This window comes from Salvelinus namaycush, chromosome 23 (genome assembly GCF_016432855.1).
Source record: "Salvelinus namaycush isolate Seneca chromosome 23, SaNama_1.0, whole genome shotgun sequence".
In the NCBI taxonomy this organism is placed as follows: Eukaryota; Metazoa; Chordata; class Actinopteri; order Salmoniformes; family Salmonidae; genus Salvelinus; species Salvelinus namaycush.
In genome coordinates this window covers 28,294,340-28,366,428 of record NC_052329.1, presented here as the reverse complement: position 1 = coordinate 28,366,428, position 72,089 = coordinate 28,294,340, and the positions used below count along the sequence as shown (strand labels likewise).

Here is a 72,089-nt window from a genome sequence, read left to right as displayed (position 1 = left end):
TATGGAACCCTGACCTGTCCACCGGACGTGCTACCTGTCCCAGACCTGCTCTTTTCAACTCTCTAGAGACCGCAGGAGCGGTAGAGATACTCTTAATGATCGGCTATGAAAAGCCAACTGACATTTACTCCTGATTATTTTTGAACATTTGAACATCTTGGCCATGTTCTGTTATAATCTCCACCCGGCACAGCCAGAAGAGGACTGGCCACCCCTCATAGCCTGGTTCCTCTCTAGGTTTTTTCCTAGGTTTTGTCCTTTCTAGGGAGTTTTTCCTAGCCACCGTGCTTCTACACCTGCATTGCTTGTTGTTTGGGGTTTTAGGCTGGGTTTCTGTACAGCACTTCGAGCTATTAGCTGATGTACGAAGGGCTATATAAAATACACTTGATTTGATTTAAATTCACAATCTGCAATGAAAATGCCATTGAGCAACAGAGAGAGACGATGATGTCCCACGAGCTACCGATGCGCCCCTGGCAGATAGTAAGTCTAGATCTCTTCCAGCACAGTGGCAAAGACTTTCTGCTGGTAGTCGATCATTACTCAGACTTTTGGGAGATTGACCTCCTCCCCGACCTCTCAGCAGAGACAACGATCAAACGCTGCAAGGCTCAGTTTGCCAGATAGGGTAATTTCAGACAAGGGCCCCAATTATCCGGAGTTGGGTTCCGAAAATTTGCTGCAGGATGGGAATTCGAGCACGTCACTTCATCACCACGACACTCAAAAGCTAATGGGAAGGCGGAGTCCGCAGTAAAAATCGCAAAGAACCTCTTGAGAAAGGCTCTGCGAGAGGGCAAAGATGCCTGGAAAGCAATCCTGCAGTGGCGCAATACCCCGACAGAAGGCATGGATAGCAGTCCGGCCCAGCGCCTCATGGCATGGCGCTTAAAAGCAGCTCTGCCAGTAGCCAGCACTCTCCTGGAGCCATGTGTGGTGACAGACGTGCTGGTGAAGCTACGTCACAGAAGACAGGTCTCCAAGTTCATCTACGACAAATCAGCAAAAGACTTACCTGAGCTCAGGGTGGGTGAAACGGTGCGGATGAAGCCACTACCATGGGACCGGACGGGCCTCTGGAAACTCGGATGCTGTGTACAGAAAGTGGCACGACGCTCCTACTTGGTCGAAGTGAATGGATCACTGTACCGTCGCAACAGGGTTGACCTTCGGATTGATGAGCCAGCACCTACACAGAACCCTGATGGTCAAAGGGGTCGCATGACAAAAGACGGAACCCCAGCAAGTCACATGGGGCCTGAGGCACTGGGCGAAGAGCCAGGTGATCACAGGTCAAGTCACATGGGGCCTGAGGCACTGGGCGAAGAGCCAGGTGATCACAGGTCGGCTGCTTCCTCGCCCATCAATACTCCCCTTAGACAGTCAGGTGACACGCCTGTGCGGGAACCCGCAGTCCTCGCAGACAAGCCCCCTGTCTTTTCACGCTACGGGCGTCTGTCCCACCCACCAAAAATACTTAATCTGTAGGTTTCCCATCAGGAATTGTTGACAGACAGAGATAAAAAAGTAAAGAGACTATCAAAATGTGTTAAGTTGTTGAAAAATGTAAAAAAATAAAATAAATACTAAACTGTTCATGTTGGAAATTATTACTAGGTTTGTTTTGTTAGTGAATTGACACCTCCTGTCCTATTTTATTCAAGGGAAGATGTTATGGGTGTAAGATGGCACAGTGATGCCATCTGTTGGTAAATGTTCATTACTGCAACTCATGTGTTTATACCGGGGTGCTTGAGATACCCGGATGTATGTGATGTACGGAACAAGGCTGGTTACTCGCATCAATGTCTCTGTCTCGTCATTTAACATTCAAACAGTATGGGGATGAGGTAGGTAGATAGATGGGCTGTTTACAGATGGGTTATGTACAGGTGCAGTGATCTGCTCTGACAGCTGGTGCTTCAAGCTAGTGAAGGAGATATGAGTCTCCAGCTTCAGAGATTTTTGTAGTTCGTTCCAGTCAGGAATTGGCTTTGGGGGTGACCAGTGAGATATACCTGCTGGAGCGCGTGCTACGAGTGCGTGCTGCTATGGTGACCAATGAGCTGAGATAAGGCGGGGCTTTACCTAGCAGAGACTTGTAGATAACCTGTAGCCAGTGGGTTTGGCGACGAGTATGAAGCGAGGGCCAACCAACGAGAGCGTACAGGTCGCAATGGTGGGTAGTGTATGGGGCTTTGGTGACAAAACGGATGGCACTGTGATAGACTGCATCCAGTTTGTTGAGTAGAGTGTTGGAGGCTAATTTATAGATGACATCACCGAAGTCGAGGATCGGTAGGATGGTCAGTTTTATGAGGGTATGTTTGGCAGCATGAGTGAAGTATGCTTTGTTGCGATATAGGAAGCCAATTCTAGATTTAATTTTGGATTGGAGATGCTTAATGTGAGTCTGGAAGGAGAGTTTACAGTCTAACCAGACACCCAGGTATTTGTAGTTGTCCACGTATTCTAAGTCAGAGCCGTCCAGAGTAGTGATGCTGGACGGGCGAGCAGGTGCGGGCAGTGATCGATTGAATAGCATGCATTTAGTTTTACTTGCGTTTAAGAGCAGTTGGAGGCCACGGAAGGAGAGTTGTATGGCATTGAAGCTCGTCTGGAGGTTAGTTAACACAGTGTCCTAAGAGGGGCCAGAAGTATACAGAATGGTGTCGTCTGCGTAGAGGTGGATCAGAGAATTACCAGCAGCAAGAGCAACATTATTGATGTATACAGAGAAGAGAGTCGGCCCGAGAATTGAACCCTGTGGCACACCCATAGAGACTGTCAGAGGCCCGGACAACAGGCCCTCCGATTTGCCACACTGAACTCTATCAGAGAAGTAGTTGGTGAACCAGGCGAGGCAATCATTTGAGAAACCAAGGCTGTCAAGTCTGCCAATAAGAATGTGGTGATTGACAGAGTCGAAAGCCTTGGCCAGGTCGATGAATACGGCTGCACAGTAATGTCTCTTGTCGATGGCGGTTATGATGTTGTTTAGGACCTTGAGCGTGGCTGAGGTGCACCCATGACCAGCTCTGAAACCAGATTGCATAGCGGAGAAGGTACGTTGGGATTCGAAATGGTCGGTAATCTGTTTGTTAACTTGGCTTTCGAAGACCTTAGAAAGACAGGGTAGGATAGATATAGGTCTGTAGCAGAGGGGGATGACCGCGGCAGCTTTCCAATCTTTGGGAATCTCAGACAATACGAAAGAGAGGTTGAACAGGCTAGGGGTTGCAACAATTTCGGCAGATTATTTTAGAAAGAGAGGGTTCAGATTGTCTAGCCCGGCTGATTTGTATGGGTCCAGATTTTGCAGCTCTTTCAGAACATCAGCTATCTGTATTTGGGTGAAGGAGAAATGGTGGGGGCTTTGGTGGGTTGCTGTGGAGGGTGCCGGGCAGTTGACCGGGGTAGGGGTGGCCAGGTGGAAAGCATGGCTAGCTGTAGAGAAATGCTTATTGAAATTCTCAATTATAGTGGATTTATCGGTGGTAACAGTGTTTCCTAGCCTCAGAGCAGTGGGTAGCTGGGAGGAGGTGCTCTTATTCTCCATGGACTTTACAGTGTCCCAGAACTTTTTTGAGTTAGTACTACAGGATGCAAAAATTTCTGTTTGAAAAAGCTAGCCTTACCTTTTCTAACTGCCTATGTATATTTGTTCCTAACTTCCCTGAAAAGTTGCATATCACGGGGGCTATTCAATGCTAATGCAGAACGCCACAGGATGTTTTTGTGCTGGTCAAGGGCAGACAGGTCTGGAGTCAACCAAGGACTATATCTATTCCTAGTTCAACATTTTTTGAGTGGGGCATGCTTATTTAAGATGGTGAGGAAGGCACTTTTAAAGAATAGCCAGGCATCATCTACTGACGGGATGAGGTCAATGTCATTCCAGGATACCCCGGCCAGGTCGATTAGAAAGGCCTGCTCGCAGAAGTGTTTTAGGGAGCGTTTGACAGTGATGAGGGGTGGTCGTTTGGTCACAGACCCATTACGGATGCAGGCAATGAGAAAGTGATCGCTGAGATCTTGATTGAAAACAGCAGAGGTGTATTTGGAGGGCGAGCTAGTTAGGATGATGTCTATAAGGGTGCCCGTGTTTACGGATTTGGGGTTGTACCTGGTAGGTTCATTGATAATTTGTGTGAGATTGAGGGCATCAAGCTTAGATTGTAGGATGGCCGGGGTGTTAAGCATGTCCCAGTTTAGGTCACCTAGTAGCTCGAGCTCAGAAGATAGATGGGGGGAAATCAATTCACATATGGTATCGAGGGCACAGCTGGGGCTGAGGGAGGTCTATAGCAAGCGGCAACAGTGAGAGATTTGTTTCTGGAAAGGTGAATTTTTAGAATTAGAAGCTCGAATTCTTTGGTTACAGACTTGCATAGTAATACAGAACTCTGCAGGCTATCTTTGCAGTAGATTGCAACACCGCCCCCTTTGGCAGTTCTATCTTGGCGGAAAATTATATAGTTAGCGATGGAGATTTCAGGGTTTTTGGTGGTTTTCCTAAGCCAGGATTCAGACACGGCTAAGACATCCGGGTTGGCAGAGTGTGCTAAAGCAGTGAGTAAAACAAACTTAGGGAGTAGGCTTCTAATGTTAACATGCATGAAACCAAGGCTTTTACAATTACAGAAGTCAACAAATGAGAGCACCTGGGGAGTGGGAGTGGAGCTAGGCACTGCAGGACCTGGATTAACCTTCACATCACCAGAGGAACAGAGGAGAAGTAGGATAAGGGTACGGCTAAAGGCTATACAAACTGGCCGTCTAGCACGTTCGGAACAGAGAGTAAAAGGATCAGGTTTCTGTGCACGATAGCATAGATTCAAGGCATAGTGTACAGACAAAGGTAAGGTAGGATGTGAGTACATTGGAGGTAAACCTAAGCATTGAGTAATGATGAGAGAGATATAGTCTCTAGAGACGTTTAAACCAGGTGATGTCATCGCATATGTAGGAGGTGGAACAACATGGTTGGTTAAGGGATATTGAGCAGGGCTAGAGGCTCTACAGTGAAATAAGACAATAATCACTAACCAGGACAGTAATGGACGAGGCATATTGATATTAGAGAGAGGCATGCGTAGCCAAGTGAACATATGGGTCCAGTGAGTGGTTGGGCTGACTGGGGACACGGCGATTCAGACAGTTAGCAGGCCGATGCTAACAAGCTAGCAGTTAGCAGACCGGGGCAGGCAAGCTAGCAGTTAGCAGAGCGGGGCAGGCAAGCTAGCAGTTAACATACCGGGGCTAGCAAGTTAGCCTTTGGGGGACGTCGTGATGGGGGTAAGTCTGTTTTTGCCTCTTCGTGCAGTGACGTCGATAGACCAGTCGTGGAAATAGTAGGGTTCCAAGTAGCTCTAGGTAGCTAGTAGGCAGCGGTTAGCAGAATGGGCCTTTAGCGGACATCGCGCCTGAGGGGCGTGTTGGAATCCTCGGGCAGATTATGTTGGTTTTCCAGTCGTAGAGGATTGGCGTGGTTCCGTGCCTCGTACTGGCAGTAGAAGGGGTCCGGATATTGTAGCCCAGGAGTGGGCTTCGGTGGTAGCACAGGAGCCCTGGCCCCACTAGCTTCAGGATAATTGGTGCTTGCTCCGGGATGGAAACGCTAGCCAGGAGTAGTCATCCGGGATTGCGGTTAGCTAGTTGCGAAGATCCAGATGAAAATTTGCGGTTTGCGGTAGGAATCCGTTATGCTATGGTTGTCTAAAGTTGTCAGGATGTTATGTCTTGGTCTCCTCGAGGATTTTTCCTAGGCAGCATCTACTCTTCCTGGGGTCCAGCAAAATTAAGGTTGTTATACAATTTTTAAAACTTTACAATACATTCACAAAAGATTTAACAATACATTAAGTGTATGCCCTCAGGCCCCTACTCTACTATCACATATCTACAACACAGAATAGATGTGTACGTGTGTGTATAGTGCGTGCGCTTTACCGCATAACACGGTGTCTGCCCGTACTCCCGCTCTCCACGGTAAGCACAGGAAGTGGGCGCAGGTTTCCTACCTGACTTCGCCACACTCCTCTTTAGCCCCCCCAAGAAATTTTTGGGGTTTCTTCTCGGGCTTCCAGCCACGCTTCCGTGCTGCCTCCTCATACCACCGCTCCTGGGCTTCAGCTGCCTCCATCTCTTCACGAGAGCGGCGATATTCTCCAATGTGAGCCCAGTGTCCTTTTCCCTCCAGAATTTCCTCCCATGTCCAGGAGTCCTGTGTAATGGGCCGCTGCTGCTGCTGCCCGTTGCTACGCTGCTTGGTCCAAGATTGGTGGGTGGTTCTGTAACGGCAGCTTTCCTCCTCTTCGTCTGAAGAGTAGGTGTAGCAGGGATCGGACCAAGACGCAGCGTAGCTTGTGCTCAACATGTTTAATAAAACGAATAAACAGTGAACACTTACAAATTACAAAAATAACAAAATGTTGAATGTCCTTCCCTATAAGCGTGTTGAAAGTCTGTTGTCTATTTGTTTACTGTAAAATAGCATTGTATCTGGTCAAACACATTATTTTCCAAAACTCTACCAAGGGTTGGTAACAGGCTGATTGGTCGGCTATTTGAGCCAGTAAAGGGGGCTTTACTACTATTCTTAGGTAGCGGATTTACTTTTGCTTCACTCCAGGCCTGAGGGCACACACTTTCTAGTAGGCTTAAATTGAAGATACCTAGACTCAGTCTGTCCCAAAAACCCAACCTACCATGCACTCAGTGAATGGTAACATGCTTAATCCAGTTAGTCCAATAGGAGTGGCAATATTGTCCGCTATTATCCTCAGTAATTTTTCATCAAAGTTGTCAGACCCCGGTTGCTTGTCATTGTTCATAGACAACAATCATTTTTTCACCTCTTCCACACTCACTTTACAAAATTTTAAATGACAATGTTTGTCTTTCATAATTTGGTCAGATATACTTGGATGAGTAGTGTCAGTGTTTGTTGCTGGCATGTTATGCCTAAATTTGCTAATCTTGACAATGAAAAAATTATTAAAGTATTTGGCAATATTAGTGGATTTTGTGATTAATGAGCCATCTGATTCAATAAATGATGGAGCTGAGTTTGCCTTTTTGCCCAAAATTTAATTTAAGGTGCTCCAAAACGTTTTACTATCATTCTTTATGTCATTTATCTTTGTTTCAGAGTGTAGTTGCTTCTGTTCTTTCAGTTTAGTCACGATTTCTCGATTTGCATTACGTTTGCCAATGAGTTGTGCAGCCAGACTTATTTGCCATTCTTTTTGCCTCATCCCTCTCAACCATACAATTACTCAATTACTCATCAACCCATAGAGATTTAACAGTTTTCCCAGTCATTTTCTTAATGGGTGCAATCTTATTAGTAACTGGGATAAGTAATTTCATTAATGTGTCAAGTGCAGCGTCTGGTCGCTCTTCATTAAACACCACGGACCAACGCATATTCTTTATATCAACAACATAGGAATCACTACACAACTTATTGTATGACCTCTTATACACTATATTAGGCCCAGCCTATGGAACTCTGGTTTTCCATGATATAGCTACTATATTGTAATCACGACATCCGATGGATATGTATACTGCTTTAAAGAAAATTTCTCCAGTATTAGTAAATATGTGCTGTTTGTAACTACTCTGGTAGGTTGACTGATTACCTGAACCAGGTTGCAGGCGCTAGTTACAGTTTGAAGCTTTCGCTTGAGTGGGAAGCCTGATGAAATCCAATCAATATTTAAATCACCCAGAAAATATCTCTCTCTGTTGATATCACATACATTATCAAGCATTTCACACATGTCATCCAGATACTGACTGTTAGCACTTGGTGGTCTATAGCAGCTTCCCACCAGAATGGGCTTTAGGTGAGGCAGATGAAACTGTAGCCACATTACTTCAACACTATTTAACATGAGATCCTCTCTAAGCTTTACATGAATATGGTTCTGAATATAAACGGACAAACCTCCACCTTCGACATTCCTGTATTTTCTGTAGATCTTAAAACCATGTATTGCCACCAATGTATCAGACCTCAGGATGAGACCCAGATGAAGACAGTTCGAAATAACAAATGTTTATTTACAAAACAGGGGGCAGGCAAATGACAGGTCAAGGGCAGGTAGAGGTCAGTAATCCAGGGCAGTAAGGTACAGAACGGCAGGCAGGCTCAGGGTCAGGGCAGGCAGGGGTCAGTAATCCAGGGCAGTGCGAAAAGGTACAGAACGGCAGGCAGGCTCAGGGCCAGGGCAGGCAGAATGATCAAAAACTGGGAGAACTAAAAAACAAGAACTAACCAGAAACAGGAGTACGGGAAACAACGCTGTTATGCTTGACGAGACAAAACAAACTGGCAACAGAGAAACAAACAAACACAAAACACAAGCATAAATGCACAGGGGATAATGGGGAAGATGGGCGACACCTGGAGGGGGGTGGAGACAAGCACAAAACAGGTGAAACAGATCAGGGTGTGACACCACTGTATCATCAAAGATATTATCTAAGTGAGTTTCAGAGATTGTCAGAATATGAATGCCTGTTACTAGCAAATGATTGATTTCATGAACCTTGTTTTTTAAACTACATATATTAATGTGGGCTTTTTCTAGCACTTTTCTGGGATGCTTGATTGGTTTTATTTCTTTACTGGGAAGCTTGGCAGAGGTAGACATGCTAATGTTATTTATGTTAGTGCAGGGTGAGCTGCACACAGTGGACTTCCTACTTGGGCTCACCACCTACTAGGACATTTGAATATTACTGTATAACTGAACATGCACAATGTAATCATGTATGTCAAAGCATGTCAAATATGTACTGTATGTTGAATTTTTTTTATGGTAAAAGCAATGTGTGTGGGTGTCCCTAACATTGCCAAAAAACAAAGAGCTGTGAATGGACCAGTGGTTCACTAATCAGGGACTTGATGAGCTTGGCAACAGTAACAAGGGTTGATGTGTAATGCTACTAGGGTACGCGTGCCCTGGGTAGAAAACGTTTCTTTGCGACTATCAGGTGACATCCCCATGACAAACCAGGAACTACACAAAAACCTCCAAGGGACCATGAAACAACGTCCGAGGATTGTCCTAAAACTGTCCTCTGGAAAATCCTGGGACAAAAATGGAACTAGACAAAACATCCAGGGGACCATGACCCAACGTCCGAAGAATGTGCTAAAACGCAGTGGCAAGCCGTGACTATCAAACGTAGGCCTTAAAACCTCTACGGACCCCCCATCCCGGATCCGGGATCATCCTCATCAAAAAAGCTGACTAGCAGAGCCTAGCCTAGCGCCACAGGGATATAATATAATATAATTTCATGAAATCACAAGTCCAATACAGCAAATGAAAGATAAACATCTTGTGAATCCAGCCAACATTTCCGATTTTTTAAATGTTTTACAGCGAAAACACAATATGTATTTATGTTAGCTCACCACAATAGCCAAACACACAATGCCATGTTTTCACCGCAAACATAGCTTTCACAAAACCCACAAATAGAGATAAAATGAATCACTAACCTTTGAACAACTTCCTCAGATGACAGTCTTATAACATCATGTTATACAATACATTTATGTTTTGTTCGAAAATGTGCATATTTATAGGTATAAATCGTAGTTTTACATTGCAGCCACCGTCACAAATAGCACCAAAACAGCCAGAATAATTACAGAGAGCAACGTGAAATACATAAATACTCATCATAAAACATTTATGAAAAATACATGTTGTACAGCAAATGAAAGATAAACATCTTGTGAATCCAGCCAATATTTCCGATTTTTTAAGTGCTTTACAGCGAAAACACAACATATATTTATGTTAGCTCACCACAATATCCAAAAACACAACGCCATTTTTCCACCGCAATGGTAGCTTTCACAAAACCCACATATAGAGATAAAATTAATCACTAACCTTTGAACAACTTCATCATGTTATACAATACATTTATGTTTTGTTCGAAAATGTGCATATTTATAGCTACAAATCCTGGTTTTACATTGTGAATACGGCGCCATAATGCACCAAATTGTCCGGAGAAATTTTGGTCAGTCACGTAATCTAACCAAAAAACTCATCATAAATTTACTAAAAAATACATGTTGTACAGCAAATGAAAGATAGACTGGTTCTTAATGCAACCGCTGTGTTAGATTTAAAAAAATAACTTTAGTACAAAGTACAGCATGCAATATTCTGAGACAGCGCCCAGCAATTCTCCGCCATGTTGGAGCCAACATATTCCACAAAAATACGAAATAACATCATAAATATTCTCTTACCTTTGATGATCTTCCATCAGAATGTAGTGCAAGGAGTCCTATTTCCACAATATATCATTGTTTTGTTTTAGAATGTCAATTTCTTCTGTCGAATTAGCAACTTTGGCTAGCATTGTGGCGCGCACATGTCCATCAACTCTTGGCGCATGGAACGAAAAATTCCAAAAGTCACAATAAACGTCGAATAAACTGGTCAAACTCGGTTGAAAATCCATCTTTATGATGTTTTTCTCATATGTATCCAATAAATTCCAAGACGGAGCATTTCGTCGTGTATACCTAACGCATTTCAGAAGACAGACAATGTGGGGTTCCCTGGTGCGCGGCTAAATACTGCCAATAGGGCGGACCTGTCACTCCAAAAGCTCTCATTCGGTCTCACATCAAGCTAGACATCCCATTCAACATTCTACTGCCTGTTGACATCTAGTGGAAGGCGTATGAAGTGCATACAGATCCATAAATATAAGGAAATTGAATAGGCAAGCCCTGACACAGTCCCATTTTCAGAATTTTCACTTCCTGTTTGGAAGTTTGCTGCCAAATGAGTTCTGTTTTACTCACAAATATAATTCAAACAGTTTTAGAAACTTCAGAGAGTTTTCTATCCAATAGTAATAATAATATGCATATCGTATGATCTAGAACAGAGTACGAGGCCGTTTAATTTGGGCACGATTTTTTCCCAAAGTGAAAACAGCGCCCCCTATTTTAAGAGAGACCAAAAACCTTCAATAGCCTAAATTGTATCAAACTAAAAAAGTCCCAAAAAGAACAGAACCGGCACAGACACAACATGTGACACAAAGCATTTAATAATAAGACCAGCAAAACAAAAACACTATTTACACAATAACCAGATGAGGCAGTCTGGGTATTGTGATCACGGCGCGCTGCCTAATGACTATCCCTTTTACCAGCCGTAAGCACTCAGTGTGCTATACTGGGAGCAGTGACATCCAAGTAATAAACCATCACAAAAGTGTGTGGTGATGCCCAACTCGCCGCAGCACAAATATCTCCTATAGTCAACCCTTTAAACAAGACACCGCCAGACCCGTGGTGGAGCGGACGCTAGGTAACCCCTGCCCCTTGCTGCTAAATGCCAGGGAGATAACCTCTACAATCCAGTTGGAGAGACGCTGCTTAGAGAGCGCCCTGCCATGAGCTGGATTAGCAAAACAGACAAAAAGCTGTTCACATAACCGGATATCAAGGGTCCATTCAATGTATGTGCGTAAAGCTTGCACCGGACACAAGGTATTTAACCTCTGTTGCTCTCCAGAAGCAAATGGATGAGGTGAAAAAGGAAAAAGCTAAGGACCTGTAGGACATAGCCATGACTTTCGGGGTGAAGGCCGCATTTGGACGCAATGTCACCTCAGAGTTGCCCGGGGAAAACTGAATACAGGAAGGGTGTACAGATAACACTTGAAGGTCCACAACATGTTTAGCCGAGGCCAAAGCTGCACACAGAGCCTCCAAAACCAGTGCCAAGTCCCATGTGGGCACAATAGGTTTAGATACGGGTCTGAGACAATGTAAACCTTTCAGGAACCGCACCACCAGAGGGTGAGCCCCCAGTGAGGCTCCATTAATCCCCACATGACATGCTGAGCTAGCAGCCATGTGTACTTTTAACGTGGAGAATGCTTTTTCCTGCTATAAAATCTCCTGTAAAAACATAAGGATGTCATTCACAGAGCACTGAAAAGGAACAAGTCCTTTATCTTGGCACCAAAGCTCAAACGGTTTCCACTTATACGCATACAGCCCTCTCAAGGAGGGCACCCTTCCAGACTGAATGGTTGAAATAACATTCAGAAGTAAACCCCTAGCCAGCAGATTGGCCCTCACAGGGGCCAGGCCAATAGGAACCAAATCTCTGGCCTCTCGTGCCAAACCTGTCCGTGCACCTTGGTCAACAGATCGCTGTGCAATGGGAGTTGCCAGGGGCCTACCTAAAAGGCGAATGATCTCCACTAACCAAGGCTACTTGAGCCAACGGAGCCACAATAATTAATGATAATGAGTCAGAGCGACTGGCGCAAACGCGCAAAAGAGGGTCAGAGGACACTGTTGCACCAAAGATTCCCTTCCCAACGGGGCAATCGGGACACTCATTGAGAAAAATAGACGACAGTGTGTGTTTTCGTGCAATGGGTAAAGATCTATGTCGGCCATTCTGAACTGGGAAGCCACCCAGGGGTGTAGTCTCCAATCCTGTGGAAGATAGCATCTCTGCACCAGAGTTGAGCCAACCGTGAACATGCACCACCCAAATTGAGAGTGAATGTGTATGGCTCCACAGTAGGAGGTGGAGTGACCGAGTCCCATCCTTTCTGTTGATGTATGTCACCGTCGTCATGTTGTCGGATCTGACAAGCACCTGCCGGCCCGACAAATGCAAGAGGAGGCGCCTGAGCGCTAAGTACACGGTCATGAGTTCCAGGCAATTGATATTCTGGGGACCCTGTGACATCGTCCATACTCCCCAAATTCAGATAGAGGACCTACCTGGTCACAAAGTATGCCACTCTGTCCTGATAATTAACACAGAAAACACACCACACCGTTGCGGACACCAACTTCACTTTGTTGGTGATATGACGAGAAAAAACGATTCAAACAGGCCATACCACGAAACAGTCTTAGAGGACTGCTTAACCTGTGATGCGCTGATCGATTCAGGCTCAACAATTTCCCTCATATCTCAAACTTTCTCAAAAGGGCAGTGGACCCAGCAAAACGTTGGTTAAAAATGGAACAATGCGACACTAAACTCTGAGGTTTCACTCAGGCTACCTTGCCTCTCACCAGGCATCTCCTCCTAACTTCCAGAGTATGTCATTTATCCACCCTGTGTACGTGAATAGCATTGACACCCAGCAGATGCTGATTGGTATATATTTAATAGACCTTTTGGTACCACTAATGGATTGGAAAAACAACCAAGTATCAGAACTCAGGATAAGACCCAGATGCAGACAGCTAGTCACAGATGTTTATCAACCCAAACAGGGGGCATGCAAAAGACAGGTCAAAGGCAGGCAGAGGTCCGTAATCCGGGGCAGAGTCAATAAGTTATAGAACGGCAGGCAGGCTCGGGGTCAGGGCAGGCCCCGGGGAACCTAGGAAACAGAACTAGAGAAACCAGGGAGACGGGAAACACGCTGGTAAGATGTGACAAGACAAGATGTGACAAGATAAGACGAACTGGTAACAGACAAACAGAACACAGGTATAAATACACTGGGGATAATGAGGAAGATGGGCAAGCATAAAGACAGGTGAGACAAGCACAAAGACAGGTGAAACAGATCAGGGTGTGACAACAATAATGGTCACAAATAACCATACCTCCCCCACTGACACCACCGCCTTCATCGAAGGCTACCTGCAAAACATTACGCAATGACGAAGGAACGGCGACATCAACAGAGAAACCCCTGGTGAACTTGGTGGCAGATGACAGTGTGACAAGTTCAATTCTAAAGTTGACCGAACATGAGGTTTTCCCGTGTGGCATGGGTGAATCTCCAGCCGACACATACCGCCCTCCACTGATATGCGGCATGTGCCTAAATGGCACAGTAGTTAAGGATACCATACTGGCAACCTGGTCAGAAAAATCTGCAAACAGTTTGGAAATGTTCAACAACATTTCAAAAGCGGCTAACTGCCACCCCTTTTCCCGAAAACGTTCAGATTCCCACTGGGAACGACTCCCCAGACAACACTCACTGCTTTAGGGGTGTGTGCGCTATCACTCGGCAAAAATTGGAGACCTCTTACACTTCAGTGTCCTAATGCAAAAATCCTAGCAAAATGCTGATATTATTCATCCTAATCAGACAGGTTTTTTTACATGGTCGATACATTGGAGATAATATAAGACAAGTACTGGAAACAATAGAATACTATGAAACATCGGGGACACCAGGCCTGGTTTTCATAGCTGATTTTGAAAAGGATTTTGATAAAGTACGACTGGAGTTTATATATAAATGCCTAGAATATTTCAATTTTGGGGAATCTCTTATAAAATGGGTTAAAGTTATGTATAGTAACACTAGGTGTAAAATAGTAAATAACGGCCACATCTTAGAAAGTTTTAAACTATCTAGAGGAGTAAAACAAGGTTGTCCACTATCAGCATATCTATTTATTATTGCCATCGAAATGTTAGCTGTTAAAATTAGACCAAACAATAATATTAAGGGATTAGAAATCCGTGGCTTAAAAACGAAGGTGTCATTGTACGCTGATGATTCATGTTTTCTTTTAAAACCACAATTAGAATCTCTCCTTGGCCTCATAGAGGATCTAGATACTTTTGCTATCATCTCTGGATTAAAACCAAGTGTACTATATTACGTATTGGGTCACTAAAAAATGCACATTTTACATTACCATGTAGTTTACCAATTAAATGGTCTGACAGAGATGTGGACATACTCGGTATACAAATCCCAAAAGAAAGAAATGATCTCACTCCAATAGATTTTTATAGAAAGTTAGCAAAAATAGATACGATCTTGCTACCATGGAAAGGAAAATACCTGTCTATTTGTGGAAAAATCATCCTTATTAACTCTTTAGTCATATCACAGTTTACCTATTTGCTTATGGTTTTGCCTATGCCTAGTGACCTGCTTTTAAATTATATGAAGAAAAATATTCAATTTTATTTGGAACGGCAAGCCAGACAAAATTGAAAGGGCCTATTTATATAACGAATATGAATTCGGAGGGCAGAAATTATTAAATATTAAAGCATTAGACCTATCACTAAAGATTATTATTCAGATTACACCTGCTCTCTTTCGGTTGTTTGAAAAGGAAATAATCTCCAAAATATCGTTATTTTTTAAACAAGCCTTAGAAAGTTGGTTGCAATTTCAGTTTAATCCACCTGAAAAGACAGAACAAATAATACAACAAATATTGTGGTTAAACTCAAATATACTAATTGATAAAAAAACATATTTTTCGAAGAAATTTTTAAAAAAGGTATAATTTTAGTGAATGATATCATAAATAGGACTGGTGCTGAGATCAGTGAGATCATATCACACATGCAGCTGGAAATGTCTGCTCTACACAAAATTGCAACCAATTAATTGCAGCATTACCACAAAAATGGAAGAGGCAAGTAGAAAGAGAAAAAAGTAAGGAACTTGTATGCCCTGTATTAAAGAACATAAATGGTTAAAGAAAAGTGTGATAAATAAAAACATACCAATTTCATTTAAGGACCAAAAAACTGACAGCTGTGCCAAATAAATTGCAAAATAATTGGGAAGAGATTTTCGATGTACCCATTCCATGGCACATGGTTTATGAATTGATATATGCAAAACAACGCCGGATTCAAAACTTTTTCAATTTAAATTATTATACAAAATTCTTGCAACCAATAGAATGTTAAATATATGGGGGAAACAATCTTCCCAGCTCATTGTGGAGAGGTTGGAGTCTGTTTGATTGAGTGTGTGGACAGGTGTCTTTTATACAGGTAATGAGTTCAAACAGGTGCAGTTAATACAGGTAATGAGTGGAGAACAGGAGGGTTTATTAAAGAAAAAGTAACAAGTCTGTCAGAGCCGGAATTCTTACTGGTTGGTAGGTGATCAAATACTTATGTCATGCAATAAAATGCAAATTAATTACTTAAAAATCATACAATGTGATTTTCTGGATTTTTGTTTTAGATTCCGTCTCTCACAGTTGAAGTGTACCTATGATAAAAATTACAGACCTCTACATGCTTTGTAAGTAGGAAAACCTGCAAAATCGGCAGTGTATCAAATACTTGTTCTCCCCACTGTATATACTGTATGTGTATATGTATGCATGCGTGTATGTATATGGATATACGTATATATTTACCCCAAAAATATATGGGGGATTGGAAATGATGCAGACAATTACATTGATGGAAGCAACATTCTTTCCGCAATATTAATCTTGTCAATAGGGGGAGCTGTTAGCACAATTTCTTTCTTGATGTTCCCAAATTAAACTGCCTCGTACTCAATTCTTGCTCGTACAATATGCATATTATTATTACTATTGGATAGAAAACACTCTCTAGTTTCTAAAACCGTTTGAATTATGTCTGTGCGTGAAACAGAACTGGACTTAGAGCAATTTCCCTATGTGGAGTTGAGAATGCAGATTTTTCCAACCTGTTCTCAGACCTGTGTATAACTCTGCCTGTCTTCTATTGGTTGAGATGCACTGCATACGCCTTCCCCTGGGTGTCAGCGAATAGAGGGCCTTGAAATGGAGTCTCTAGGCAGATCCGAAAGTCTATAAATTGATTGGAATCAAAGGGTCCCCTCTTTTGATTCTTCGCGCTGACGCAGTGAGGACCTTGGCATGTCGTTTTAGAAGCTCCCGTTTTAGCTCCTAGATATATCCGGCTCTGTTTTTATTCGATATAGGCTTTAAAGACATCATAATCTTGTTATTTTAAACCGATTTATATCAGTTTATGTCAGTATATTGCGATTTTAGGGTATTTCAATTTCTGGCGTTGTAGGAAGTTGGGTATCTCTCTCTCGCATGCCATTGTTTACTGCTAATTGCAACGTGGAAGATGACTTTCTCCAACCCAGCAACGATTCTTTTGGACAAAGGACACCTATCCCAAGATTCTGATGGGAGGTCATCAAAAAGTAAGAACTATTTATGCTGATAATTCATTGTTCTGTTGAAAAAAGTCAAATGCATAAGACGCCATTACTTGCAGTGTAGCCTTGCTTTATCGCACCCTGTATTGCGCAGTAACGTTAATTTTAAAAATGTAATTCAGCGATTGCATTAAGAACTAATTTGTCTTTCAATTGCTGTCCAACCTGTATTTTTTTAGTCAAGTTTATGAATAGTTTTCGATAAGAATAGGTGCCTTTCCAAGATGGCGCCGGACAGATTGCTTGAGTATTTGGACACTATTCTCATTGTATAAGCACGATTTGTGCCGCTAAATATGCACATTTTCGAACAAACTCTATATGCATTGTGTAATATGATGTTACAGGACTGTCATCTGAAGAATTCTGAGAAGGTTAGTGAAAAAATTAATATATTTTGGTGGTTTATACGTTATCGCTCTTTTTGCCTTGAATCAATGCTGGGGTGATGTTTGCACATGTGGTAAGCTAATATAACGCTATATTGTGTTTTCGCTGTAAAACACTTAGAAAATCTGAAATATTGTCTGGATTCACAAGATCTGTGTCTTTCAATTGCTGTACGCTGTGTATTTTTAAGAAATGTTTTATGATGAGTAATTAGGTAATACACGTTGCTCTCTGTAGTTATTCTAGTCGCTTTGGTGAGATTTGTGATGGTGGCTGCAATGGTAAACTATGATTTATACCTGAAATATGCACATTTTTCTAACAAAACATATGCTATACAATAAATATGTTATCAGACTGTCATCTGATGAAGTTGTTTCTTGGTTAGTGGCTATTTATATCTTTATTTGGTCGAATTTGTGATAGCTATTGATGGAGTAAAAAACTGGTGGAGTAAAAAAAGTGGTGTCTTTTGCTAACGTGGTTAGCTAATAGATTTACATATTGTGTCTTCCCTGTAAAACATTTAAAAAATCAGAAATTATGTCTGGATTCACAAGATGTGTATCTTTCATCTGGTGTCTTGGACTTGTGATTTAATGATATTTAGATGCTAGTATTTACTTGTGACGCTATGCTAGGCTATGCTAGTAGCTTTTCTACTGATGGGGGTGCTCCCGGATCCGGGTTTGGGAGGTGTTAGAGGTTAAGCTGACCCACCCCTTAAAATAAATATGTAGTATGTACAGCACAGTATGTACAGCACGCCCGTGTGGCCTGTTTTGAAACCAACGGGAAAATGGTGTCTTACCATTATTGACTATAGGCAACTCAACAAGCTGTGTCGTTGTCACGTTGGCCAATGACACAGCTCGACCAAGAATTGCCAAAGGTGGCAAATGCAAAATACTTCTCCACCATAGATGTGAAAGTCGACCCTCGTGACCAATACAAGTTCGCTTTCTCTTTCTTGAAGCCTGTTCAAAAATGTGTAATCGCTTTTGTATGCAGATGACTCTGCTCTACTGGTGCCCCATAAGAACAAAGCCTTAGTGTTAGAGATCCTTAGTGCAGAGTTATCCAATAGCAGTACATTTCTTTCAGATAACAAACTTTCTCTGCACTGTGGAAAAACAGAATCCATCTTATTTGGTTCCAAAGTAAAGCTTGCAAGGTTCCCTTGTTTTAGTATCATAGTGGTCTTGTCACGTCTGCTCCCGCTCTTCCCCTCCCCTGGCGCTTGAGGGCGCCAGAATGCCTTGCATCACTCACTCCTGCCATCCATCACGTACACCTGCCTTTCCTTGTCACGCGCATCAGCGTTATTGGACTCACCTGGACTCTCTTATTACCTGTTCATTTTCTCCCCTATATGTGTCAGTTCCCCAGCTCTGTTCCCCGCTTCTGCATTGATTGTTTTCTGTTTGCTAATGCTGTTTATGTCTCGTTCCTTGTCCGTTATTTATTAAATGTTACTCCCCGTACCTGCTTCGTCTCTCCAGCGTCATCATTGTGACAGAATGCAGAAGCCATCACACGAAGCATCGGGGAGTACTGGCGTTCTGGTTGGTATAGTGGCATCGGCTCTGGGTCACCACCGATGGAACCGGGGGTGCATAGCCTGCTCGTCGGGCTTCCACGCCCTAGCAGGTTCGAGAGGTTTCCTTGCCCCGGTTGGCTCGGATGGCGCCCATCCCACGTCGGGCCTCAGCTGGATCGTCAGTTCTTGTCTGCCCAGCCGGTCCAGGAGTTTTTTGTTTGTTTGTTTTTTGTTTTGTCGGTGACGTCGGGGGTGGATTCTGCCGCCGTTGGAACCGGGGGTGCCTAAGCCAGCCCGTCGAGCTTTCATGCCCTGGCTGGCTCGAGAGGTTTCATTGCCTCGGTTGGCTCGGTGGCTTCCCATCCCACGTCACACTCCACCGGATCATCGGGTTTCATCAGCGGGATCGACAGGCGTCTTGACTCAGCCGGTTCGTCAGGCTCCCATGCCTCAGCCGGCTCGCCAGGCTCTCACGCTCCTGCCGGTTCGTCGGGCTTCCACGCCTCAACCGGCTTGCCCAGCGCCCATGTCTCGGCCGGTTCGCCCAGGTGGGACGCCGGGTGGCGCCCCTAGAGGGGGGGTACTGTCACGTCTGCTCCCGCTCTTCCCCTCCCCTGGCGCTTGAGGGCGCCAGAATGCCTTGCATCACTCACTCCTGCCATCCATCACGTACACCTGCCTTTCCTTGTCACGCGCATCAGCGTTATTGGACTCACCTGGACTCTCTTATTACCTGTTCATTTTCTCCCCTATATGTGTCAGTTCCCCAGCTCTGTTCCCCGCTTCTGCATTGATTGTTTTCTGTTTGCTAACGCTGTTTATGTCTCGTTCCTTGTCCGTTATTTATTAAATGTTACTCCCCGTACCTGCTTCGTCTCTCCAGCGTCATCATTGTGACAGGTCTACTCAGAGGTTACACCAGAAATATCAATCAGCTACCCTGGGTGTGAATTTTACATTTACCTGACCGGTGAGGCTATGGCCCAGATGTTTTTTTAACAATGTTTAACCAAAAACATTTATTCCTAGCTCGGACCTCAAAATATCTTGATGGTGACACTCTAAAGACTGGCAGGTAGTCTAGTTCAGTGTCCCTTTGATTATGCATGCGCAGCACGGTTAACCAGCATACCCAAATATCTAAAGAATATGCTACAGACCAGCCAAAACAAGCGTGTGAGAATTGTACATAATGTAAACTCCCCCCTCGTACTCATATGTTGAGAAAAGGGAAATAGTAAGTCAAAAGAATAATTACCATGTACCTTTCCAGTTATTTCACTTTTGTTAGATACTGTATGTCCACCAATATAACACCATAGATAGAGACTCTGATATTGCCTGTTTTAAAGGTCAAAGCCATACTGACCATAATATCAAAAGCTAGCTAATGATCGAACAATAGAAAAAAAGTTAATGTCTATCTATGTAATGTGTCTGTATCTATGTAATGTAATGTTTTTGTTCCATGGACTATAGGGACCACAATGGAAATAAGTCAGACTTTTTCTTGCTCCCGAACTTACAAGGGGCTTGAAGACCTTTGCAATCAAGACTTTATTTTTTCTGTCTTTTATTCATGTCAGAAAATGTCACATTTTTCTTTCACTTTGAAAATGTAGAGTAGTTGTGTAGATGAGTGGGTGAAAATCCCAATGTAATCCCTTTTCGATTGAAATTTTAGGCAAAATGTGAAAACTGTGCAAGGGTGTGTAAACATTCACTATAGGCATTGTATTTTGAGTTTATGACAAGCAAGTTGCAACTTATTAACCAATCAAACTGTAATTAACTTGATGTAATTTCTTAAAAGATGTTGGGCTACAGAGAAATTATGCCAAAATGCCATGTATTTTTACAGTCAATTCCAGCAAATATAAGTAACAAAACACATAATTCAATATTACCAAAAAATTACAATCCAGTTATGTTTAAGGGTAAAGGCCTAGTACCTTTTTTACAAGCGTGCCTGATTTTAACCATCCTAACACTATACATAATAATATTAAAAAGCGCGAGACATATTCGAAAATAAACTAATAAGAAAGTGTGAAGTATAGGTGGAAGATGTGTAGTATCATATATGCCTTGTAGAATCGCAAATAAACATCCAAATGAGAAGTTCAGCAAAGAGGCGGTGGTGTACAAGTGTTAAATGCTTTCTGTTTTGTCTCTTTTGAAGACTTTAAACATATTTGTAGAAGTTGTACATATGAGTATATGGTAGGAAATATAATACAAGACAAAGAAACCAAAGTGGCAACAAGACCCGATATGTTATTCAGCATAGTATTTGAACAGGCAGGCTTGACTACCGAGTAGTTATCACAATACATTGTCTAGAACGTTACAAACAAAATTGTAGTCGCAAACTCAGGGAGATAATGATGGCGTTGATGAAAAAAGAATACAACCAGGACAGCAGAATTAAGCCACAAATGATTTTAGGTGTCATAATATTGTTATACCATAGAGGATAACAAATAGAAATGTACCGGTCACAGGACATAACTGCTAAATTACTAAATTATGTTATAGCGTATGTGTACAACACATACATCTGGATATAACAATAAAGAAGGGTAATATCATGTGTGTCAGAGAGTAAGTAAAACATAAGAGCAGGAAACAAACCAGTGCTCCTGTCACAACTTCAACCGAGGCAGGCTCTCCTTCCCGTTCGGGTGGCGCTCGGCGGTCGTCGTCACCGGCCTACTAGCTGCCACTGACTCTTTTTCCTCCCCCTCCTTATGTGTTTATTTGTATCACCTGTGTTTAGGTAATTAGTAATTAGTGTGGCTTTATTAGTCAGCCAGCCCGTACGCTTCTTTGTGCGGGATTGTTCGTCTGTAGCTTTGGATTTCGGGAGTGGTTATTTGTATTGTGTACTGGGTTTGTCTCCCGTGTTTGTAGACAGGTGTTTATGACACCCAGTAAGTCCGTGTTGGACATTTTGGTTTGCCGGTTTGGCATTAAAAATCACCATATTGAAGCTCTGCTGTTCCTGCGTCTGATTTCACACCCCCCGACACCCAGGTCGTTACAGAATCCCGCACCAAACAAATGGAGTCAGCAGGAGCAGCAGCTAACCCTCTCCCATCGATGGAGGAACGGGTTCTCCACCACACCACTGTCCTCCATCGGATCGGATCAGCCATGGACCAAATGGTGGAGAGAATGGAGCGATGGGAGAGGAGTGGGCTCCTCTCTCCACCTTCGGCTCCCCCCCCCAGGACTCTCCATCCCCCGGCTCCAGCGCGCTCCGTCTTACGCTCCCGAGGGATTATGATGGAACAGCGGCAGGTTGTCAGGGTTTCTTACTCCAACTGGAGCTATACCTGGCCACTGTTCGCCCCACTCCCTCGGGAGCGGAGAGGGTGAGTGTCCTCGTCTCCTGCCTAACGGGTCGTGCTCTGGAGTGGGCCAACGCAGTCTGGAATGGCCCGGACTCCGCGAAGGAGCACTACCCGGAGTTTACCCGTCGTTTTCGTGCCGTGTTTGACCACCCCACAGACGGCCGAGCGGCGGGTGAGAGACTATTTCATCTCAGGCAGGAGAAGAGGAGCGCACAGGATTTCGCGCTGGAGTTCCGGACCTTGGCCGCGGGATCAGGGTGGAACGACAGGGCCCTTATTGACCACTACCGGTGTAGTCTCCGGGAGGACGTCCGCAGGGAGCTAGCGTGTCGGGACATCGCTCTTTCTCTAGATGAGCTTATTGACATGTCCATCCGACTGGATAATCTGCTGGCTGCCCGCGGGCGTTCGGAGAGGGTCCTGTGCGTTCCACCACCCAGCGCCCCGGCTCCCATCCCGATGGAGTTGGGAGGGGCCGCGCCTAAGGGTACCGGAGGAGGAGGCCCCCCCTGCACCAGCTGTGGTCGGAGAGGACACACGGTTGATCTGTGCTGGGGGGGTCTGTCTGGGAGTCGAGATGTCAGGCGGAACGCTTCTCGATCACCCCAGGTGAGTCAGCACCAAACTCACTCAGAACCCCCTGTTGGTCACATGTTTGTCTCAATTTTTTCCTTTATTTTTTCCCCTCTTCCCAGCATAGGGCACTAGTCGATTCAGGTGCAGCTGGGAACTTTATGGATCGCGGACTCGCCCTTAAGTTGGGCGTTCCGCTTGTGCCGATAGATTCTCCCTTTCCCGTTCACTCCCTAGATAGCCGGCCATTAGGGTCAGGGGTGGTCAGGGAGGCCACAGTTCCCCTGGACATGGTGACGCAGGGGAATCATAAGGAACGTATCAGTCTATACATTATTGATTCGCCTGCGTTTCCAGTGGTGCTGGGTATTCCCTGGTTGGCCCGGCACAATCCCAATATTTCGTGGAAACAGGGGGTTCTCCAGGGGTGGTCAGAGGAGTGTTCTGGAAGGTGTCTGGGAGTTTCCATTGGTGCCACGTCGGTGGAGAGTCCAGACCAGGGTTCCACGGTGCGCATTCCTCCCGAGTATGCCGATTTGGCAATCGCTTTCTGTAAAAAGAAAGCGACGAAATTACCACCACATCGACCGGGTAGGGATTGTGCGATAGATCTCCAGGTTAACGCTGCGCTTCCTAAGAGTCACGTGTACCCTTTGTCCCAAGAGGAGACGTTGGCTATGGAGACATATGTCACGGAATCTCTGGGACAGGGGTACATTCGGCCCTCCATCTCACCCGTCTCCTCGAGTTTCTTTTTTGTGAAGAAAAAGGAGGGAGGTTTGCGTCCGTGTATTGATTATAGAGGTCTAAATGCCATCACAGTGGGGTTTAGTTACCCACTACCTCTCATCGCTTCGGCGGTGGAATCATTTCACGGAGCGCAGTTCTTTACAAAACTGGACCTCAGGAGCGCGTACAGTCTGGTGCGTATTCGGAAAGGAGACGAGTGGAAAACCGCATTTAGTACCACATCGGGCCACTATGAGTACTGCGTCATGCCGTATGGGTTAAAGAATGCTCCAGCCGTTTTCCAATCCTTTGTAGACGACATTCTCAGGGACCTGCACGTGCAGGGGGTAGTTGTGTATATCGATGACATTCTGATCTACTCAACTACTCACGCCGCGCATGTATCTCTGGTACGCAAAGTGCTTGGCAGACTGCTGGAGCATGACTTATACGTCAAGGCTGAGAAGTGTGTGTTTTCCAAACAAGCCGTCTCCTTCCTGGGTTATCGCATTTCCACCTCGGGGGTGGTGGTGGAGAGTGACCGCATAAAGGCCGTGCGTAATTGGCCGACTCCGACCACGGTAAAAGAGGTGCTGGGTACCGGTGGAGGACATTTTGGATCCATCTATGTTAAGGGATTTCCATCGCCTCCATCCGGATCGCCCTGCACCTCGTCCTCCGGGTCGACCTCGAGGCCGGTGTCGGCGCGCTGCGGGAGTCGCGCGTCAGAGGGGGGGTACTGTCACGACTTCAACCGAGGCAGGCTCTCCTTCCCGTTCGGGTGGCGCTCGGCGGTCGTCGTCACCGGCCTACTAGCTGCCACTGACTCTTTTTCCTCCCCCTCCTTATGTGTTTATTTGTATCACCTGTGTTTAGGTAATTAGTAATTAGTGTGGCTTTATTAGTCAGCCAGCCCGTACGCTTCTTTGTGCGGGATTGTTTGTCTGTAGCTTTGGATTTCGGGAGTGGTTATTTGTATTGTGTACTGGGTTTGTCTCCCGTGTTTGTAGACAGGTGTTTATGACACCCAGTAAGTCCGTGTTGGACATTTTGGTTTGCCCGTTGGGCATTAAAAATCACCATATTGAAGCTCTGCTGTTCCTGCGTCTGATTTCACACCCCCCGACACCCAGGTCGTTACAGCTCCCATACAACTGATTAACAAACAAAGCACACAGAAACAGATACATGTGTTCATGAAGGTATTTTTCAATGCAGAAAACTCCTATAAGCAAAGCAATGGCAATAATTATGACAAAATATAATACAGTTACTGCAGCAAAGTAGAAATACTTCTATTGTCTGATATCACCGTACGCAACAAGCCTAAAGACCTTGAAGTGAGTATAGTTCTACTTGGACATGGGAAACGGTAAAGATGAGCTTTCAATGTATGAAGAAGAGTAAACAATCCTCTATAGAAATGTAGCTTACATATACGTTAAAACAATGAATTCACAAACAGACAAACTAAATGGATAATTCCTTGACCTGTTCTTATTACAGTGATAGATTTGTCCACCTCTATACTAACCAATATAGATGTATTTTCATTCTCCTGATAACATCAAACAATGCTATACTTTGTATCCTGCACTCATATTAGTTATTACATTAAAACGCTAAATCAATTGATTACATGTAAAGTATGCTAAATCCAAAATTTAGACCATACATTTCTAATCCATGATGAACTGCTTAAACTAAGCTCCTCACTTGATTCTTATACTTTATTTAACCTCTAATTCCTCCCAAACCCGGATCCGGGAGCACCCCCATCAGTAAAAAAGCTGACTAGCATAGCCTAGCATAGCGTCACAAGTAAATACTAGCATCTAAATATCATTAAATCACAAGTCCAAGACACCAGATGAAAGATACACATCTTGTGAATCCAGCCATCATTTCTGATTTTTAAAATGTTTTACAGGGAAGACAAAATATGTAAATCTATTAGCTAACCACGTTAGCAAAAGACACCACTTTTTTTTACTCCACCATTTCTTTACTGCATAGGTAGCTATCACAAATTCGACCAAATAAAGATATAAATAGCCACTAACCAAGAAACAACTTCATCAGATGACAGTCTGATAACATATTTATTGTATAGCATATGTTTTGTTAGAAAAATGTGCATATTTCAGGTATAAATCATAGTTTACCATTGCAGCCACCATCACAACTCTCACCAAAGCGACTAGAATAACTACAGAGAGCAACGTGAATTACCTAAATACTCATCATAAAACATTTCTGAAAAATACACAGTGTACAGCAAATGAAAGACACAGATCTTGTGAATCCAGCCAATATTTCAGATTTTTTAAGTGTTTTACAGTGAAAACACAATATAGCATTATATTAGCTTACCACAATAGCCAGAAACACAAGCCATATACCAGCAGCAAAGGTTAGCGATCGTAACAAACAAGCAAAAGATATATAATTTTTGACTAACCTTCATAAACTTCTTCAGATGACAGTCCTGTAACATCATATTACACAATGCATATAGGGTTTGTTCGAAAATGTGCATATGTAGCGACACAAATCGTGGTTATACAATGTGATTAGTAGGCAAACTTCAAGCAATCTGTCCGGCGCCATCTTGGAGAGGCACCTAATCTAATCGATAACTAATCATAGACTTGACAAAAAAATACAGGTTGGACAGCAAATGAAAGATACATTAGTTCTTAATGCAATCGCTGTGTTAGATTTTTAAAATTAACGTTACTGCTACATACAGCGTGCGCTAAAGCGAGACCGCACCGAAATTCATGGCGGAATTATTGTTTAACATTTTTCAACATAAATACAATTAACCCTTTCACACGTACCATCACACGGGTGTGATCGTTCTACAGTGGTCCCTGAAGCGTACGATCACACCCGTGTGATTAGAACACTCATTTAGAACGCTCGTTTAGAACGGCCAGTTTCGAATGACGCAACAATCAGCGTTTGAGCTGGCCACACTTTTTTCAGAAACTATTTACACAAACACAGTCCTTACAAAGTTATGTCCAGAATGTGAGCAGTTTATTTTGGGATGCAATGTTCAGATATTCACAGAAGTATATATAGCATAACACAATCATCCTAACCGGAAAAATGTAGGCTACATTTGTCCAAGCGCTAACTGAGGAAAGATTGACCCAACACAAGCAGTAATATTTTCTAACTCTCGGCTGACATAAACTACAATATGAATTAGCTAATAGCAATTATTATGTATAATTAATCACATCACGGGTGAGCTCACCATTGATCGAAATAATTAGGTAAAACACTTTTGAAATCGAAAGTAATCGGACGATTAGTTTCAGCGCGCAGCCATGTATTTGTTCCTCACAGAAACCGAAGATAAGAGAAGACAAGATGAGTTTGGTCTGTTTATAGTATGCATGTTGAAGGGGTGTGTCAATCACTGTCGTTCACATCCCACCCTTCATTTCCGGAAGTCCTCAAAAAATGAGTGAACTCTTACTCACCTCCTTTTGTTATAACATCTTTGGTCAAACAGACGATTACGTGAAACCCAGAATGCATTGTATGTCAACAAACATGGCTACACAGCTGGAATTAGCTTAGCTCATCATAATCAGTACAACCTTCAAAAAAGCATTTTACACACATATGTGCCCATTACAATCTGTGCAAGAATCGGAATGCATGATTTGTCACATAGAATTGAAAACATGTGAATAAAACAGTAAATACACAAATAATTGCCACACAAAACATTTTCTGATAGTGATTTATTGAGACAAGTGGCGCGTGCCGGCAGTCAACCACGTACCCTCTCACTCTAAACCATTCAGTGTTGTTGTTTATGTATGTAGATAGTGAGCTAAGCTGTAGCATTAGCAATAACTTTCAAAAGGAGACAACTCACAAATGTGGAAATTCTGGAGATTTTGAGTCTGAGTATGAAAGTCAGGAATCAGATTCTGACAGTGAGGAGCTGCCCCCCAACCTTGTAGCCATTGAGAACCCTGAATCTGAGGACCCCTTGTCCACTGACAAAGTCCCAGTTCCATTAGAAGATGCTGGTGGTGATGGTGGCAGACTGACAGTGGATGAAGTACAGGAGTTCTGTGGTAGCTAGAAGGCTGCCAGCCATTTCACCCCTCCTGGCCCTGCTGATTGTGTTGATGAGTTCCAGTCTGGAGTGCAACGCCCCTTGCCATTTCCATCTGAGGCAGAGTGCTTCAAGTTGTTTCTGACAGAGGAGCTGGTGGGAGACATAGTAGAGACCAATCGCTATGCCTTGGAGCTACAGGGTAAGAGAGAGCCAGTGTAACGGATGTGAAATGGCTAGCTAGTTAGCGGGTACGCGCTAATAGCGTTTCAATCAGTTACGTCACTTGCTCTGAAACCTTGAAGTAGTGGTTCCCCTTGCTCAGCAAGGGCCGCGGCTTTTGTGGAGCGATGGGTAACGATGCTTCGTGGGTGACTGTTGTTGATGTGTGCAGAGGGTCCCTGGTTCGTGCCCGGGTATGGGCGAGGGGACGGACGTAAAGTTATACTGTTACACCAGGAGTGGGGGGACAACCACAATTAGTGAAATGTATACATTCCTGGTGACAGTAAAGAAGAACTCCCTAAGAGAATACTGGAGCAGAGATCCTATGTTTGCAACTCCCTTCTTTGCCACCCTCTTTTCCCAAGACTGCTTTCTAGTTCTGCTGCTATGACTGCATTTCATCATCAACGCTACTGCCATCCTAAATGACCCGTTATACAAAACAAGAGATGTCAACAGCTGGCAGTAAAGTGCCATGACAAACGAGACGTCCATGTCCTCTCCACTGTCCATACAGCAACCAGGTCGGCCACAGGGAAGGTGAACCACCTGACGGGAGAGAGAAACAAACCAGACAGAGAAACATCAAACCAGACTGCGTGCTTGACTATTACCTCAAAATGGGGGCAGTGGATAAGGCCGACATGATAAACAGCTTTGTGGAATGAACTCAGAAAACGACCAAGTGGTATAAGATATTTTTCCAGGGTAGCGTCAAAATACAACATGCCAATACTTCTGACGCATTTAGCATTGTTTTACAGAGCTAATAGAATAATGTAACTAGCTACATAAGCACGATTGAATATAACACCATAAAAGGTGAGTAACATGAGTAACGTTACCTAGCGTGTCCGCGGTTATAAGGAATATACACAAATATATTATGCTCTATACACACAGTGAGCTACAGTAGAAACGGTAAAACACGACAGAAACTATTATAACGTAATTAGGCACTTACTTTGATAGAAACGCAGTCTGGATTTGAAGATGGGTGTCTGTAGTGACGCCTCTAGCACTGAGACGCTGTGCCACTTGGGAGTCAAAAGGCCAGGGTAGCTTCAACATACAACACATGCTAATACATCCGTGACGCAATTAGCATTGTTTTCCAGAGCTAATAAGACTGTAGCTAGATACCTAAGCATTGAGTATAACACCATACATGTTATGAAATGAGTAACGTTACATCACATCGCGTGTCCGCGGTTATAAGGAATATACACAAAAACATGATGCTACAGTAGAAACGACATAACACGACATGCAGAAACTATTATAACGTAATAAGGCACTTTGATAGAAACGCACTCATTTCCAAAGTTATTATTGGTAACGAAAACAACTTTGATTGCGATGCAGGCGACAGGTGGAAAATATGAACACGTGTATGCAGGACAGCAGATGAGTAAATGTCTGCAGACTTGAACTGCACAAACAATTGAGAAGTGTTTGGGGAATTTTGTCCGGGTCAGAAATGTCAAAAAAATTAATTGGTCCGCAAAAGTAAAAATGACTACTTTTATGTGAATGAATGAGGCGGAACACACCTCATTTCAAACTGTTATTATAAAATAAAAAACTGTTTAGAAAATAATTTAAAATTGACAAATAAAACAGGCAAAGGCGTGCTTTGGTTTGAGGGCAGCGCAGATTAAATGTACTGTTACGTAACAATCACATTCTGGAATTGGAGAGAACGTTCTAACATCACGTGCATAAAACAACTCACGCTGGGGCGACCGTTAGAGATATTTGGAACTCACGCATGAAAGGGTTAACAGCATAAAGACTTCTTACTATTTGACGAGCTTCCATCAGAATCTTGGGCAAGGTGTCCTTTCTCCAGAACAATCGTCTTTTGGTTGAAAGATGTCCTCTTCTCCTGTAGAAATAGCAGCTAACGCTAGCTATGTGCAGGAGAGGTGTCCAACTCGTGATAGCGCGTGACAAAGAAATTCCAGAAAATCGCAATAAACGGATATAAACTGCTATAAGTCGGTTTAAATTAACTACCTTATGATGTCTTTAACACCTATAACGAATAAAAACATGACCGGATATATCTAAGGCCTATAACCGGAGCGTTCTAGAGCCACAGACAGATGTCCTCCCTGCGTCAGAGCGAAGTGAAAAAAGGCCGGACACTTTGTTCCGAGGTCTTTTATAACCTCTCAGTTCTGCCTAGCAACCCCATTTCAACTCTCACTATTCGCTGACACCCAGGGGAAGACGTATGCAGTGCATCTCAACCAATAGAAGACAGGCAGATTTATAAACAGATCTCAGAACAGCTTGCAGATTTCTGCATTCTCACATCCTCATAGGAAAAATGCTCTAACTCGAGTTCTGTTTCACTCACAGATATAATTCAAACGGTTTTAGAAACTAGAGAGTGTTTTCTATCCAATAGTAATAATAATATGCATATTGTACGAGCAAGAATTGAGTACGAGGCAGTTTAATTTGGGAACGAAATTATTACAAAGTGCAAATAGCACCCCCTATTTAAAAAAGCCTGCCATTTTTTAAATTTAACTAGGCAAGTCAGTTAAGAACAAATTCTTATTTACAATGAAGGCCTACCCCAGCCAAACACGGACGACGCCATATGGGACTCCCAATCATGGCCAGATGTGATAGAGCCTGGATTCAAACCAGGTACTGCAGTGACACCTCTTGCACTGGGATGCAGTGTCTTAGACCACTGCGCAATTCGGTGTGATATGCAAATGATCACCAATACTTGGAAACTATATAGAGAAACAGATACCATGTAACACAGTCCATCCAGGAGGTTCAAAGGCTTTATTAAATTCTATAGAAATATAGCAAGTAGGGGGACGGAAGTGAAAGAGATTTGCGTCAGTTCAAATCTGGCATCAGGACAAAATGTGATTCATAGTCACCGAATATATTTTAAGTATTTTAATTAAACTCAAACGATAAATGGTAAATGCAATTTTTGTATATACGGGTTCACTGTATCTCCGCGCAGGGTAGATCAGAGAACTGTGGAATGTACTCAAATAGTAGTTTTTATACTATGACAATTTTATTCTCAACTTGTCCAGTTGGCCTATCATAGTAGAGGTTTAGCATGGTTAATACTCTTGCTCCTCCTTTGTGGGCCCCCGAACTTGTCCAAGCCCCTTGGCGTTTTCCTTCGTCCACATCTGGTTGTTGGGTAGAGTAGCTCCGTCCTGTGTCCCCCTCAATTCTTCACTCAAACAATTCCTAATATGGTACTGAACAGTCTCTCTACCATCCTGGTTGGCCCAGAGTGATGCACCCCTCCCCTCTCCAGACTGTCCACAGCTTTTATGGCCTGTGGTGGTCAGTCCTTACACACACACCCCTCTGTATTGTGTGTGTGTGTGTAACAAAACAATATTCATCTTCAAACTATAAGCTACCAGGCTATAGTGCATAAGCATAAATCCTAACAATTTCCCCCTTTTTACACCCTCATGGGGTGTAACCAACTTATATATCCATATACTGGGTTGCCGTTGAACCCAGGAACTTGAAACCTTCAACCAGGAGGATCGTTTTTTTTTCATTTTTTTTTTTTCATGAAATGTATCATTTTTATGCAAAACAGTATATAAAAAAAAACATCAGCGGGGTCTTTAGATTCCCCCTTTTGACACCCCCTAGGGTGTCATCACAACAACATGATTACATACAGAATATAAAAAACATCAGGGGGGTTTTTAGAATCCCCCTTTTGACACCCCCCAGGGTGTCATCACAACCAAATGATTACATACAGAATATATATTAAAAAAATTAAACCCTCTGGTCTCTCCCTCTATACATCTTGTACCAGGTGGGCTCCTTGCCACCCGGGAACTTCAAACCTTCACAACAGGGAGGACAAACTTAATGACCTGGATAAAAAGTACCGGTATATTGTTTCTTTTTATTACTTTTTATTTGTTTATTTTTATTTTTATTACTCGACAACCTCACCCACAGCAAACCAAGGGTCATCCTCAGTCAGACACATCTTTCTCCTGTAGTTTGACTCAGTATCAGCATCTCCATCCGGAGTATCAAACAAAGGCATCATACCAGCAGCCTTCGCTACATCTGTAACAGATTTCTTTAGACAAGGTATGATGCAAGCAGCACAACACATTAACATAAGAAATACAACTACTAGGGTCAGAAATCCAGTAACCATCAATGCAGTGTACTTACCAAACCAACCACCCAGCCAGGGGAACCGTCCACTCTTCTCCACACCTGCAAAACCCTTTATCTACACAGATAACCTTTCCAACCCGCTCAGAGCTTTTGAAATGCTCCCATCCGGACTGGTATTGTTAGGGATAAACGTGCAACATTGTTCTCCAAACATTTTACATACACCCCCCTGATTAGCCAGGATCATATCAAGGGCAAGCCTATTCTGCCTAGCTGTCCTGGAGGTCGCCTGTAGTTGTTCAGACATGCCTGTTAGTGCAGTTCGGGTGTAGTTAACAAAACGTTGCTGGTTATAATAGATATAGTTAATCCATGAGGTCTGCTTTGCATCAATTATGACTGAACCAATAAGTGGCAACAAATGCCATAAACCATCATTCCTGCTCAGTGCCTGGAACTCAGGTGGAACCCCTATGGGGACTCCCAGGAGGTTGGTATGGATGTTATCAGTACCTTCAGTCCAGGGTGCGCTACGCCTATGCCTCCCTCCACTCTGCTCCTGGGATCCCTCCTGAGTGGAACTTAGTGTCAGGACCCGGTGTGAGAAAAAGTCACTAATAGTCGGCAGAACCCAGAAGATGAGGCAGACACAGCAGTACTAGAGACGGTGGTTTAATCAAGGTAAAAGATCTTCAGGCAAAAATATAAATCCACAACGTCAAAAGTAAAGCCAAGAGAAAAAATGGATATCCTCCAAAATACAAAGAAAATCCACAAAGTGGTAAGAACAGCAGGGAAAAAACAAACCTCAAAAGACTAATCAAAAATAAACAAGAACAAAACCAGAGTACCTCTGGAAAATCCAACAAGAGAAATATATGTTCACAGCATGGCTGGGGCTGGGTGCTAACATACAAACACAGAGCAAAGAACTGAGGGACACTAATGGTTTAAATACCTACAAGGAAATGAGGCACAGGTGAAAACAATAACTAGAAGGGAAAAAAACAAAAGGTTCAAAAAGGCACAATGGGGACATCTAGTGACCAAAACCTGAATAGTCCTGGCCAAAACCTGACAGAATCCCCCTCCTAGGAACGGCTCCTGACGTTCCTACCAGCCTTCTCAGGGTGGAGGGCCCTGAACTGACGAATGAGGTCAGGGTCCAGTATGTCTTTGGCAGGAACCCAGGAGCGCTCCTCGGGACCGTAGCCTTCCCAGTCCACCAGATACTGCCAGGACCGCTGTACCCGGCGGGAATCCAGTATCCGATGGACGGTATAAGCCGACTGGCCTCCGATGACACGGGGCGGAGGGGGAGGTCTGCCTGCCGGGATAAGGGGAGAAAATGTGAAACGTGGGATTAATCTTAAGGGATCTGGGTAAGTGCAGGCGAAAAGTAACGGGGTTCACTCTCCTGGCAACCTTAAAGGGACCGATGCATTTCTGGGACAGCTTGCGAGACTCCACCCGTAGCGGTAAATTCTTAGTTGAGAGCCAAACTCTCTGACCGAGGCGCAGGGTAGGCCCGGGACGGCGACGTCTGTTGGCTTGTTGTTGGTACCGCTGTGAGGAACGCAGAAGATTAAGACGGGCCTTCTTCCACGTAAGCCGACAGCGTCTGATGAACCTCAAGGCTGAAGGCAGTCTGACTTCTGCCTCCTGGTCCGGGAACAATGGAGGAGCATAGCCAAACTGACACTCGGGGGGGGACATACCAGTGGAGGAGGAGCACAAGGTGTTGTGCGCGTACTCGGCCCAAACCATGAAGGACGACCATGTGGATGTGTTGTTGGAGACCATACATCTGAGGGTGGTTTCCAGCTCTTGATTCATCCTCTCGGTTTGGCCGTTGGACTCCGGATGGTACCAAAGACTCGGAACACATGGTTAATCACCAACTCAGCCGTTTCCTTAGCAGAAGGTAATTTAGTCAAGGGGACGAACCTGGCCGCCTTAGAAAACCTGTCGATGATGACTAGGATAGTAGTATTACCATGGGACGGAAGAAGGCCAGTAATAAAGTCCAATGAGACATGGGACCAGGGTCGGTGGGGAATAGATAAAGGGTGAAGGAGTCCTTGAGGGCGGAGGTGAGAAGATTTGCCCTGGCAGCACACGGGACAGGCCTTGACGAAAGTGGCAACGTCTTCTTTTATGGTGGGCCACCAGAACTTACGCTGGATAAACTCCAAGGTGCGACCTACGCCCGGGTGACAGGTGAGGCGAGAGGAGTGCCCCCACAGAAGGACCTGGGTCCTCGCTGCCTTGGGAACAAACAACCGATTGGCAGGACCTCCTTTAGGACCCGGTTCGATGGCTTGAGCTCGTTTCACGGTATCCTCAACTTGCCACGAGATCGGAGCCACGATCTTAGCGGCAAGAAGGACAGGCATGTCAGTATCTTCTCGAATGGCAGGAGCGTAGACTCGTGACAAGGCGTCCGGTTTGAGATTCTTCGACCCAGGTCTATAGGTGAGGATAAACTGGAATCGATTGAAGAAAAAAGACCATCGAGCTGGTCTGGAGTTCAACCGCTTCGCCTGCTGGATATACTCCAGATTTTTGTCGTCCGTAAGCACTTGAAACGGTTGAGAAGCCCCCTCGAGCCAGTGTCTCCATTCCTTCAATGCCATCTTAACTTCTTATGGCTGCAAGGCAAAGTGTTGAGTAGCCAGTGAAATCGTGCCCATTTCAAACGGCCTCCTACTCAAATCTTGCTCGTACAATATGAATATTATTATTCTTTTTGGATAGAAAACACTTTCTAGTTTCTAAAACAGTTGGAATTATTTCTCTGAGTGAAACACAAGTCCTTCTGCAGCACTTTTCCTGACCAGGAAGTGAAATGTCAGAAATCTATGCTCTTTTCAATCTGATGCCTATACATGGTCTTAACACCTAGGAGTCTGCTGACAGTCTATACGCCTTCCTATTGGTGTAAAGAGGATGTCAGAGAAGAATTTTTTTTGCTCCTCTTGGTCTGTGGTGGAAAAAAACCTATTTCTTTGACCTGAGCGCCCACTTCCGGTATTCTGAAGGAAGTGGGATGGACTTCTGTTTTGCCTTCCTAACGAACGGCTAACGTCTCCGGCTCGAATTTTTTTGGATATATGTGACCATATCATCGTAATGTATGTTTTTTCAATATAGTTTAATCAGATTATTGAAACTTTATTCGGGAGTTTTGCCGTGTTCCGTCGTATGACTGTGTTTACGTTGGACCACGGCTACTGGAAATGGTAAATGAACAGGGATATTTCTCATTCTGAAACGAAACAACGACTCATCTGGACAGAGGACGCCTGTTTCAACATTCTGATGAAAGATCAGCCAAAGTAAGACTCATTTTATGATGTTATTTCATATATCTGTCGTGCATGTGAACGGGTCGTGGGCGCCCAAATGTGTCTCTCTATTGTGGCTACGCTAATATAGCGATACATTTTGTTTTCGCTGTAAAACATTTAATAAATCGGAAATATTGTTTGGAATCACAAGTTGCCTATCTTTCAATTGCTGCAAACTATATATTTTTCGGAAATGTTTTATGATGAGTAATAAGCTATTTGACGTTGGTGTCTGTTGGTGTCTGTAAATATTATGGCTGCTTTCGGTGCACTTTCTGATTTGTAGCTGAAATGTAAAATATGATTTATACCTGAAATATGCACATTTTTCGAAAAAAAATATGCTATACAATAAATATGTTATCAGACTGTCATCTGATGAATTTGTTTCTTGGTTAGTGGCTATTTATATCTTTATTTGGTCGAATTTGTGATAGCACCTGATGGAGTAAGAAACTGATGGAGTTAGAAAAGTGGTGTCATTTGCTAACGTGGTTAGCTAATAGATGTACATATTTTGTCTTCCCTGTAAAACATTTTAAAAATCGGACATGTTGGTTTGATTCACAAGAAGTTTATCTTTCATCTGGTGTCTTGGACTTGTTAATGTGTGAAAGTTAAATATTTTTAAAAACTAGCTTTTGAATTTCGCGCCCTGCACTTTGAGCTGGATGTTGTCATATTGTGGGCGGTGTCGGGCTTGCAGCCCAAACAGGTTAACCGCTAGGAGTTCACGATTCCCTACATCGTAGTTCCTCTCGGCCGGGGTAAGCCGGTGAGAGAAGAAGGCGCAAGGGTGAAGCCTCTTGTCTTCACCCCTCTGAGACAGGACAGCTCCAACACCAACCTCTGATGCGTCTACCTCCACCACAAAAGGTTCCTCCGCCGTCGGTAGTGTCAGGATGGGAGCAGAGAGGATGCGCTGCTTGAGTCCTTGGAAGGCCGTCTCAGCTTCTTCTCCCCACAGAAACCTTGCGTTGCCACCCTTGGTTAAAGCTGAGAGAGGGGCTGCCTGCAAGCTGAAGTTCTTGATGAACTTGCGGTAAAAGTTAGTGAAGCCCAGGAAACGCTGAACTTCCTTAACGGACTTGGGGGTGGGCCAATCCGATACCGCCCCTACCTTCCTGGGGTCCATCTGGACTCGACCGGGTTCCACTACAAATCCCAGGAATTGTACTCGGGAGGAATGGAATTCACCTTTTTCCGGCTTAACGTACAAATTGCTGTCAAGGAGGCGTTTGAGTACTTGTCTGACATGCTTAGTGTGTTCTTGAAGGGAGCTCGAAAAGATGAGGATGTCATCCAAGTGAACAAACACGAAGATGTTAAGCATATCCCTAAGCACATCGTTTATGAGCGCTTGGAACACAGCCGGGGAGTTGGTCAGGCCGAAGGGCATCACCAAGTATTCATAGTGACCAGTAGGCGTGTTGAAAGCGGTCTTCCACTCGTCACCGGGTCTGATCCGCACAAGATGGTATGCGTTCCGCAGGTCAAGCTTAGTGAAGACAACTGCTTCCTGGAGCAGCTCAAAGGCTGTGGCCATAAGGGGTAGCGGGTAGCGGTTACGGACGGTTATGGCATTGAGTCCCCGGTAGTTGATGCAAGGACGTAATCCACCGTCTTTTTTGGCCACAAAGAAAAACCCTGCTCCCGCCGGCGAGGTGGATGGACGCATGAGGCCTGCTGCCAGAGCGTCCTTGATGTAGGTATCCATAGCAGCTCGTTCGGGAGGAGATAGGGAAAAGATCCGACCCCTAGGAGGGCAGGTGCCCGGAAACAGGTCGATGGGGCAATCGTAAGGTCTATGGGGTGGTAGTCTGGTGGCCCTCTGTTTGCTAAATACCGGTTTGAGGTCATGGTAACACTCGGGAACTCGGGACAGGTCGATGGATTCTAGAGACTCGGGAGGGGAACTCGGGGAACTCGGGAAGATACAAGTGGCTTGGCACGTAGGACCCCACTGCTTGATAGTGCCCACAGACCAGTCGATGTGAGGGTTATGGCTGTGAAGCCAGGGGTATCCAAGGACGAGAGGGAACTCGGAACAGGAGATCAGATGAAAGTTCATCACTTCCTGGTGTTGGGAAACTGAAAGTCGCAAGGGGGTAGTGACACGAGTGACAAGTCCAGATCCCAAAGGGCTTCCATCCAACGTAGTAACCCTTATGGGGTCACTTAGAGGTTCAGAGGGAACGCCATTCTCCTTCGCCCAGACACCATCCATGAAGTTACCTGCGGCTCCAGAGTCTACCAAGGCTTGAAGAGGAAGCTTGTGGTTGTCCCAGGAAAGGGTAACTGGAATGAGCAGGCGGGAGTTGGATGGATGGGAGGAGGTTATGTTTCCCGTTACAGTCCTCCCAGGCCTGCACGGGAGAGTGCGTTTCCCTGGAGCCCGGGACACGTGGAGCGGAAATGGCCCGGTTTGACGCAATATAGACAGCATCGCTCCCTCATCCGGCGGTCTCTCTCAGCCTGGGAGATGCGTCCAACCTGCATGGGTTCTGGTGGAGCCAGCGAGGATAAAGGTGGAGACTCGGAGCTGGAACCGATAGGAGCTAGGGTGAGAGGTCTACGGTTGAGTTCTCTCTCTCTCAGACGCTGGTCTATGCGCGAGGCCAACTTGATAAGGGACCCGAGGTTGTCCGGTGGTTCCCGAGTGGCCAGTTCATCTTGGATGGTGTCGGAAAGACCCTTCAAAAAGCACGCTGTGAGCGCCTCGTCGTTCCAGCCACTCGCTGCTGCCACCGGGCGGAACTGGATGGCATAGTCCGTCACGCTGCGCCGTCCTTGGCGGAGAGTCAGGAGCTGTTTGGCTGAGTCAGGGCCGCTGGTAGGACCTTGAAACACTCGCTTGAATTCTTCAGCAAAGGTAGAGTAGCTGGCACAGCAGGGACTTTGGGCATCCCACACAGCAGTAGCCCAGGCTAGGGCTTTTTCCGACAACAGGGTGATGATATATGCTATCTTGGACCGGTCGGTGGGAAACGACGAGGGTTGCAGCTCGAAGGAGAGAGAACATTGGGTGAAAAACCCCTTACAAACACTCGGATCACCTGAGAACCGTTGGGGAGGTGGCAGACGAGGTTCAGCCAGGGGGTTAACTGCCACGGGCACTTGAATCTGATGTACTGGAGCAGACGCGGTTGCCGGGGAAAGTCGATCAGAAATCTGCTTTATGGAAGTCAGCATCTCCGACAGAAGTTGAGAATGTCTAGCCATTAAGGCCTCTTGCTGAACCAGAGCAGCTTCGTGACGTTGGACAGTCCCCTCGTGGTGGGACAGCATTGAAAAAAAATCCTGGGTACTGGCTGCCTCTGGGTTCATTTTAATGGCTCTGTGTTTCTGTCAGGACCCGGTGTGAGAAACAGTCACTAATAGTCGGCAGAACCCAGAAGATGAGGCAGACACAGCAGTACTAGAGACGGTGGTTTAATCAAGGTAAAAGATCTTCAGGCAAAAATATAAATCCACAACGTCAAAAGTAAAGCCAAGAGAAAAAATGGATATCCTCCAAAATACAAAGAAAATCCACAAAGTGGTAAGAACAGCAGGGAAAAAACAAACCTCAAAAGACTAATCAAAAAATAAACAAGAACAAAACCAGAGTACCTCTGGAAAATCCAACAAGAGAAATATATGTTCACAGCATGGCTGGGGCTGGGTGCTAACATACAAACACAGAGCAAAGAACTGAGGGACACTAATGGTTTAAATACCTACAAGGAAATGAGGCACAGGTGAAAACAATAACTAGAAGGGAAAAAAACAAAAGGTTCAAAAAGGCGCAATGGGGACATCTAGTGACCAAAACCTGAATAGTCCTGGCCAAAACCTGACACTTAGTAGCTGCTCAGCTGTAACATCAATGATAGTTAGAGGAACTATTATACTAGTCAGTGCACACGTGCCTTGCCAATCTCCTTTAAGGATAGGGGTTAAACGTCTGTTAGAACCACACATCCACCAAACATCAGCTACTCCCCTAGTTTGATTTAGGCCATCTACTGGCCAAGTGCCATTAATGGTCACATTACTGATACAATCCGCCAGTCAATTCCTCGCCCTATACCAGTAATGCAACTGCAATTACCTCCATATGCCTTGACACCCCATGGTGCCTCCTGAGGAGAGACTTCCGGGAATACCAGTGCCAGGGTCTTACAAAGGGAGGAATTGGGTTTTACATGGTAAAAACTCTCCATTACACACCTCCATCCTTCCCCACTACCTAATGCAAATGGATGTGTGGCTAGACTAGGCCTAGCATGACCGCAGATGACACAGTCCTGTTTTTTCAATGTTTTAGCAGTATACCTCATATAAGCCAACCACATGTTTCCTCGTCCCTCATATCCTGTTTCAGTACCTAACTGTTCGCTATCCGTCATATCCCTAATGTTAATTACCTGTACAGGGTTAAAGGCCTGAGCGGGTGGTGCTGGAGTGGCGGAGGAGTGTGTCTGGTTCTGGCTCATCTGGGATTGCTGCGGTGGTTTTGGCAACACCTTAATAGAAAACACACCCATCGTATCGTCTCCAGCTCTGTCCTGTCCTAGGGTGTAGAGACCTGCATCAGAGAGCTTAATGGATTTGATGGTTAGTAGGATTTCATCACCTTTACAGAAATAGTCCCTTCCTGAGGAATTCCAAATCATTGAGAATCTCTCAGTTTTAGACGGATCCCAAATTTTATATGGGTAGCCTCTCCTCCATTCCCAAAACTGTCCCACATTAGTTATCATATAGTCCCAATAGGGACACCGCCTCCCATTACACAGATAAGTTGGTCGTTTCCTAGCATAAGACGTCAATACATTGCAACCCCCTTGAATGTGTATCGGACAGATATCCCCTATCCTCCTAGCCCCATTTCTCCATGTCCATATCTTACAGGGTTCTAAAGTTAGCACCTGAGATTCCCCTTCCTCTAAACTGATTATTATGCTCCCTGCCGCGTGGGTTACTAGCCCTGACAGTATGGAGATCAACAGGAAGCTTGAGCATCCCATATTCTATGGTTGTATTTTGGCTAGGTCTTCACCTACTTGATCTAATGTTCTTCCTGGGGCTGAATCCCTGGCACAGTGAGTTCGGTGGTACCACGTGTCTTTATGCTCAGTGCTTACCCTCAGGGAATGACTCGCTACCTCTTTCACCTGGAACGGGCCTTTCCACCTGGGCTCTGTCCACTTCCTTGAATGCACCTTCACACTCACCCAGTCTCCCACCAGGATGTCTCTGTTCTCCTCTGTGGTTTCAACTGCAGTAGTTCGGACCTCCACCACCTGTTTGGACAGTCTTTTGACAAGAGAGGTTAGAGCCTGCATATAGTCTGAGTATCTGATTTTAGCAATGTCTAGTCTAGGCAAACTCATGTTATCAGCAGGTGGACCTGGCATTCTTCTCCCTGTCAACAGTTCATGTGGTGTAAGGTGTGTGTCTGACCCTGGTGAATTTCTCATGGACATTAAAGCCAGAGGTAGCGCGTCTACCCATTTTAGCTTTGTTCCTGCCATTATTTTGGCCATTTTTCGTTTCAGCGTCTGGTTGGCTCTCTCTACGAGGCCCTGAGATTGGGGCCGATATACCGACCCAAACTTATGGGTGATCCCCAATGCCTGTTCGACCTCCTTCAGGTGTTCGTTCTTGAAGTGGGACCCATTGTCGGATCGGATCATTCGAGGGACCCCAAATCTTGGAATGAGATCCCTCCTTAGCCACTTGATGACTGCCTTAGCATCCTCTCTTGCAGTTGGAATGGCTTCCACCCATCTGGTGAACCTATCCACCATCACTAACAGGTATCTTTTCCCTTCAACTCGGTTGTCTTGTCCCATGTCCGTGAAGTCAATGCATACGTCTTGAAAGGGTGCATCTGGTATGGGAAAACTCCCAATCACTGCTCCCAGTGCAATCTTGTTGTTATAACCTTTGCAGATTTCACAACTGTCTGATACTTCTCTTGTCATGTCTTGCATGTGTGGATGCCACCACACAATTTCCAGGGCCTTTGCCACGCTCTTCCAACCCCCATGTGCTTTGTTGTGTTCTTCCCGTATCATTGACCTGAGCAGCTTAATGGGGGCCACCGTTTTCCCATTGTGTGATCTCCAGATTCCTTGGTGATCTCTTCTGGCTCCATGTCTTTTCCACACTGTTTGTTCATACACATCTGCTGCCTCCTGTAACTGTCTCACAGTATCTATGGTTAATTCATCTTGGGTCTCTTCAGTCCGTTGTATCATCTGTTGGGTAGTATTACCACCTGCCTCCTTCGCCACTTGATCTGCCATGTCATTTCCTTCCCTGATCTTTGTGTTTTCCTTGCTGTGTCCTTTACATTTCATGATGGCCACACTTGTCGATAGTTGGATTGATTCAATTAATCTCTGTACCTCTTGTTTGTGCTTTATGGGTTCATTCGAGCTAGTCAAATAGCCCCTCCTCATCCATTGTGGGCCATCAATGTGTGCAATGCCGTGGGCATATGCAGAGTCTGTGTAGATGTTCACTCTTTTTCTTTTGCTCCGTTCCAATGCTCTCCTTAGTGCTCTGAGTTCGGCCAACTGGGCTGAGGCCTCAGATGGGTCCAATTTCTTTGCTTCTACCACTTCGTATGTTCCTGTCATTCCTCCTTGCTTCACCACTGCATAGGATGCTATGTTACCTTCTCCTGATGTCTGTGACCTGTAACAACAGCCGTCCGTAAACAGGGTCTTTGCTGTTCCTTCCAATGGGACATTCTGTAGGTCCATTCTGACCTTTACTTGCTTTGCTGCCCTGTCCTCACAAATGTGTGGTTCCCCGTTCCCCATTCCATCTGTCATGTTGGTCACCTCTGTTACATAGGTGATGTGTCTGGCTGTTATCATTTTTGTGATGTTTGATTTCCTTTTGCTCGATAGGGTGAACAGTTTAGAGCCAATAAAGGCGGTCACTCCATGATCTGTGTTGATTTCCAGAGGGTGTCTCATAACGATATGAGCAGTTTTTCCAATTGCCTTTGACAGGGCAGCAATGTGTCTTGCACAATCAGTTTGGCCACATTCAATGTTGTCCAATTGTGCACTGTAGTAATGTAACACTCTTCTCTCCCCCTTTTGTTTCTGATAAAGGATGGAATGAACATACCCATCCTGTTCGGAAACATCCAACCTAAACGGGATGGTGTAATCAGGCAGGGACAGAGCCTCAGCTTGGGCAAGGGTTTGTTTCAGTGCAATGAAAGCCGCTTCTGCTTCTATGGTCCAAGTGAGCTTGGCTGTTAGGTTCCTGTTACCTGCCTCCCGGAGTATGGCCCTGAGTGGTTCAACTTTCAAGCAGTATTCTGGTACATGAGTTCTGCTATACCCAGTGAGTCCAAGAAATGACAAGAGATGTTGTACAGTTGTGGGCCTTGGGTGCTCCAGAATAGAAGTCCTCTGGGCTGATGACACAGCCTGACCTCTTCCAGAGAGTACTCTTCCCAGAAACTGAACGGTTCTTCTACAGCATTGAACTTTTTCTCGTTTCACTTTGTTTCCCTTATCGGCCACATGTTTGAGAAGGAGCTCAGTTGCCTGTAGACAGGTCTCCGCAGTTGGTGTGGCCAACAACAGATCATCAACGTATTGGAGCAGGGTGACCCCTTCTGGCAAGGTGAGTTCTTCCAGGTGCTCTTTTAGGATAGAATTGAATATTCCGGGGGAGTCCCGATATCCCATTGGCATTCTGGAGTAAGTAAGACATTGGTTTTGATAGGTGAAAGCAAACAGAGGCTGTGAGTCTTCATGGAGTGGGATACAGAAGAAGGCATTGGCCAGATCAATAACAGAGAACCAGTCCTGGGTTGGAGAGATGTTCTGCAGTGCCAGGTAAGGATCGGGGACAGGTCTCACGTCTGGAATTGTAACATCATTTATGGGCCTGAAATCTTGAACCATCCTCCACTTACCCGTACTTCCTTTTTTAACCGGTAAAATGGGTGTATTCCAAGGTGACGTAGTGTGGAACAGTACACTACTATTCTGTAACCCAGCAATAGTAGGTTCAATTCCTCTCACCTTCTCTTCACTCAAAGGGTATTGAGGCCTGTAGACAGGAAGGTGGGCAGTAGTATCTGTCCTAACCTGGATTTTAATAGGCTCCACATCCACCAGACCCACATCTTCTGGACTGGTGGTCCACAGCTTTTCAGAAATCCTTGAGAGCATGTTATCAGTGTCTGGATAATCGGTCATTTCTCTCCCATGGAAACGAGCCCGTCGTACCACTTCAGGGATCGAGGTGTCCTCTACGTTGATCTTTATTCTCCATACCTGGGTTTCCCCCATATGGGCCGTGGACACTTTAGAGATATTAGTTTTGGTCCATGTCAGGGTCTCAGCCAGTTTGATTGCAGGACCCAGAGAACGAGCTTCATATCCAAACCCAACCATCAGCGTAACATGTGGGACCGAGTCTGAATCCATTGTAAACCAGTTGTCAAGGAGATCCACGTCACCATCCATCATTACACAGTTGGTGGCCACTCCCTCTTTAAGAACGTATAAGTGATTGCTGTGCACCGTAGGGCGTCTGTCAACCATGTCTTCAAACCATGCCTCATCGTATATTTCATCCTTGTCCATGGAGTAGTTCAGTGTAACATGTGGGGGGTCATCTGGTGGGTAATAGGCATTCAGTGTTTGTATCCATGGTTTCCACAGTTGGAACGTACGACACACCCTTGGGGTGTCGGGAACACTATCCAACAGTTTTAACCAGTAGATGTAGGTTTCGTTATCCAAATCTTCTTGTGCGTCTCCTAGGTATAGCATCCTGGGTGGGTCTGAAAACTTTTCCGTCATAAGGATTGGCATGAGTTCACAAGGGGAGATGGTGGTGACATGGAAACCCCTTGTATTGCAATAAATGCTGCAGCCTAACTTAGAGAGCAGGTCTCTACCCATTAAGCCAATTGAACACTCAGGGTTGTATAAAAACTGGTGAGTGACATTCAGTCCTTCCCAACAGACATCCAGTGGTACTGTAAAAGGCTTTCTCATAATAGTTCCCGAGACCCCTGAGAAAGCTTGTATTTTGTTGGTAAGTGGGTGTTGTGCCTGAACGGATGACCAGGTACATCCTGTGTCAATTAGCATGTGTTGTGGTTTTCCTCCAATTAAGCAATTAACTATCGGTTCTTCACTTGGTGGGAACGTGAAGATGGTGGCACTGGAGGGCATTTGGGTCTCTGGGCGGCTTCATTGGTATGGTTCGGAATGTTGCCCTAGCCAAGCCATGCTAGGGACAAGGTTAGGGTTCGGGACTTCTGGTCCGGACCCCACTCCTGGGTTGTGTTGCTGCTGGTGGTATTGCTGTGGCTGAGAACCCCTTGTTGTCCATACCAGTTACCTCTGCCTCTTGGTGTCCACTGACCTCTAGGTGCTCCCCATTGGCCACGTCCCCGCTGAGGCCCATAGCCTCTACCCCTTGAAGGGCCAGTCATCATTGGCTTGCTTCTACAATGCCTAGCCCAGTGCCCCTGTCTACCACAGTTGTAACAGGAGGAGTCTGTTGTCCACTGATTCCAGGGCTCCTGACCTTCGGGCCCTGCATATGCATTTCTTTGTAGAGCCATCAGCCCCGCCATATTCTGCACCACAGCTGTAACTGTCTCAGTAGCTGCAGCGTCAGTTGTGAGTGGCTGGGGTGTGCTTACAAGAGGCATCTGTCGGGAGGTTTTTTCCTCCTGAAGTTGTTTTTTCAGAACTTTCTTCTGAAGTTGTTTAAGCTCCTCCTCTTCCTTCCTCCTGCCTTCACGGTACCGTTCCACATGGTGTTGAGCAATTTCAGTGAATTCCATCACACTCTTTGCTGTTATCCCCACCACCTTCTCACATTCAGCGCGGACATGTTCTGGAAGAGTCTTCAGGCACTGATCCAGGAACATGTGTCTCGTGTTGGTTTTATCCGGCTCGTCATTCCAAGCCTGTCTCCATAGTGTCCTTGCCTTTTTCAAATATAATGGTATGCTCTCGTTTTCTTCTAGAGTCAAAGTTCTCATAATCTGGGGCCTGGACTGTGTTGGGTATTTTCTCCTGATTGCTGCCCATACTTCATTTCGGTATGGGTCGAATCGGGTTTGAATAGGGTATTTACCATTCAGGCCTCCATCTGCCATCAAGTCTTTACATTCCTGGTCTCCCATGCACCTGTTAATGACAGCCACCATGTCTCCCATGGTGAGTTCATCAGAGGTGGTTAGACTCTCAAAGGTCTTCACCCACCTACATCCAGACTCTTCAGATAAAGGTAGGGCCTCCACCAGTGTCAATAGATCTCTGTGGGCCCATGGTTTATAAATGGGATGTCCACCAGGTTGTTGTCGCAGGGGCATCATGTGTCCTTTCAGCCCCCCACCCGCTTTACTACGTGTGTTATGTGCAGGTCCAGTTAGTGAATCATAAAGATCACCCTCAAATTTTCCGTCCAAGTACCATACTCCATCACTTTGGCAGCTGGGCTCCTCCTGTTCCTCTGCTTCATTGCTGTTGTGGCCCAGCTGTATGCAATGTCCACCCTGTCTCGTTGCTTCATCTTGTTGCTTCCTCTTTTCTTCCCTTAGTCTTTGTTCCTCTTTCTTTTGTTCCTTGTCCATTTTATCCAGAGTGTGTTGCATCATTCTCAGTTCCTCCTGGTCTTGTCGTGCGTTCGACTGCACTTCATCCCATAGAATCTTCTGCTGCCTTTCTCTCTCGCGTGCTTGTGTCATGCTGTCTTCTGTCCACATCTGACCATTGCTTTGTATGCTGTCTTTATCCATTTCCATGCTACATGCAGTGGTCACACTTCCTACTTTTAATCACTCCCATGTATCCTACTTAGTTCTGCCATTCCTTCCTTTAGTGCACGGGCTGTTACCAGTAGGGCCTCAATCTCGTTTTTCCGGTCCTGCGATATTGGGACCCACTCCGTGTCTCGGCTACCTTCTGGCCTCTTATTATAATTAACTGTGGCGCTCACATCCAAAACGGGTGCCATCATCTTCAGTCCATCGTATGGTGGGGGTGCACTAGGTTTGGGCAGTTCGGGATAGAGTCTCATTGATTTCTGGGTTTGGGGTGTCTCTTCACTACACATTTTGCGCAGTTTTTCCAGCATAGCCAGACCGATCCTTTCTTTCAATTTAGCCTTTTCCATCTTCTCTTTGGTCTTGCCCTTACTCGGTTCCCCCCCTTCTTTCCATTCAGTGAGCGCCTTGAGTGTTTTGCGTTTTAATGCATCTAGTATTCTTCCGGGCTCCCCCTCGACCGGGAGACCCGTGGGTGAAATGATACACCCCTCCTCAATCCATTGTTTGTATAGTTTTTCGCTCCTTTTTTTCCAGTCCTTTCCCTCTTTTCCACCATTCACTTCTAAGGTAGACTTCAAAGTCTTTAGCACTTTCTCCACCTCTGATGACATTCTTTGTTGTAAACTTAAATGTGTATGTGTTTGTAAATTATTTTAATTGATCCACCTATCGTTTGTAAATTATTTTAATCGATCTACCTAACGTTATGAATTATTTTTAACCGATCCCCCTAACGTTGTAAATTATTTTAATCGATCAAACTAAATCTACCTTTTTAATACACTCAATCCTGCAATGTGGATCCCCTAGGAATATCCAGTGTCCTTCTGTAATATTCAACGTACTTTCATGCGCTAGGCAAATTGTCCCATATGAACTGTGTCCCTGACACTTCCTTTTAAAACATTCACTCTTGGTATTAGTACGCCGACTAAATACCCAATGCACCACAATTACACGGCAAACTTATTTTTCTTATTAGACACAACCTTCGCCGTTATATCCACGTTCACCTCACACCTCACATACCAATAGATTCGTCGACCTATTCTCACACAAACTGGTAGATTTATTCTACCCAGTGCATTGCATTCGTTATCATATGGTAATTTAACCTCATTAGTCCCCGACTATTCTCATTTTCACTCCACACTCAATCTTCTCATCCACTCAGTACATTTTGTTTACACATTGCATTTTCGAATGGTTTTGATCAAATAAAATTGCATTTACCACTCTCGGTATGAAATTGTTTATATACTAGATAGAGCGTTAAATTTGGTAACTTACATCAGACAGTATCTCACAAATACATTTGGATAATGCCAATATGCAGAATTTTAGTATTTCATACAATAGGTATCTGCTCACCTTTTTTTTAGTAGACCGGTCTTTCTTTGTGAGAAACGTCGTCCGACGACAGTCAATGTCAATTGGCTGGTATGCTGTCCAGCGATCTCCTTTGCCAGACCACCGTCGGGGGTCACCATGAAAGAGATTTGCGTCAGTTCAAATCTGGCATCAGGACAAAATGTGATTCATAGTCACCGAATATATTTTAAGTATTTTAATTAAACTGAAACGATAAATGGTAAATGCAATTTTTGTATATACGGGTTCACTGTATCTCCGCGCAGGGTAGATCAGAGAACTGTGGAATGTACTCAAATAGTAGTTTTTATACTATGACAATTTTATTCTCAACTTGTCCAGTTGGCCTATCATAGTAGAGGTTTAGCATGGTTAATACTCTTGCTCCTCCTTTGTGGGCCCCCGAACTTGTCCAAGCCCCTTGGCGTTTTCCTTCGTCCACATCTGGTTGTTGGGTAGAGTAGCTCCGTCCTGTGTCCCCCTCGATTCTTCACTCAAACAATTCCTAATATGGTACTGAACAGTCTCTCTACCACCCTGGTTGGCCCAGAGTGATTCACCCTCCCCTCTCCAGACTGTCCACAGCTTTTATGGCCTGTGGTGGTCAGTCCTTACACACCTACACACACACACCCCTCTGTATTGTGTGTGTGTGTGTAACAAAACAATATTCATCTTCAAACTATAAGCTACTAGGCTATAGTGCATAAGCATAAATCCTAACAGAAGCAAAGCTGTTACAGTACACATGGTCAGAGGTACATTCTTAAATAAAGAGAGAAGTTTAGTAGGATAGTGCAGCACATCAGAAGAATACACATCCTTAATGTTATGTTATTGAACAGGCTGTGTTAGTGGCCTATGATCCTATTAAAACAATGTTTGTGTGGTGACGCCATATTATGCAGTCAACAGTAGTCACATTATAACATTATAAACATTCACTTACCTTTGATGATCTTCATCAGAATGCACTCCCAGGAATCCCAGTTCCACAATAAATGTTTGTTTTGTTCTATAATGTCTGTCATTTATGTCCAAATTCCTCGTTGTTCTAGCGTTCAGTACACTTTCCAAACTCACGACGCGCGGGCGAGTCCAGCGGAAAGTACAGACGAAAAGTTTTAAAAGTTATATTACAGTCCGTAAAAACATGACAAACGAATTATAGAATCAATCTTTAGGATATTTTTAACATAATTCTTCAATAATGTTCCAACCGGAGTATTCCTGTGTCTTCAGAATTGCGATGGAACAGAGCTCGCTCTCACATGAACGTGCATGGTCAGCGCATGTTTAGGTCATGGTAGACCTTACTCAATCCCCTCTCATTCAGCCCCACTAAACAGTAGAGGCATCAGACAAGGTTCTAACGACTGTTGACATCTAGTGGAAGCCTTAGGAAGTGCAACATTACCAATATCCCACTGTATCTTCAATAGGGTTGAAAATCGACCAACCTCAGAACTCCCACTTCCTGGTTGGATTTTATCTCAAGTTTTTGCCTGCCTGATGAGTTCTGTTATACTCACAGACATCATTCAAACAGTTTTAGAAACTTCAGAGTGTTTTCCATCCAAATCTACTAACAATAAGCATATTCTAGCTTTTATGGCTTTGTAGCAGGCCATTTACTCTGGGCATGCTTTTCATCCGGACGTGAAAATACTGTCCCCTACCCCAAAGAAGTTAACTTACATAGAGTATCTCAACAGGATGGGATGTTAGGTGAGAAGGACATCTCCAATAAGAATCCCTATTGTAAACTATCTAGGGTGATGACAAATAGGGTATTAACTTCAGATGGAATGATTAGAGAGTTTTGTTATTGTATAAGGATATAGTTTCCCATGCATTAAATTGAAACAGTAAATGACTCCACCTAGGCAACATACATAAGGTTCAAAATGTGTATTATTACATTTTCAAAGCACCACATCAAAGAAATAAACATTTTAAACCCCAATGAGTCGTGCACAACCCATGTCCAAATTATTTAAAGCTTGCTTAACCCTTTGGCGCGCGTTGGAGCTAAAAAAAAATGACGACACACATAAAGTCCAGAAGCACCCCACCGTTGTGGTTACTCACTACTCGTAGATATTCCCTCAGCGAAGTATGGCAGTTCCTTGCAGGTTTCCTCACAAGATCCACAGCAAGCACAGCTATCAATGCAGACAGTACTCTTTAGCAGTAACCGATATCCCATGGGAACATGAACTCGTTAATCTTTCCCAAGCAATTCTCTCTCGGTGTCACAAGATGCTAGGCTAACCTCAAGGCTGTCAAATACCTCCACAATGAGACGTTAGCTTCAGTCTTTACTAAGTCTTTCTTATCAAAATTATAACAACTCTCTTATAAAATAAAATCGGTATTTCCCTTCAAAACTCGGTAAGTATGGGTTTTGTTCTATTTTTATCGTCTTCTTTTATAATTTTTCTTCACCAACGGTCAAAATGTAACATCCATCTTTTTCTCAACGTCTCTCTCCCTCTGTTTTTTCCCAGGCCTCCCATTAACCAGGTCAACTCCCATTGCCCACAGCTTCAGACACAATCATTAGGCAAGGTTAATTTAAGTGTAGGAAAGGATGAAACAGCGTCTATGCCATCAGTAAGTACAGATAGTAGTTTAAATCCCCTCACACAGTCCCCACAGCCGGATAGTTTTCTCATGGCTTCTGGAAGGAAATGCTTTAGGAATGCTCAACCGGTGTCGCTCATTCAGCCGACAGAAACTTTCAACCGGTTCTCCCCATTAAGCAACGGGTCGGAGTCAGAGGCCGAGCCTTCTCTGGTCTCTACTCCTCCCGTTACGCCGAAGCCTCCCACCATTAGCTCTGACAAATTGAAAACCCTAGTCATTGGCGACTCCATTACCCGCAGTATTAGACTTAAAACGAATCATCCAGTGATCATACACTGTTTACCGGGGGCAAGGCTACCGACGTTAAGGCTAATCTGAAGATGGTGCTGGCTAAAGCTAAAACTGGCGAGTGTAGAGAGTATAGGGATATTGTTATCCACGTCGGCACCAACGATGTTAGGATGAAATAGCTTCAACGTGTAAATCAGCTAGAAAGATGTGTCGGCATCGAGTAATTGTCTCTGGTCCCCTCCCAGTTCGGGGGAGTGATGAGCTCTACAGCAGAGTCTCACAACTCAATTGCTGGTTGAAAACTATTTTCTGCCCCTCCCAAAAGATAGAATTTGTAGATAATTGGCTCTCTTTCTGGGACACACCCACAAACAGGACCAAGCCTGGCCTGTTGAGGAGTGACGGACTCCATCCTAGCTGGAGGGGTGCTCTCATCTTATCTACGAACATAGACAGGGCTCTAACTCCCCTAGCTCCACAATGAGATAGGGTGCAGGCTAGGCAGCAGGCTGTTAGCCAGCCTGCCAGCTTAGTGGAGCCTGCCACTAGCACAGTCAGTGTAGTCAGCTCAGCTATCCCCATTGAGACCGTGTCTGTGCCTCGATCTAGGTTGGGCAAAACTAAACATGGCGGTGTTTGCCTTAGCAATCTCACTGGAATAAAGACCTCCTCCATTCCTGTCATTATTGAAGGAGATTGTGATATGGCACCCCTCATAGCCTGGTTCCTCTCTAGGTTTCTTCCTAGATTTTGGCCTTTCTAGGGAGTTTTTCCTAACCACCGTGCTTCTACACCTGCATTGCTTGCTGTTTGGGGTTTTAGGCTGGGTTTCTGTGCAGCACTTTGAGATATCAGCTGATGTAAGAAGGGCTATATAAATACATTTAATTTGATATCTCACATCTCAAAATAGGGCTACTTAATGTTAGATCCCTCACTTCCCAGGCAGTTACAGTCAATGAAATAATCACTGATCATAATCTTGATGTGATTGGCCTGACTGAAACACAGCTTAAGCTTGATGAATTTACTGTGTTAAATGAAGCCTCACCTCCTGGTTACACTAGTGACCATATCCCCCGTGCATCCCGCAAAGCCGGAGGTGTTGCTAACATTTACGATAGCAAATTTCAATTTACAAAAAAACCCCAGACGTTTCGTCTTTTGAGCTTCTAGTCATTAAATCTATGCAGCCTACTCAATCATTATAGCTACTGTTTACAGGACTCCTGGGCCATATACAGCGTTCCTCACTGAGTTCCCTGAATTCCTATCGGACCTTCTAGTCATGGCAGATAATATTCAAATTTAATATTTTAATATTTTAATATTCACATGGAAAAGTCCACAGACCCACTCCAAAAGACTTTCGGAGCCATCATCGACTCAGTGGGTTTTGTCCAACATGTCTCCGGACCTACTCACTGCCACAGTCATACTCTGGACCTAGTTTTGTCCCGTGGAATAAATGTTGTGGATCTTCATGTTTTTCCTCATAATCCTGGAATATCGGACCACCATTTTATTACGCTTGCAATCGCAACAAATAATCTGCTCAGACTCCAACCAAGGATCATCAAAAGCCGTGCTATAAATTCTCGGACAACCCAAAGAGTCCTAGATGCCCTTCCAGACTCCCTCCACCTACCCCAAGGACGTCAGAGTACAAAAATCAGTTAACCACCTAACTGAGGACCTCAATTTAACCTTGCGCAATACCCTAGATGCAGTCGCACCCCCTAAAAACAAAAAACATTTGTCATAAGAAACTAGTTCCCTGGTATACAGAAAATACCCGAGCTCTGAAGCAAGCTTCCAGAAAATTGAAACGGAAATGGCGCTACACCAAACTGGAAGTCTTCCGACTAGCTTGGAAAGACAGTACCGTGCATTATCGAAGAGCCCTCACTGCTGCTCGATCATCCAATTTTTCCAACTTAATTGAGGAAAATAAGAACAATCCCACATTTATTTTTGATACTGTCGCAAAGCTAACTAAAAAGCAGCATTCCCCAAGAGAGGATGGCTTTCACTTCAGCAGTGATAAATTCATGAACTTCTTTGAGGAAAAGATCATGATCATTAAAAAACAAATTACGGACTCCTCTTTAAATATGCGTATTCCTCCAAAGCTCAGTTGTCCTGAGTCTGCACAACTCTGCCAGGACCTAGGATCAAGGGAGACACTCAAATTTTTTAATACTATATCTCTTGACACATTGATGAAAATAATCATGGCCTCTAAACTTTCAAGCTGCATACTGGACCTTATTCCAACTGAACTACTGAAAGAGCTGCTTCCTGTGCTTGGCCCTCCTATGTTGAACATAATAAACGGCTCTCTGTCCACAGGATGTGTACCAAACTCACTAAAAGTGACAGTAATAAAGCCTCTCTTGAAAAAGCCAAACCTTGACCCAGAAAATATAAAAAACGAATCTCCCATTCCTCTCAAAAATGTTAGAAAAAGCTGTTGCGCAGCAACTCACTACCTTCCTGAAGACAAACAATGTATACAAAACGCTTCAGTCTGGTTTTAGACTCCATCATAGCACTGAGACTGCACTTGTGAAGGTGGTAAATTACCTTTTAATGGCGTCAGACCGAGGCTCTGCCTCTCTCCTTGTGCTCCTAGACCTTAGTGCTGTTTTTGATACCATGGATCACCACATTCTTTCGGAGAGATTGGAATCCCAAATTGGTCTACACAGACAAGTTCTGGCCTGGTTTAGATCTTATCTGTTGGAAAGATATCAGTTTGTCTCTGGATGGTTTGTCCTCTGACAAATCAACTGTAAATTTCGGTGTTCCTCAAGGCTCCGTTGTAGGACCACTGTTGTTTTCACTATATATTTTACCTCTTGGTGATGTCATTCGGAAACATAATGTTAACTTTCACTGCTATGCGGACAATACACAGCTGTACATTTCGATGAAACATGGTGAAGCCCCAAAATTGTCTACCCTGGAAGCGGATGGTGGCAAATGTTCTACTTTTAAACTCGGGACAAAACAGAGATGCTAGTTCTAGGTCCTAAGAAACAAAGAGATCTTCTGTTGAATCTGACAATTAATCTTGATGGTTGTACAGTCGTCTCAAAAAAAAGTGTGAAGGACCTCGGCGTTACTCTGGACCCTGATCTCTCTTTTGACAAACATATCAAGACTGTTTCAAGGACAGCTTTTTTTCCATCTACGTAACATTGCAAAAATCAGGAACATTCTGTACAAAAATGACACAGAAAAATTACTCCATGCTTTTGTCACTTCTAGCTTAGACTACCCGGATAAAGCAATAAATAAACTTCAGTTAGTGCTAAACACGGCTGCTAGAATCTTGACTAGAACCCAAAAAATCTATCACATTACTCCAGTGCTAGCTTCTCTACACTGGCTTGCTGTTAAGGCTAGGGCTCATTTCAAGGTTTTACTGCTAACCTACAAAGCATTACATAGGCTTGCTCCTACCTATCTCCAAGATTTGGTCCTGCTGTACATACCTACATGTACGCTACGGTCACAAGACGCAGGCCTCCTTATTGTCCCTAGAATTTCTAAGCAAACAGCTGGAGGTCCTATGATTGAATGTAGTCTGGCCCAGGAGTGTGAAGGTGAACGGAAAGGTACTGGAGCAACGAACTGCCCTTGCTGTCTCTGCCTGGCCGGTTCCCCTCTCTCCACTGGGATTCTCTGCCTCAAACCCTATTACAGGGGCTGAGTCACTGGCTTACTGGTGACTTCCATGCCATCTCTAGGAGGGGTGCATCACTTGAGTGGGTTGAGTCACAGACGTGATCTTTCTCTCTGGGTTGTGCTGTGGGGGAGACCTTCGTGGGCTATACTCAGGCTTGTCTCAGGATGGTAGGTTGGTGGTTGGAGATATCCCTCTAGTAGTGTGGGGGCTGTGCTTTGGCAAAGTGGGTGGGGTTATATCCTGCCTGTTTGGCCCTGTCCGGGGATATCGTCGGACGGGGCCACAGTGTCTCCCGACCCCTCCTGTCTCAGCCTCCAGTATTTATGCTGCAATAGTTTGTGTCAGGGGGCTAGGATCAGTCTGTTATATCTGGAGTATTTCTCCTGTCTTATCCGGTGTCCTGTGTGAATTTAAGTATGCTCTCTCTAGTTCTTGCTCTCTTTTTCTCTCTTTCTTTCTTTCTCGCTCTCGGAAGGACCTGAGCTCTAGGACCATGCCTCAGGACTAGCCGGCCTGATGACTCCTTGCTGTCCCCAGTCCACCTGGTCGTGCTTCTGCTCCAGTTTCAACTGTTCTGCCTGCGACTATGGAACCCTGACCTGTTCACCGGACGTGCTATCTGTCCCAGACCTGCTGTTTTCAACTCTCCAGAGACAGCATGAGCGGTAGAGATACTCTGAATGATCGGCTATGAAAAGCCAACTGACATTTACTGCTGAGGTGCTGACCTGTTGCACCCTCTACAACCACTGTGATTATTATTATTTGACCCTACTGGTCATCTGTGAACATCTTGGCCATGTTCTGTTATAATCTCCACCCGGCACAGCCAGAAGAGGAATGGCCTCCCCTCATAACCTGGTTCCTCTCTAGGTTTCTTCCTAGGTTCTGGCCTTTCTAGGGAGTTTTTCCTAGCCACCGTGTTTCTACACCTGCATTGCTTGCTGTTTGGGGTTTTAGGCTGGGTTTTTGTACAGCACTTTGAGATATCATCTGATGTAAGAAGGGCTTTATAAATAAATTTGATTGGTTGAAATTTGATTGAACACATTAAGTGCTAAAAACCCCCTAAGAATATACAGTCCAACAGGTCCTCCACTTCAAGTACATTTGTCTGAGTTGGCACATCTGACAATAAACCCTGATATTTGAAAAGCTGCGCAGCCATGTCGCCTTTTTCCTCAGAAGACAGGTGTGCCACAGAGCCATCAACGTTTTCCAGAATCGCTGAGTAACTTAACCGTCCCACGGGACGTTGGTGTATTGGGCTTTCCTCATGCTCGAGAAAGTCTATAGACAACAGTGACTGCATTGGCCACATGCAGAGGATCACTACCGGTTCCCACTGAGTGATCGCAACGGGAGAAGTATGACTTCAACATGTTGACATGACACAGCCAGGTTCTTTCTGTGCTCCGGTGTGGTGATGAGGTAATCCAGATTATCAAATTTATTCTCTATGGTGTAAGGGCCTGAAAAGCGAGCTTGCAACCATGACAACCGAACAAGCAACAAAACCAGGACTTGGTCACCCACATCGAATGCCTTTAGATCGTACCAAACGTTCATTTTCTCCAGATATTCACTGGCAAACTCACTGGTGCTCACATGCTTCAACAGGTTTGTTTTCATGTTTGAGATGTTGTCCTGCAACAACCTCTCTTAACAAGCTCAAAGGTCTGACATGATGTCAAAACACGAGTTCAATTGGACTGAAACCAACAGACTCCTGAACAACCTCCCATGCTGCAAATAGTGCCAGAGGCACCCCTTCATCCCAGTCTTTCTTGTACTCAACATAGACTTGAAAAGCACTTTGAGTCTCTTAGTGATATACACTAGAGGGGCAATGGGTAATACCCAACAGCTGTAACATTGAAAATAATTTCACAAAGGCCTTAAAAATACTGGGAGCAGTGATGTTCCTCAGTGGAATAGACTCAGGGACACAAGTGTCAGCTCACATGATGGTCACTAGAAATTGGTTACCACTCCTTGCTTTGGGCAAAGAACCAACACAGTCCAGCAGAACCACTCTGAAAGTAAATGTAGGCTGCAAAGGTACCACTGTCACAGTTTGGTTTAACCATCAGCTGGCAAGCGCAACATGATTTACAATGAACCACAACATCTTGTTTCAGTCCAGGCCAGAATAAGTTACACAAGATACGGTCATACGTCTTGTTGACCCCAAGATGGCCTGCCAAACTACCATAGTGAGCCAACCTCATTATCTCTTGTTGAAGTGTAACTGGAACAGCAATTTGAGATACAATGGGCGAATCGTCTTTGCCAGAAGCGGCGTGGCAACGCTATTTCCTCCGTCAAACAAACCCACACAGACTTCTTCAAACTCCTCCTCTGGACGTATCTCTGTAAAAAGAGGGGAGAGGGAAGCGTCTTTACTCTGTTCAGCAATCACCTACTTGTAACGCTCGTCGTTAAGAGAAAGAGAGGAGGACCAAACTGCAGCGTGGTGAGTATTCATATTCCTTTTAATGAAAACCGAAATACTCGAACAAAACAACAAAATAACGATAAACGAGAATAAACCGAAACGAAACAGTCCTGTCTGGTGACATACACAAAGACACAGGAAACAAACACCCACAAACCAAAAGTGAAACCCAGGCTACCTAAGTATGATTCTCAATCAGGGACAACGATTGACAGCTGCCTCTGATTGAGAATCATACCAGGTCGAACACAAAACCCCAACATAGAAAAACACACAGACTGCCCACCCCAACTCACGCCCTGACCATACTAAATAAAGACAAAACAAAGGAAATAAAGGTCAGAACGTGACACTACTTCCTAGACATCGACGTGTCAACTCCCCTGGAGTTTTCTTTTGTTCCAGGTTTGTCCTTAGGCCTAAAGATTTGTTTTTATTATTTTATTTCATATTTTCGATCATTTTAATGATCTTCTGATTATCTCTTCAGTTTCTTTTGTTGCGTTTTTCAAAGAGAAGGGTTAATAATGAAGAGAAATATCCAATCAGGATTTCTTCTTTGGTGGTCTCTCTGGGTAGACATTATTAAACCTTCTCTCTAAATATTTGGGAAACGGAGAAACTATGCCAAAATGACACTTATTTGTACAGTCAACAATGGCAACCAAAAATGCTAAAAATAATAATATCCATATTTAAAAAATTATCATTCAGGTTATGTTTTAGGATTAAGGCCTAGTTCCTTTTTACAAGCCTGCCTAATTTTAATAATCCTAACGCCATACATAATAGGATTAAAAAGTGGTGGACATACAGTGGGGCAAAAAAGTATTTAGTCAGCCACCAATTGTGCAAGTTCTCCCACTTAAAAAGATGAGAGAGGCCTGTAATTTTCATCATAGCTACACTTCAACTATGACAGACAAAATGAGAAAAAAAATCCAGAAAATCACATTGTAGGATTTTTAATGAATTTATTTGCAAATCAATTTGTGGCCTGCTGGAGGTCATTTTTCAGGGCTCTGGCAGTGCTACTCCTTGCACAAAGGCGGAGGTAGCGGTCCTGCTGCTGGGTTGTTGCCCTCCTACGGCCTCCTCCACGTCTCCTGATGTACTGGCCTGTCTCCTGGTAGCGCCTCCATGCTCTGGACACTATGCTGACAGACACAGCAAACCTTCTTGCCACAGCTCGCATTGATGTGCCATCCTGGATGAGCTGCACTACCTGAGCCACTTGTATCGGTTGTAGACTCCGTCTCATGCTACCACTAGAGTGAGAGCACCGCCAGCATTCAAAAGTGACCAAACATCAGCCAGGAAGCATAGGAACTGAGAAGTGGTCTGTGGTCACCACCTGCAGAATCACTCCTTTATTGGGGGTGTCTTGCTAATTGCCTATCATTTCCACCTTTTGTCTATTCCATTTGCACAACAGCATGTGAAATTTATTGTCAATCAGTGTTGCTTCCTAAGTGGACAGTTTGATTTCACAGAAGTGTGATTGACTTGGAGTTACATTGTGTTGTTTAAGTGTTCCCTTTATTTTTTGAGCAGTGTATTTATAGAATTCTTGCATATATAGTATATGGTATGAAATATTACCAAAGGAAGCAGAGTTACAACAAGACTTCATATGTTATTTTCATGGAGAATTTGAACAGACAAGTTTGATTACAGTAGGTGTCACAATACAACATTACCACAAAATTGCAGTCGCAGACTTAGGGAGATAGGGATGAACAATACAACCAGGACAGCAGAATTAGGCCACTAATTATTTTAAGTTTTATAATATTGTTATACAGTATAGTGGTGGTTCCCAAACTTTTTCCACTCAGGCCCCCCTTTCATCATTAGGGAACATGTCTTATGTGTTTTCAGATGATATTTGAGTGACTTGTTGTCCAACTGACTGTATTGAACTGAAATGTGTCTTCTGCATATCACCCAACCCCTCTGAATCAGAGAGGTGCGGGGGGCTGTCATAATCGACATCAACGTATTCAGTGCCTGGGGAACAGTGGGTTAACTGCCTTGCTCAGGGGCAGAACGACAGATTTTTACCTTGTCAGCTCGGGGATTCAATCCAGCAACCTTCCGGTTACTGGCCCAACGCTCTAACCACTAGGCTACTTGCCGCCCCTGACATGACAAGAAGAAAACTACTGATTCCCTACCAAACACATCCTTAATGTTATGTTATTGAACAGGCTGTGTTAGTGGCCTATGATCCTGTTAAAACAATGTACAGTATATGTGGGACCCTATAGTCTGGTACTCTACAATGTAGAAGAAGCATGTAACATCATCAATGGGCTGGGCAGGCAACAATATTAAGTCTCTCATTAACCTTCCAGGAGTTTGGGTGCTATGTACAGTGAATTCGGAAAGTACTGAAACCCCTTGACTTTCTCCACATTTTGTTACATTGCAGCCTTATTTGAAAATGTATTATATGTTTTTTTCCCCACATCAATCTACACAGAATGCCCCATAACGTCAACGCAAAAACAGGTTTTTAGACATTTTTACAAATGTATTAAAAAGAAAAACTGAAATATCACATTTTCATAAGTCTTTACATAAGTATTCAGACTGTTGCATTATTGCCACAGTATTACTCTTCAAAGTGTTTAATACCATAGGCATCACCATGGAAAAACATTGTTACCTGTGGCTGTGACATTGAGTAGAACATTCAGCAAACATCATTCATCCCTACTGTAGTTCAATAATATTCATATTTTGAATAACAAATACAATTGACACACTGTCTCTGCTTACCAGTTTTTGCTCTAATGTTAGTTACATACACTCCAATCACAGTTTGAGAATTAAACAGGATGCTAGTCATGCAGAGCTGTGTTGTAACACTCGTCGTCATAAGTCACATACAACTCCCTGCCAGAGACCAAGGTTCAATCCCTTTCTCCTCCTCTGATTTTCTTACTGTCTTGAAATGTATTAAATTGAGATTTTGTGTCACTGGCCTATACACAATAACCCATAATGTGAAAGTGGAATTAAGATTTTAGAAATTTTTACAAATGAATGGAAAATGAAAAGCTGAAATGTCAAGTAAGCTTGAGTCAAGTATTCAACCCCTTTGTTGTGGCAAGCCTAAATAAGTTAAGGAGTAAACATTTCCTTAAGTCACATAATAAGTTGCATGGACTGACTGTCTGTTCAATAATAGCATTTTTGATTGACTACCTTACCACTCTACCCCACACATACAATTACCTGTAAGTTCCTTTCGTCGCGCAGTGAATTTCAAACACAGATTCAACCACAAACACCAGGGAGGTTTTCCAATGACTTGCACAAAGAAGGGCACCTTTTGGTAAAAATAAAAAAAGCAGACATTGAATATCCCTTTGAGCATGGTGAAGTTGGATGGTGTATCAATACACCCAGTCACTACAAAGATACAGGCGTCCTTCCTAACTCAGTTGCCGGAGAGGAAGGAAACCACTCAGGGATTTCACCATGAGGCCAATGGTGACTTTATACAAGGTTACAGAGTTTAATGGCTGTGATAGGAGATAACTGAAGATGGATCAACAAAATTGTAGTTACTCCACAATACTAACATAAATAGCGATAAGCAGGAAGCCTGTACATAATATAAATATACAAAATCATGCATCCTTTTTGCAATAAGGTACTAAAATAAAAATGCAAAAAAATGCACAAAGAAATAAACGTTATGTCCTGAATACAAAACGTTATGTTTGGGCCAAATCCAACAGAACACATCACTGAGTACCACTCTTCATATTTTCAAACATGGTGGTGGCTGCATCATGTTATGGGTATGCTTGTCAATGGCATGGACTAGGGAGTTTTTTAGGATAAAAATAAACAAAATAGAGCTAAGCTCAGGCAAAAACCTAGTTCAGTCTGCTTTCCAACAGACACTGGGAGACAAATTCACCTTTCAACAGGACAATAACCTAAAACACAAGACCAAATATACTCTAGAGGTGCTTACCAAGACGACATTGAATGTTCCTGTGAGGCATAGTTAGAGTTTTGACTTAAATTGACTTTAAAATTATATGGCTTGAAAATGGCTGTCAACAACCAACTTGACAGAGCTTGATGAAGTTTAACCTGATGAGGACAGAGGGCGCTGTTGTCACTTTGGGGGAAAAAACGTGCCCAATTTAAACGGCCTCGTACTCAATTCTTGCTCGTACAATATGCATATTATTATTACTATTGGATAGAAAACACTCTCTAGTTTCTAAAACCGTTTGAATTATATCTGTGAGTGAAACAGAACTCATTTGGCACAAACTTCCTGACCAGGAAGTGGAAAATCTGAAATCGATGCTCTCTTCTGGGTCCTGCCTATAAATGGGCATGATACCTATTAGTATACATGCACGTCATACACCTTCCCCTGGATGTCAAGATGCAGTGAGAGAAGAAATGGAGTGTTTATCTTGGTCTGAGATGGAATACGTCCTCTTGGAATGACGTGTCCCCGATTTCCTGTTTTCAGGAAGGCGCGAGGAGGACAGTGGGATTGCCTTTTGAAAAGCTGTCGTTATAGGCGACTACTATCTCCGGCTTTGATTTTATTTGATACATGTGACAATATCATCGTAAAGTATGTTTTTTCAATATAGTTTTGTTAGATTTTTGAAATTTATTCGGGACGTTAGGCGTGTTGCGTTGTGTGCCTTTGTTCAGAAAGGAGAGCTTCGCGCCACTTGGCCAGTGTGCTTGCTAATTCAAGAGGGAAAAACGATGTTCTAAATCCAAACAACGACTGTTCTGGACAAAGGACCCCTTGTCCAACATTCTGATGGAAGATCACCAAAAGTAGGACCCATTTTGTGATGCTATTTCATATATCTGTCGAACTGTGTACTAGTAGTTTTGCGCCCAGGTTTTGGCCACTCTCTCGCTATAACATAAGCCTTATGTCGTAATGAAGATATTTTTAGAATTCTAACACTGCGATTGCATTAAGAACTAGTGTATCTATCATTTCCTATACAACATGTATTTTTTTGTAATGTTTATGAATAGCTATTTGGTCAGAATAGGTGAGAGTCTAATAGAAATATCTGCACATTCTGGGAAAAAGAAGCTACGTTAGCATAATGGATAACCACTGATTTCAGCTCTAAATATGCACATTTTCGAACAAAACATAAGTGTATGTATAACCTGATGTTATAGGACTGTCATCTGAGGAAGGTTTATGAAGGTTAGTGAAAATTTATATCTTTTGCTGGTTTATTCGCTAACGCTAACGTGCCTATTGCTATCGCTAACGTGCCTTGATGAATGAATGCGGTAGTGTGGTAGGCTATTGTAGTAAGCTAATATAATGCTATATTGTGTTTTCGCTGTAAAACACTTTAAAAAATCTGAAATATTGGCTGGATTCACAAGATGCTTGTCTTTCATTTGCTGTACACGATGCATTTTTCAGAAATGTTTTATGATGAGTATTTAGGTATTCCACGTTGGTCTCTATAATTACTCTGGCTGCTTCGGTGCTATTTCTGATGGTAGCTGTGATGGTAGCTGCAATGTAAAACTGATTTATAGCTCAAACATGCACATTTTTCGAACAAAACATAGATTTATTGTGTAACATGTTATAAGACTGTCATCTGATGAAGTTGTTTCTTGGTTAGTTTGGTTGGTTCTTGGTTAGTTAGGTTGGCTTTGTGCATGCTACCTGTGCTGTGAAAAATGTCTGTCCTTTTTTGTATTTGGTGGTGAGCTAACATAAATATACATGCTGTTTTCGCTGTAAAACATTTTAAAAATCGGACATGTTGGCTGGATTCACAAGATGTGTACCTTTCATTTGCTGTATTGGACTTGTTAATGTGTGAAAGTTAAATATTTCTAAAAAATATATTTTGAATTTCGCGCTCTGCCTTTTCAGTGGAATGTGGGAGGAGTTCCGCTGGCGGAACGCTGGAGCAGTAAAGGCAACAAAAAAAAAATGAAAATATTGTATAATCCGGGTGTGCAAAGATCTTAGAGACTTACCTAGAAATACTCACAGCTGTAATTGCTGCCAAATGGGATTCTCACTAAGTGATAATGCCACAGAAGCTGGTGTTTGGAGGATATATTGGCACGGGTGTTCATCGAGGGCCGGCAAACCATGCCAATATATCCTCCAAACACTGGCTTCAAGGGCATTATCACTTTTATACAACGGGTTACCAACATATTCAAATAATGACTGACATATTTTCATTAAACATTATTTTAATGAATTTTTTCATACTATTTCATCCTTCCACAAGATATAGTCCCGAAACAAATCTAGAGTTGCTACCCAAGCCGGCTGGTCGTTCGTTCTATTGGTTCGGTTGCCAGAGACATGACCCAGTAGTTCAGTCTTTTTGTTCTGTATCTTTCTATATGTTCCATTGCCATACTGGCTGGCAACGTTCTTATCCCTTGTTTGCTAGCTAGCCAACTATGGCTAATTTACAGTCACGTCAAAGAGTGCAGACAGAATAACAACAGTAGCTGCATTTATTTAAGCTGTTTTCTGTTGACATTTATTTGGATACATCCATAACAATGAGCTAATGAGGCACGATTTCGCATGGCATAAAACATTTTCTATCTTGTTCGGACACTGTTCTGTTGTTCAGAGTAGGCTGAACACATGACATTTTTAACAACGCTTTTTCTGATAAAAAATGGGTTAACCTCTTTGGGCTCAAGGGGCAGTATTGAGTAGCCAGATGAAAGGTGCCCATTTCAAAAAGGCCTCGTACTCAATTCTTGCTCGTACAATATGCATATTATTATTACTATCGGATAGAAAACACTCTCTAGTTTCTAAAACCGTTTGAATTATATCTGTGGGTGAAACAGAACTCGACTTAGAGCAATTTTCCTATGTGTATGTCAGAATGCAGAATTTTGCTGGCTGTTCTGAGACCTGTGTATTAATTTGCCTGTCCTCTATTGGTTGAGATGCACTGCATACGCCTTCCACTGGGTGTCAGCGAATAGGGAGAGTTGAAATGGAGTTTCTACGTAGTTCCCAAAGGTTATAAATTGCTTGGAACCGAAATGTCCCATCTTTCCACTCTTCGCTCTGACGCAGGGAGGGTCTTGGCATGTCATGTTAGAAGCTCTTGTTTTAGCTCCTAGTTATATCCGGCTCTGTTTTTATTCAATATAGGTGTTAAAGACATCGTAATGTTGTTATTTTAAACCGAATTATATCAGTTTGTCAGTATATTGCGATTTTCGGGTATTTATTTTCGTGACGTTGTAGGAAGTTGGGTATCTCTGGCCCACATGGATATTGTTTACTGCTAATTGCAACGTTGAAGATGACGTTCTCCAACCTAGCAACGATTCTTTTGGACAAAGGACACCTTTCCCAAGATTCTGATGGGAGTTCATCCAAAAGTAAGAACTATTTATGCTGATAATTCATTGTTCTGTTGGAAAAAGTAAAATGCATAAGACGCCATTACTTGCAGTGTAGCCTTGCTTTATCGCACCCTGCATTGGGCAGTAACGTTAATTTTAAAAATGTAATTCAGCGATTGCATTAAGAACTAATTTGTCTTTCAATTGCTGTCCAACCTGTATTTTTTTAGTCAAGTTTATGAATAGTTTTCGATAAGAATAGGTGTCTTTCCAAGATGGCGCCGGACAGATTGCTTTAGTATTTGGACACTATTTTCATTGTATAAGCACGATTTGTGCCGCTAAATATGCACATTTTCGAACAAACTCTATATGCATTGTGTAATATGATGTTACAGGACTGTCATCTGAAGAATTCTGAGAAGGTTAGTGAAAATTAATATATCTTGGTGGTGAATACGTTATCGCTATGTTTGGCTGGAATCAATGCTGTTGTGTGGTTTGCTACTGTGCTAAGCTAATATAACGCTATATTGTGTTTTCGCTGTAAAACACTTAGAAAATCTGAAATATTGTCTGGATTCACAAGATCTGTGTCTTTCAATTGCTGTACGCTGTGTATTTTTAAGAAATGTTTTATGATGAGTAATTAGGTAATACACGTTGCTCTCTGTAGTTATTCTAGTCGAGTTGTGATGGTGGCTGCAATGGTAAACTATGATTTATACCTGAAATATGCACATTTTTCTAACAAAACATATGCTATACAATAAATATGTTATCAGACTGTCATCTGATGAATTTGTTTCTTGGTTAGTGGCTATTTATATCTTTATTTGGTCGAATTTGTGATAGCTACTGATGGAGTAAAAAACTGATGGAGTAAGAAAAGTGGTGTCTTTTGCTAACGTGGTTAGCTAATAGATTTACATATTGTGTCTTCCCTGTAAAACATTTTAAAAATCGGACATGTTGGCTTGATTCACAAGATGTGTACCTTTCATATGCTGTATTGGACTTGTTAATGTGTGAAAGTTAAATATTTCTAAAAAATATATTTTGAATTTTGCGCCCTGCACTTGAAGTGGCTGTTGTCATATTGTGCCCGGCTTCGGGCTTGCAGCCCAAAGAAGTTAAACTGAACGGCAATATACTGGAAATAAGACAAGTTCCTGGTACAAGTAAACGGCAAAGTATTGGATGTTGGGTGGTTAGCGCAAATCATCGAACGGCAGTATTTTGGAGATAAGACAAGTTTACTGATTGAAACATGGTGTATTGGAAATAAGACAAGTTCACTGTATGAATGTGGTACATTATTGCTATTGTGTTTAGGGACACACAGTCTACACGGAGACACATTTTCCGAGCATAAGAGCACATTGGGCGTTGGCTGGGGTGAAAGCATTTTTGGGGAAGTAGATTTTTTTTGTGACAGAATAGGATCAGGTTTTCATGCGAACTAGCGATTGTATTAACATACCATATAAAACTAGAGAGTTCTAATTTATTTTCATTTTTTATTTTTTATTTTTTGGTTAACATTTTCCAAATAAGTTACCAAATAATGGCGGGACAAGAGATAGAAAAAGTATTAAAAACGCTGAAGTCCACTCTAGAAGTGAACGGAGGCAAAGAGAGTAAGGAATGGAAGAGACTGAATGAAAAGCTATACAGAGAATGGACAGAAGAGGGCAGTATTGCCGCGCTCAACGGGCTCCCAGTCGACGGGGAGCCTGGTTGAATGCTGGTGACATAACGAAAAACTTAAAACCAATTCGGAGTAGAGAGAATACAGATAATCCTCGCTGGGGGAAAGCTTGAACCTTTGAATTGTAATATTTTCTGGGAATTGTCTCGGTGCCGGAGTTTGCGAATACAGACAATTATAATAATATTCTTGTTGGCGGGGAAACTCAATTATTTCAGTGGCGTTGGTGGTTCAGCGGTAAAGTTTTTGCCTTCAACGCGGGAGACTGAGCTTCGTATCTCAGCCCTGACATCGATAGACTAAAATTAATTCTGATGGTAATTCAAATATTTATAGGTTTTGCCCGGAAAGATACGGTTGTTAGTGTTTGTGCATGATATGAACTGAACGTTTTAATAACTTGTTTAGGTTAAATTTAAAGACTAATGTTATTATTGTTATGGATTGGCTGACATGCGATATAAATTTAGCAAAGAACATGGTACGTTTAAGTTTTGGGGTGTAGAAAGTTGGGAAGTTCGGTTGGTTTTACTTTTTCGATAGAATTTAAAGCAGAACTCAATCTGAATAGGGGATATATCTTTGACAAGAGGCAGGTTGACTTGCTGCTTCATTACGTTAAATAACAATAACGTTCCTCAAATTATGACAGAGAAAATTGGTTGTGTCATTTAGAGGGAAAATGCGTGCATTATAGCTTTGAGTCACTTTTCAAAAGTGGCTAAAAGTTATTGGTTTTTGGTTAGGTAACACCAGGGAATTCGAACAAGAAGTAAACGTGCTCTAAACATTATCTGTTTTCATTATGGGGAACAATGAACGGCCCGCAAACTGGTATGGCTGGCTGGGAGTGTTTTATTTTAAAGGGACAGTACACATTTATCACAGTTGTGTGAGTGTAATGGCAGGGTATAAAGTATTTTGGGGAGACAATTTGGAGAAAGACTGAATGAGTTACATGAAACATCGAGGAAATTTAAAACGAATGATTTGAGGGTATTATCATAATTAAAGGATGTTTTGTTTGTAGTAAACGTTTGGGTTAGAGGGGAATTCCATGTGTAAATATCTTAAAGGGACACACTCGCATATGGAATATTTGAAGTTTTGTTTTCTGAGTTTTCATAAATACGTTAATTTTTTAGATAAAGGGTTCTTTATTTTGTATAATATAATAAATAACACTTCTTTGAAGTGGTGGTATGGCTGATGGCTTCTGAGGTGATACAAAATTTATGTTGTGGATATTGGTGGAGGATCAAAAGTCACTAGAGGGCGCCATTGGTCAACTTATGGAGGTTCATCTTATTGGGAAAAGGCAGACAGAGGGGCCCTCCCCACACTGCTGAGACCTTGAAGGTTTGAGAGCAGAGAAGGGAGTTTTGGAAGGGGCGCCAGGACATAGATAACAGAATGGGTAGATAACAGTTACTGAATGGAGACAAAAGGGAGAATTGGACATGTGGAAAATGAAAGGGGCGCTCCTACCTGATAATGTAGAACATCAGAATATTTTACTAATCTTACCTAAGTCATTATTTAGAATAGGTAAGGTTGTTACCTGGGCAGAGCCAGGTATCAAAAGGGGGATGGGTACATTGTGGTCTAGGATAGGATGGGGCCTATTGGATAATAAACTAATTAAAAAAAATAAAAAATTATTCTAGCTAACAAATAGGCATAGAAGTTAAATATATAATCAGATAGAACAAATGAGAAACTGTTTGTTAACCAAACCTGTATGTCCAAGATTTTATGCATTACAGGTGAATTAAAGGAGAAGGTGATTCACTCGACCTGGGGGCATATCGCACTTGGAGGGTGAGACACACTGACACTGTCGAACAATCACAGGGGTAGGAGCAGAACCAGAACCAACAGGGTACTGGGGGCCAACTCTCTACTGAAGATTCCCTGACCCCGCCCTCTCATCACTGTGTACGTTCATAGAAGTGAAAGTGTTGCTTGATCTCTGGCTGATGATGTGTTCTCTGGGAGAGGGTGGGGCTTTACAGGACTGCTGGTCGTTCTAAACTATCTGATTGGTATACATGGGGATGGATAACATCACAGTGCTGCCAGAACCACCACCAGTTCCAACAGGCCAGGTTCAGCCGGGCTCCTCCACCACTTCAAGACCAAGTCCCACACCATCACCTAAGCTCTCCAATCCGGTACAGGTAATACATGTAAAAGACATCTCAGATAGTGACCAATTGGGGACTGAAACTGGTTAAGAGGGAAGGGAGAATATGTGGTTGGCCTATATGAGATACACAGCCAAAACACTTAACAGAAAAGACTGTGTGATCTGTGGACATGCTAGACTTGTTCTGGCTACTCACCCATTTGCCCTAAGCAATGGGGAAGGTTGGATGTGCATATTGGAAAGTTTAAGCCAAATTCAACCCTGTGTAAAACTCTGAGTCTTGTGTTCCCAGAAGTCCCTCCCCAGAAGGCACCATGGGGGGTTAACCTTTTGTCAATAGGGGGTGCTGTTTGCACTTTGTAATAATTTCGTTCCCAAATTAAACTGCCTCGTACTCAATTCTTGCTCGTACAATATGCATATTATTATTACTATTGGATAGAAAACACTCTCTAGTTTCTAAAACCGTTTGAATTATATCTGTGAGTGAAACAGAACTGGAGTTGGAGGAATTTTCCTATGAGGATGTGAGAATGCTGAATTCTGCAAGCTGTTCCCAGGTCAGTTTATTAATTTGCCTGTCTTCTATTGGTTGAGATGCACTGCATACGCCTTCCCCTGGATGTCAGCGAATAGTGAGAATTGAAATGGAGTCGCTAGGCAGATCTGAAAGCCTATAAATACGCTGGCAAGGTGGTGTCCTCCCTTTTTCCTCTTCGCCATGACGCAGAAAGGACCTCGCCATGTCGTTCTAGAATGCTCCGGTTATAGCCCTTAGATATATCCGGCTCTGTTTTTATTCGATATAGGTGTTAAAGACATCATAATGTTGTTATTTTAAACCGAGTTATATCAGTTTCTATCAGTATATTGCGATTTTTCGGATATTTATTTATGCTGCGTTTTAGGGAGTTGGACTAATGTTTACTGCTAATTCCAACGTTGAAGATGACATTCTACAACCGAGCAACGATTCTTTTGGACAAAGGACACCTTGCCCAAGATTCTGATGGAAGCTCATCAAAAGGTAAGAACTATTTAAGATGTTAATTCGTTGTTCTGTTGAAAAATGTAAAATGCATATTCCGCCATTAATTTCGGTGCGGTCTCGCTTTAACGCACGCTGTAGTAACGTTAATTTAAAAAATCTAACACAGCGATTGCATTAAGAACTAATGTATCTTTCATTTGCTGTCCAACCTGTATTTTTTAGTCAAGTTTATGATTAGTTACTGATTAGAATAGGTGCCTCTCCCAAGATTTCTCCCGACATATTGTTGGCAGCTTGGCTACTATTGTCATTGTATAACCACGATTTGTGCCGCAAAATATGCACATTTTCGAACAAACTCTATATGCATTGTGTAATATGATGTTATAGGACTGTCATCTGAAGAAGTTTGAGAAGGTTAGTGAAAAAATTTATCTTTTGCTGGTTTATACGTTATCGCTATTTTTGGCTTGAATCAATGCTGTTGTGTGGTTGGCTATTGTAGTAAGCTAATATAATGCTATATTGTGTTTTCGCTGTAAAACATTTAAAAAATCTGAAATATTTGCTAGATTCACAAGATCTTTGTCTTTCATTTGCTGTACGCTGTGTATTTTTAAGAAATGTTTTATGATGAGTAATTAGCTAATACACGATGGTCTCTAGTTATTCTAGTCATTTTAGTGAGAGTTGTGATGGGGGCTGCAATTGTAAACTATGATTTATACCTGAAATATGCACATTTTTCTAACAAAACATATGCTATACAATAAATATGTTATCAGACTGTCATCTGATGAAGTTGTTTCTTGGTTAGTGGCTATTTATATCTTTATTTGGTCGAAATTGTGATAGCTACCTATGAAGGAAAAAAATGGTGGAGTAAAAAAAGTTGTGTCTTTTTCTAACGTGGTTAGCTAATAGATTTACATATTGTGTCTTCCCTGTAAAACATTTTAAAAATCAGAAATGATGGCTGGATTCACAAGATGTGTATCTTTCATCTGGTGTCTTGGACTTGTGATTTAATGATATTTAGATGCTAGTATTTACTTGTGACGCTATGCTAGGCTATGCTAGTCAGCTTTTTTACTGATGGGGGTGCTCCCGGATCCGGGATTGGGAGGAAGTAGAAGTTAAGGCGTATGGGGGAAATTACAGCTGTATCACTGGTACAGGTAGGGGTATGGACTATGGGAGGCTCCCTACTACTGACTGCATCACTAATGTCACTATTAATGCCACCTGGCCCGTTGAAGGGCTGAACCAAACTAGAGGTGTTGCTGATGTATGGTGGATGTGTGGACCTGCCAGGCGGTTGACCCCCATTTTGAAAGGAGACTGGCAGGGCACATGTGCTTTGGCCAGTCTGATAACGCCATTGACTATTATTGAGGTTACAGCTAACCAACTCCTGGGATCTGCACATGACACAGAGGCTCGGGACCTACCCAGGAGACGGCAGAAACGTGACGCTCCTTGGTCCGAGGGTACAGATAACATCCACACCAACCTGTTGGGGTCCCAATAGGGGTCCCCCACGAATTCCAGACATTAAACAGGAATGATGGCCTGTGGCATTTATTGCCCATTATTGGCCCAGCTATTGTTGATGCTAAGCAAACTGCCTGGATCAACTCACACCGCACTTACGGGGATGGCTGAACAATTGGATGCCACCTCTCGAACCGCTAGACAAAATAGGCTAGCACTAGACATGATTCTGGCCAACCAGGGAGGTGTTTGTAAAATGTGTGGAAAACAGTGTTGTACATTTATCCCTAACAATACCAGTCCGGATGGGAGCATTTCAAAAGCTCTGAGCGGGTTGGAAAAGTTATCTGTGGAGATGAAGGGTCTTGCAGGGTTGGAGGAGAGTGGACTGTTCTCCTGGCTGGGTGGTTGGTTTGGTGAGTACACTGCATTGATGGTTACTGGATTTCTGACCCTAATAGTTGTATTTCTTATGTTAATGTGCTGTGCTGCATGTATTATCCCCTGTTTGAGGAAATCTTTTACAGATGTTGCGCACGCTGCGGTTATGATGCCACTGCTTGCTCACGGGGGGGGATGCTGAGACTGTCTTGACAGAGGATGATCCATGGTTTGCTAATAAAATAGCTTATTTTTAGTTTAACTTCTTATGGCTGCAGCCCGGTGTCGGTACACTTATGACAACAGCCAGCTCAAGTGAAGGGCGCGAAATTCAAAAGATATATTTTTTTAAATATTTAACTTTCACACATTAACAAGTCCAATACAGCATATGAAAGGTACACATTTTGTGAATCCAGCCAACATGTCCGATTTTTAAAATGTTTTACAGCGAAAACACCACGTATATTTATGTTAGCTCACCACCAAATACAAAAAAGGACAGACATTTTTCACAGCACAGGTAGCATGCACAAAGCCAACCTAACTAACCAAGAACCAACCAAACTAACCAACAAACAACTTCCTCAGATGACAGTCTTATAACATGTTATTCAATAAATCTATGTTTTGTTCGAAAAATGTGCATATTTCAGGTATAAATCATAGTTTACATTGCAGCTACAATCAGAAATTGCACCGAAAGCAGACAGAATAATTACAGACACCAACGCCAAATACCTAAATACTCATCATAAAACATTTCTGAAAAATACATAGTGTACAGCAAATGAAAGACAGGCATCTTGTGATTCCAGACAATATTTCCGATTTATTAAGTGTTTTACAGCGAAAACACAATATAGCGTTATATTACCTTACCACAATAGCCAAAAACACAAGCCATTTCCCAGCAGTAAAGGTTAGCGATCGTAACAAACCAGTAAAAGATATATAATTTTTGACTAACCTTGATATTCTTCATCAGATGACAGTCCTATAACATCAGGTTATACATACACTTATGTTTTGTTCGAAAATGTGCATATTTAGAGCTGAAATCAATGGTTATACATTGTGCTAACTTAGCTACTTTTTCCCACAACGTCCAGATTTTTTTCTGACACTTTTTCTGACACACATATTCTGACCAAATAGCTATTCATAAACATAACTAAAAAATACATGTTGTATAGGAAATGATAGATCCACTAGTTCTTAATGCAATCGCCGTGTTAGAATTCTAAAAATAACTTCATTTCGACATCCAGCTTCGGTATAGCTAGAGTACCCAAAAGCTGGGCGCCGACGACTAGTTCACATGTACGACAGATATATGAAATAGCATCATAAAATGTTTCCTA

The 72,089-nt window shown here is 43.3% G+C and overlaps 1 pseudogene; it reads right to left on the bottom strand.

The window, feature by feature from the left end:
• Positions 1-13,378: 13,378 nt before the first annotated feature.
• LOC120018611 lies at positions 13,379-44,841 on the bottom strand (annotated as a pseudogene).
• Positions 44,842-72,089: the final 27,248 nt, after the last annotated feature.